Source organism: Nuphar pumila, chromosome 3, assembly GCF_984573655.1.
Source record: "Nuphar pumila chromosome 3, dmNupPumi1.hap1.1, whole genome shotgun sequence".
NCBI classification, from domain to species: Eukaryota; Viridiplantae; Streptophyta; class Magnoliopsida; order Nymphaeales; family Nymphaeaceae; genus Nuphar; species Nuphar pumila.
In genome coordinates, this window is record NC_143251.1 from 126258691 (window position 1) to 126330779 (window position 72089).

Here is a 72089-nt window from a genome sequence, read left to right on the forward strand (position 1 = left end):
GGGTGAACAAAAGAAAGCTCAACGCATTTAATTCATTCACAATTTTGCCCGCAGGCTATTACAGTTCAAGTATACGGGCTGCCCCTTCGGGGTATTGATTCACCTGAACCGGGCAGCTTGCATCAGACTCAACAAAAGCAAAACAGACTCTAAGCGCAACTGTACACTGTAAGTCGCAAGGGAACAATTATACCCCTCATTTTAAATATGTTACAGCATATGGCGTGCATATTACAAAGCATTAGACAATACGTGCATATTACAAAGCATTAGACAATACACAGAACAACATTCCAAGCATAGACCAACATATATGACATCTGCCACAATTATGAAGACACAATGATCCCTTGCTCATGTCTAGCACATAATACAGAATAAATGGGAGTTTCTTTCTATTTGTATGGAACTGCAGATTCAAATTATATTTAGTCTAATGTAATAAGCCTCATTTACATGAGCTTTCTGCCTAACAAAATATTCTAGAATTCTTGCAGAACTTTTTGATTTTTTATATGGGCACACATATAAATATGATGAATTTGTGTAAGAAATTATGAAAATTGTCCAGGCATACACCATATTTTTCCATACTTGAATTTCAATAGAACTATCAGCATTGAAAGAAATCATGCACTTGAAATACAAATTACTATAGTTTATTCAAAACTGTATTTGGCTCGACTTCCGCAAAGAGTGATTTCAAGGACCCTTTGAATAAACAATCCAAATCAACATTTGGAGGTAGCATTTTCACATATATTTTATTCATGCAAAACTTGCTGTGATTTTTGTCCATGTAATAGAGGTTGATGATCGTTCTGCTGAATTTCTTGCTATTGGCATCATTTGTCCTGATTTTATGGCAGTTATGCATTCTCTACTTTTTATTCCTGCTTGAATATAACGAATGTTAAATGGTAAATGGTCACAAGTTCCATTCCGTTGGTATCATCTGTTGGTTACATGTAGAAAGTGCAGTTCTCTATAGCAAAAGATAGAATGTTTGGCAGGAATTCTGGCATGTAGTTTTCTTACTTCACCTTCTGTGTGTAGATCGATAGAAGCAGTCAAAAAAGATGGACTGGCAGCCTACCATCAAAGGAACAAACTGAAGTAAAGTTCTTGAGCAGACAACAAGCTGCATTTAATCAAGAAAGGGCCCGGGAATATTATCTAGATCATCGAGTAATAAATGTTCTGAATCTTTTCTGGTTTTACTATTTTCTCATATGTTTTTTCGCATCTATTAATCTTTCCCATCTGTCTTCTTTATATGTCTAGGGCAAAAAAGTTGTTCGAAAACCAACTTCTTCAACTTCTGCTGTTAAACAATGCAATTCAAACAATGAAAATGTCGAATGGAGCTGGATGGAACGCTGGATAGATACTCACTCGTATAGGAGAGCATCAGAGAGTTCATCAGCATTGAGTATTGACCAAAACTCACTTTCTGAGAAGCAGATTGCAGAAGCAAATGCCTGTTTTGATGCATTATTTAAAGAACAAGAAGTACAAAGCAGACTCAATGTAAGAGAATTACAGCAAAAAAGAAGATTGATGAGATCACAATCTCCAATATCGAATGTACGAAAATTGACTCAGGGAATTATGATCATAGATGATGAATCATATGCAAGCTCAACAGCTTCCCTTCCAAGCTACATGGTCTATACAGAGTCTGCAAAAGCAAAAACCAGATCAAGTAGCACACCAAGACAGAGGATGAGTACAAATTCAATCGACAAGAACTGTTCTTTTCCTTCTCTTAGGAGTGATGCAAGTACCACGGTGCTTAGAAGGTCCCCTAGCTGTCTACAAAAATCACCAGGTTCTAAGGGTCTACTTGGTCCTGTAAAGTCATACAGGACTTTCAGTTCTATAAAAGATCTTAGCTTAGATTCTGATCGTTCATTCCTGAATTGGGACCATCAAAGAATTTTCAGGTGATCTAACAGAAAAAATGAAAAAAAATAACGATCCTCTTCCTGAATGTTAATTGCCAGCTGTTCGCATGCCTCTAACAATGCTCTGAATTTTGTAGTGAAAAAAAAAACAAAAAAAAGAAAACAAAAAGGGATGCTTGACAACAAGTTGATTATGGATTTCTCAGACACTCAATGGTTCTTGGTGACTGGGATGCTGATGAAGAGATACTGTAGCTGGTTGCAGAGAGTATTGGTTTCCTTGTTTTTTATTCAATAACCCATTGTTCTGTTCATCTCATTAACATGTTTGGTTTGTTTCTGTGAAATGTCTGGTGAGCTTGTTTGGCTAGAGTCCAGTTTGTAGTTTGGAATGCAATACATAATGTCTTGTTTTTCTACTGATCAGAATATTCATTAACTGGTAAGAACTCGTTTTGGAAATCAATTGTACTCATTTCCTATTTCAATTATGTTGACATTTGGAAAGAAAAATGGCATCATTATTATAACCATGTCATTTTCACTTAGATTTCCTAGTATTTGAATTTGATGAACAGTAATGCATTAATACTTAATTAGATATGCTATTTAACCTCTTAAGCGTCATTTTGAAAATTTACACTAAAACATTATTTTTGTAGCCTTGTATTAATTCTTGAGAAATCATATCGATGTTTTATATAAATCCCAATAAAAATGTTTTAAATGCCATATTTGAATTTCAAGAATGTGCCTGGGAACTTTTGAACTTTTCTGTATTAGTACCAATATTTGCACCAATCTTGACCTGATTTACTGGGTTTGGTTTTACCCCAACCAGATCTGATATCGGTGTGATACCATGAAGCTCGAGGCTCACTAAAGTAGGTTCGCTTAGCTAATTGGGTCAGACCCATTGAGCCCAAATAGTGGACGAAGACATTCAGATTTGGAAGTTTATTGACCACACCAAGTCTTTCCATGGGATAATACTGGCCTGCTTTTACCATCCGGACCTGAACCAGCTTTGGATCTAATTAATCCAGGTCTAATTATATTACTGTTCCTCAAAGTTGAATCTCTGATGGACCAGAATGGATGAAAATAGGATCGGACTTGAATTGGATGTAAAGGGGTCGGACTTGATTTGAATCAAGGCGTTGCCAAGTCTGACCTAATCGGGCCTATTGTAATTGGATCTGAACTTGGACAGAAATCCGCTAAAACTGAATCTGAATCTGAATCTGAATCTGACTAGCTTAAAATCTGACGTTTAAACATATTCCAAATTGGATTTACCCGAATTACAACTCAGATTATGATGCAAAACTTGATGCCGAGTCTGAATCCTATTATTATTGGATCTGACTATGGCTACCGTCCAATTAAATGAATTTGAATCTGAAGCGTTTACCTTCCCAGCCATCATCTCCAATCAGAGCCTAATCCGGCCCAACATGATATTGGCCCATTGGACATTAATGGGCCCCGATTTAAGGCTGGTAAAAGAACGAGCAGCTCGTTTGGCTCGGTTCGTATAACTGGTGAGCCGAGCCATGATCTGCTCATTTAGCTTAAACGAGTCAAGCCCGAACAAATAAATATATAAATACATAAGCCATGATCTGCTCATTTAGGGGCCGGATTGGCTTAGCTCGGGAGCTCGTATAAGTAAATATATAAATAATATATATATATATATATATATATATATATATATATATATATATATATATATATATATATATATATATATATATATATATATATATATATATATATATATATATATATTGTATCTATATATTCTATGTGTAAATAACATGAAACACAAGCCAGCCTGTCTGATTAAAAGACCGGCTAATCTCAAGATCGGCTTGGCTAAACACAAACACGAGCACAATCCACTGGTAAACAAGCCTAGCCCGAACGTGCTCTGTTCAGTTTGTTTGGCTCATTTATTGGAAAAGTTGCTTCAACTCGACCCATAGACACAAATCTCATTATCGGCATTTTCTTCAAAAAGAAAATTCTTGTGATAAATTAGAAGAATTTTTTTGAAAAAAATGTTGATAAAATATTGGTACATTTAAATATTATAAATATACAGAAAATATAAAAATATAAGAACAAAACTAAATATATAAAAATATGAATATCACGCTCTCAAGTACATTAGTATAATTAAAGATATGTACGAAGGAGTAGTAACCAATGTTCGCACTTATGGAGGGGTGACAAACAATTTTCCTACAACGGTTGGGTTACATCAAGGATCTGCATTAAGCCCTTTCCTTTTTGCTATAGTGTTAGATGAACTTACGAGATCAATTCAAGAAAATGTGCCATGATGTATGTTGGTTGCTGATGATATTATTTTAATTGACGAGTCTAGAGCTGGGGTTAATGCTAAGTTAGAATTATAGAGACAGACTTTGGAAGCAAGAGGTTTTACGTTGAGTAAGAGTAAGACAGAATATATGGAATGTTTGTTTAGTAAGCAATGAAGTAGTGATGAGAGTGTAGTGAAGCTTGGTGAGCAAGAAATAGTGGTGGATGACTGTTTCAAATATTTGGGATCCATCATTCAAAAGAATGGAGAAATTGATGAAGATGTAAATCATAGGATTAAGGTTGGGTGGATGAAATGGAAAAGTGCAACTGGAGTGTTGTGCGATAGTAGAATGTTATTGCGGTTGAAGGAAAAGTTTTATAGGACGACAATTAGACCCGCTTTACTATATGGTACGGAATGTTGGGCTGCCAAGAGACATCATTTTCAAAAAACGAGTGTAACTGAGATGCGTATGCTTCGATGGATGTGTGGAAAGACACTAAAAGATAAGATTCAGAACGAGGAAATACGTAAGAAGGTAGGCGTTGCACCCATTGAAAATAAGATGAGTGAGAATCATTTACGATGGTTTGGGCATATTCGACGAAGGCCTAATGATGCTCCGGTTAGAAGGATGGAGAAATGGAAAAATATATTAGCTAAAAGAGGTCGGGGTAAGCTTAAGAAGACTTGGATGAAGATGATAAGAAATGATATGAAGGCTTTGAACCTCACCGAGGACATGGCATTGGATATAAATGATTGGAAGAGAAGGATTCGTGTGGAGGACCCAAAATGATTTTCTTTTTGGTTCATATCGCCGACCCCAATTGTTTGGGATGAAGTCGTTGTTGTTGTTGTTGTTGTTGTTGTTGTATGAATATCACGTTAGTAACCTGTTTCTATCATGATAAAAACTGATTTTTTTGGGGGAATTGTAACGGATATGAAAATCTCACAAAAAATTGATGATATTTGTGAGTATGCTTATGTCATAGCTACACTGAACATGTGGACACGATATTGCTTTATTAATCCTTTTAGTAAAAATGCATTTTGTAATATTAAAATATCAAACAAAAGTTTCCTTTTTTCTATTAAATGATTTCCAAATATTGTTTTGAACTTGTGTCTAAAAGGAGGCGTACTCGTGTCCGCCTGTGTCTGTGACATAGACGCGGACTCTACCTGGTTTCACTGGATCCAGTCCAAGTACGAACCGGTTGCAGCTTAGTGGCAAACTAGGTCATTCTCTCAGACTTGGAGAGAGAGACAGAGAGAGAGAGGGTGGGTTGAAAATGGCGGCCGTGAGAAACGCTCTCCTGAAGCACTTGAGGGTGAGAGAGAACGCTGCTTCTTCTTCTTCCTCTTCTTGGTCGTCTTCATCTCCTCTGCTGGTGTGTTTGGTTCGGTTTTACTCGGAGGAGGTGAGGGGTTCCTTCCTCGACAAGCCCGAAGTCACCGACCGCATCATCTCCGTCGTCAAGAACTTCCAGAAGGTCGACCCTTCCAAGGTACCACCCACCCACCAACCTCTCTCTCTCTCTCTGCTCCTGATGGTACAAATTGGGTGGTTTCTGATTTTGCAAATGTTTTGTGTTTTTTAAACTTTTTGTGGTTATGTAATGGGTTCTCTGATGAATGTAGATGATATATACGTTTTCTATTAATTGATTCAGTTGCGGGAATTGGGGTACAGTTATTCGAGCTAATTATTTTCTAGTTCTTGCTAGTTAGTCCAGGGTTGATGGGATCTATGGCCATTCGTAAACGGGGAAATGTGGAGAGATTCTTATGCAAACTCGTGGGTGACTGCCACTGGAAGTCAAGTGTTGGTGTCTATTGATACGATGGATTTTGGGTTTCAACAGCGCGAATGGTTGAGGGATATTCCTGAAGGCTTTTAGGGCCTGCTGTTTGATTATATGGTTAGGTTTGCTGGTGGATTTTTAAGGGTCAGAGAACTAAATGAACATGAATAACGGCCATCGAATGGAACGGTGAGATCGTGAGACTGGGATCAAGAATGTTAGACCGGTTAGTACCCCATTCTGCTACACTTAGTATTTCTGATCCTTTATAGTTATTTCTGAAGTTAATCAAACCTAACATTCATTTGAACGGGAAAAGATAAAAGAAGATAACAAAAATCAGATTGGATCCTAATTAGGTTGGAGTTGTAGAGCGATACAAGTATGCCAATCTCTTGCAGAGCTTGCAAGAGCACCTAATTAGATAACCAAATGATACAAGTTTCGCCGTTCATTCTTCATAACAAGAGAAACTCAATGAAACTGAATATAATGGATCTCTTGGAATGACATCTCTGAAGTAGATAATGATGAGAGGCTTTGTGTAGGCTAAGCATTTCATTATGGCATTGGCTTAGCAACTTCAAGCTAAAGTATGATTAGATAAGGATACGTTGAGAAGTATGTAACAGCTGATTTCCCTTATTAATGAACTGAATAAATATTAAATCAAAAGGAAGGGCCTAACCCTATGCTTGAAGAGCACCAAAGATAACATTCAAGATATAATGCCACAGTTTTTTTATTGTATGAAATCTAAATGTTTAAATTGCTAGATCATGTACACAATAAAAATGCCTATAGATGAATATAGTAGTGCCTGTTTCCACAACTCAAAAGCCCTCATGTCAAATAAATACATGAAAAAACATTTGATGAACTTGACAAATTCTTCATTAGGAAAGGACATCTCTTAAGTTGAAAAAGAAACTATCAATATCGATTATTTATCAAGATCATCCAATAAATTATTGGAAACAAGCCATTGCAAATGTGAATGACTATCACTAACAAAGCTTCAAAACCAACAATATGCAAAAGATAAAAGCAGTTGTAACAAGCCTCTAATTCCAACTCATTTCATAAGCTATCAAAAGATACACAACATGACTGTTGCATCTAAACGATAAGAAGGCTCTTCTATAGACTGTTGAGGATCTCCGACACCCTACCTTGTGCAATGGTCTGATTAGACAGGTCTCATTGGCTGGCTGAGCTCATGTGCTAGATAGAAAAAAATCATAGAGAGAGAGTTGGGAGGAGAGGTCATGGATGGTGCTTATAATAAAGAAGAGAAGGTGGAGGGTTTCCCACTATTCTATATTATTCCAGAGAGAAAGAGATAGGGAGAGGGGGTTTGGAATCCAAAGAGATGCAACCCAAGGGATTAATGAATGAAGGGAGAAGAAATTGTGAGAGTGCAATATGGAGCAAGAGAAAGAGAGGGGGGGGGGGGAGAGAGATCTTTGAGAAGATGAAGGGACATTGCGTGAGGGGAAAGAAAGACACATACATTGAGAAGTTGGGGGCATTATTTAATGAGCTAGAGTGTGTATGCCGTTTTTCATGAGCGAGAGATTGGAACATACTTTTCGCGTGAGGAAATGAGATAAAGGAGGGTATTGAAAAAGAAGTAGCAATTATGTATGAAATTTTCATTGGTTGAACTGAAGGCCCATTAAATATTAGAGAGATAAATATTAGAAAATGAGAGAGAGATAACATCTAGAAACCATTTTTGAGGTGACTAAATATGGGAGAGAGAGAAAGAGGGCATTGAAAAAGATGAATGGATTATGTTTAAAGTTACAATTGGTTGACATGAAGGCTCATTAATATGAGAGAGAAATAAATATTAGAAAGGTGAAAGATGGGGTTTTTTATAAGGCGATAGAGATGGGTAAAAAGGAGAAAAAGAGAAGAACAAACTCTAGAATTATTAATGGAGAAAGAACGAGGCATTAAACGAAGGAGGATAGAACAATGTGAAATAAATAAAAACAATAATAACATTTTTTCTTATTGGTTTCAAAGAGGGCTTCAATCACTTCGATTTTAGTATTCAACCCCAAAAGATTCAGACTTATATATATATAGGGTAACTAAAATATGTAAACCAGTCAAATATGTAAACTGGTATGCACCGAGATTTTCATAGTTTTTTTTTTCTAAAATTTTACCGTACGGATGTAGTCTAGATGCATGGTTTTATAGGAACAGACTCTTGGATCATCTAATTACGATGTAATAGAAGGATCTTCTAAGGCTTGAAAAACAACAGCTAAAATTTTCAGTAAATATGAAAGCATAAAAAATCACATTTCTTAATCCGATTATGATGATCAAATAGTTGATTCCAAGCAAATGGACCACGTCGAATGCATCTGCAAGGTTAGATTTGCAAAAAAACCTACGAAAATCTTGGTTTATACCAGTTTACATATTTTTCTAGTTTACATATTCCAGTTTTCCTATATATATATGTTTCCATCGATAAAAGATGATCCAAGGGTTTTGTGTCCTAAATCAAGCATGCTAAATACATCTACATGGTTACATTGAGTCAAAACAATTTGCATTGTGAGATTCCAACTAAATTGTACCTACAATCGTTTGTATTAAATATAACTTATATATATATATATATAATATAAATCCAAATCTTTTGGTTCAAAATTTTTGTAAATATGTAAGTATAAAAATCATATTTCTTGATCTGATTACGATGATCCAAAAGTCAATACCTATCAAGTGTACCATGCAGAATACATCTGCAGGGTTAAATTTGTAAAAAAACCTATGAAAATCCTGGTTCATACCAGTTTGCATATTTTGTTAGTTTACATATTTTAGTTTCCCTTGATCTAGGATAACTAAAATATGTCAAGATTTTTATAGTTTTTTTTCTAAAATTTTACCATACAGATGCAATTTAGATGCACAATTTTATAGAAATAGACTCTTGGATCATCCGATTATGATGTATAAGAATGATGTTTTAAGGCTTGAAAATCAATGACTCAAATTTTTTATAAATATGCAAGCATAAATAATCATATTTTTTGATCCCATTATGATGATCCAATAGTCGATTTCAAGCAAGTGGACAATGCGAAATGCATCTGCAGGGTTAGATTTACAAAAAAAAAAAAACTATGAAAATCTTGGTTTATACCAGTTTACATATTTTGTTAGTTTAAATATTCTAGTTTGCCTTTATCTATGGAAATTGGCATGCACCGAGACTTTTATAGGTCTTTTTTTATTTTTTCCTAAAATTTCATGACACAAATGTGAGAGCCAATAAGAAAAAAATACTATTGTTTTTATTTATTTTTGTTCTATCCCCCTTCATTTAATGCTTCATTCTTTCTCCATTAATTATTTTATAATTTGTTCTTTTCCCCCCCTTTTTACGTATTTCTATGACCCTATGAAACCCTCACCTTTCATCTTTCTAATGTTTATTTATCTCTTATATTTAATGAGCCTTCATGTCAATCAATTATAACTTCATGCATAATATCTTCATCTTTTTCAATGCCCTCTTCCTCTCTCTCATATTTACTCACCTTAAAAATTATAACTTCTTGATGCTCTCTCTCGGATTTTCTAATATTCATTTCTCTCTGTTATTTAATGAGCATTTAGCTCAACCAATGAAAATTTCACACGTATCTGCTTCATCTTTTTCAATACCCCCTCTCTGTCTCTCATTTACACACATAACTGCTTCATCTTTCCAAACATATGTATATCCTAAACCTAGGGTTATCGGAAGTGCCCCATGACTTGGGAAAGCGTGCTTCCCCGAAGCACGTTTCAGAAGCATGAAATGTGGTGCTTTCAAAACGTGCTGAAAAGCGCCAAAAAATTGGGAAGCACGCTTCCCCATTAATGGGAAGCTCACTTCTCCTTTTTTCTTTTTTTTTTCTTTTTCCCTTCTGTTTTTTCTTTTTTTCATTTTTTCGCTTCCCCGCGCTTCTTAGGTCGCTTCTGGTTCGCTTATCTTCTTGCTTCCAAGACGATTCCTAATTCGCTTCTAAGTCGTCTCACCCTTCTTGCTTCCTAAAATTTTGGAAGTGCCTCACTTCTCACTTTCGCTTCCCGAATTGCTTCCCGCTTTCGCTTTCCCGACTGACAACTCTGCCTAAACCTCCTTGAATCCATAAAATACTTTCTTTTGAACAAAAAAATGCATAAAATATTTAATAATCTTGTAATTAAGGGCATGTTTGACCTGTGATTTCAAATCACATATTCCACCTTGTGATTTGAAATTACAAGAGATTCACTCCAAATGTGATTTCAAATCACATTCAGATTCTCATTTTCATATTATGATGTTTGGTTAGTTGTGCAAATGAGATCCATTCTCTCATTTGCATGATATTCTGAATCTCATGAGAGGTTACCAAACATGCCCTAAATTGGTACGAGGCCCAAAACATTACATAATTTTAAGATTGAATGATAGACTTATTTTTTCTCAAATTTGGTTACAACAGCAATCAAAGTCTTGTGAAAGAGTTGTTCTGATGTCTTTTCTGTGTGCATATGTGGGCCCGACTGATTGGGTGATGTTAGAAGTGTTTGTTCATTAATGGTGTTGTGAAGCAATAGCCTAAGCGAAAAAGCTAAAAATGAGGATTTTGGGTATAAAAGATTTGTGTGTTGATTGGCGAATGTTTGTTTTGTTATAAATCTAGATGTTCAAGATTTAAATCTCAATACCAATGCATGAATTTTAGGTAATGTAGATACAAATACTATAGCAACAACTGTCGATATGGTCATATACTAGCGGTTATGTTCAACAGGGCAACACTTGTTCACTAAATTTAACAATTATGTCCATCCAGTGAACTGATAGCATCTAAACACCAAAAATTAATGAGTTATCACATTCATTTGAAAGTTTCTGGCTTACCAACCATGCAGCATCCAGATCAACTTAATGCTATAAGGCATGAAGCAATAAATATAGTTGCAAAGAATCAGTATTTGAGATTGAAATGACAAATGCATGGAATATTTTGGTGACTTTCATAGTTCCCCACAATGATGAAGGGTCACAATCAATGAACTTGAGAGAAAAGAAAACCAAGTGGTCTGTTTGTGAAATTATCCTAAAGGGAGATTGCAGATATTTGAATCAGATTGACATATGCACTGATTTTGGTTTGATGCCTAAGCTTTAGATTTTCAAATGATTCAATCCAATAAAAAAACACATTGTACTTGAGTAATAATTCACCTGAGCAGCAGAATTCCATTGAAGTCTGGATCTTAACATGTGATCTCGATATTGAATTCTCTTGTGGGCATTTGTCTTGTCTGTGCGCATTCATAATATCATTCAGGATAAGGTTTTCTTCACTCACCACAGAGTTGAATGCTGAAAGTATCCGTCATTTTAGTACAGTTTGTTTTTTAATTTGCAAAAACTGTATCTTTTGTTTAGGAAACAATCCCTGATGAAAATAAATCATGAAGATGCACAATCAATTGATTAATTTCAGTCATGGTCACATGCACATGGTCTCCTGCAAGCGGTTATGTCAATCATAATTAAAGGTTCATAGATTGATGCCTTTTTCTTCCTGGAAGTATCTATGCTGAACCTTTACCAGAACAGAACCTGCAAGGGTTAACTGTTGTTGAATAAGAACATCAGACCAAACATTTTGCCTACACCTCGTATTTGGATAGGTCTTTAATATAAAAGAAAATGATTAACAAACAAATGCAAATTAGTACAGATTCATAAAAGAAGGTAATGCCCCCTTATACAATGTGAAACAGACAGAGTCATGCTAGCATGTCTCTGTGAGTGCTCAAACCACTCTGGAGTCCTCGTCTTCTACTGATTCATACTTTTGCTTAAACTGCACATGCATCATTCATCTGTGGCTAATTCAGCTGCAATGATGGACTTCTAAATATATGTCTGGAAATTGACAAATTGTTCAGGATAGGATAAAGTAGGTTTTTTAAAATATTTCTTCTTGTTGCTATTATATAATCATGTCATTGGCTAATTTTATTGGACATGGAATTAAGTTCCTCTCTCATATAGAATTGTAATTTTCTCAAAACTTCCATTTTATGGGACTGAATTTTAGGCCTTTAAGTTTCTCAAAGATTTCTCCACCAGTTGTGGTATTGATTTTTCTGCGCATTTTCGTGTTCCCTCTATGACTCATTGGTTTTCCTTTGCCATATGTGCATGCTCAATCTTCACCTTGTTCATCCATGCGGGCAGCTTTATTTTTCTGAGTACTCATTTGAGTCCAGAGCCGAAATCCATCATTTGCCTATACTTTTATTGCTCAAGCCTATATTCTGACTCAAATTTCTGATATTATGTTATTGTTTAAATTTGTTTTATGTATTTTTTTTTCATATGTGAAATCCTACCTTTCAAGTATGTGGTTCACTCTATATTCTGCCATGCTAGAGCAAAAGTTCTAACTGGTGCATGCACTCATTTGAACCCATTTCCTTTAAAGTGGAAGCATTAATTTAGTCTTTGTAGCTTTTCATGCCTTGTCGAAAGATCAAAACAATTTGGTAAAGCAGTCATGGGCTTATCTGCTGCATCTGTTGATGCATATTATGTTGGCTCTGTTGCAATAATCTATTTTCCTTTCTTTTCCCTTTATCAAGAACTGGAAGCAATTTCAATGTGCAAAGTAAGAAAGAGAAGGGTTTACAAAACAATTAAATGCTACTGCAGACTCGGCTTGAGTATCTATTTGTTCCATATTTGAGATACTTACCATAATTTCTGCTTAAAACATACCCTGGAGTATGCGAGGTACCTTGGGAAGGTGCAAGTGCTCTTCTAGTTCTATGTTGCACAAATCTGAGCACCCTTTTTACTCACATAGAATGTGCACAATCAGAGCACTTCTCTTGAGAGGCTAAGAAGGTACTTGCAGTCCTCATCTAGGTCTGTCTAGGCATGATAGGTGTTGTAACTGCAGGTATAATTGTCATCTCATTAGTGTGTTTACTCTTACATGCATGAATAATGATTTTATTGTCGTCACCTTGTTGGAGTGGATATTTGCAAACAGTTCTACAATGTGACCTTTAGATCTGCATTTCAATACTTTCAAAAGTGAAACTGAACGTTCTTTCTGAGCAGGTAACTCCAACATCCCATTTCCAGAATGACCTTGGCCTTGACAGCTTGGATACTGTGGAAGTTGTCATGGCACTAGAAGAAGAATTCGGTTTTGAAATTCCAGACAATGAAGCTGATAAGATTGATTCTATCAATCTTGCAGTGGACTTCATAGCTTCTCATCCTCAAGCAAAATGAGTTGCTGGAGAATGCCAGCTCTACTCTTGCTTTTCTTAAACTCTATTTGTTTGCTGCTCCTTTTAATTCTGGTTGAGCAAAATTCTTGCTAGGTAAACACCTAAACAAGTTTGTAAAGCCTCTTGTATGTCTTTGCATGCTGGTGAAAATAAATGCCCATGAACTCACTAGTCCAAGAATGTTTTGACATTGACTAGAGAAGCCTATGTTTTTTTCTTCTTTCACACACTTTTCTTTCTAACAGCAATTGCACTTGCAGATTCATGAGATAACTTAGTTATATGGGAAGACTGATTCTTGTTTTTTTTTTTCATTTTTTGATAGGAAAGATGGGATAACCCCCGTGGGATTTGAACCTTAGACCCTTTGGTTATGATAGTGCGACCTTAGGATCCAGCTATCTCATTCGACCCATGATTCCTGTATTTAACGATAGGAGGAATTCAGTAGCTTCAAGCCTTCAACAGTGCTGACAAATACCTTGATATGTTAAGAAGTGTGGAAGATATATTCTGCAACTTTTTTGAAGGCTTAATTTATCATGATATTTTGAAATATCACAATGCTATCAATTAAATTAATATATTGCAATTTGTCCATGAAATTCATGTTTTTTATCAGTCAAAATCTCGTAAGAGTATCTTTTATTTTGTTTCACAACTTTTTTAAAGGCTTAATTTATCATAGTATTTTGAAATACACAATGTTATAAATTAAATTAATATATTGAAATTTGACCATGAAATTTATGTCTTTTTTATCAGTAAAAAACTCAGAAGAGTATCTTTTATTTTGTTTCACATCTTCAATTTCTATTTTTTCTATGTTTTAATATTTTAAACGTCTATCTTCGCTGAGATTTTCTCAGTAGGAACTTAAAAAATTTAAATTTTGAGAATTTCACAAGGAGCTCCCAACTTCATGATTGTCGTTTTAAACTGTTGTCACTGCCGTTGCAATCTAGACTTAACTCAAATCTGAACTATAACCACATGTGCACCAATTGAGGACAAAGTTGGTTCAAGTTTCAGTCATGTTTGAATAGTATAAGACCTATAATTAGACTTGGGTTATTTGTATGTAGCCTCAAACCTGCCAAAGTTCATCAAGCAAGTTCCCCAACTTGCATCCAAACTTTCAATGCAGTTACCTGGTTTAGAGTCCTGGACCAGAAACCATGTGGAGACGGCACTTCATTTATGTTGCACGGTTTGGGGTCTCAAAATCATCCTTGCCTCATTCTTATTGCCAAAATCACCCTTCCCTTTCTCACCCTTAGGTAAGATTCACCCTTCCATTAACATGAAGTTGAATTAACCATGGTCAAATGTTGACCATGGTTAAGTGATCAATGAAATGACCAACATACCCCCAAGCCCTAGAATGCAAATCTCCGGCTATTGACAGGCTCATCTTCTCCTTCAATGCCCTGGGCAGTGGCACCCTCTTCGGCTGCACCATCCATCCATCTCTCTCTCTCTCTCAAAATGAAGGCGGCATCTCCCTGGCAGTCGTAGGTGCAATCTCACTCTTGAGTACGTTGTTTTCTCTGACTTTCCAGTCACTAGGTGTGAGATTACTCCCCTTTTAAGGGTTTTATTCGTCTTGTGGTTTTTGTTTTGAAAGGCAAGCTGGGGTTAGGCAGAGCCCCACCAGTTATTATTCAACGTACCACTGGGTTTTGAATCTGCAACACCCCACCATAAGGAGACGTCCACTGACAGCTCCTACCAACCACTGGGTTTTGAACCTTCATCTTGTGGTTTCTTGTTCAGGCTTTCTTCTCAATTTCTATGGTGATCTCTTTGAAGGAACACCTTTCTCTTCTTAAATTGGATGGATTTTTTCTTAGCCTTCCCTTTTGTCGTGATTTTAGAACAATGCCCACAAATTCAAGAGACCATGAATGTCTTGAGCAGACGATGGACAAGTAGGTGATGTTTTTTTTTTGGTTTTTCGGAAGAAGACAGAATATTATGATCCTTTGGGGTTATTTCTCCATTTTCTTTGGGATGATAAACAGAGTGGGCTACAATAAATGCCGGAAATGTTTGTGGTAGAACAAGTTTTTGGCATGGTTTGGGCTTGAACTGGCGAGTAGTTATTGAAGATGCTGTGATGGATAGTGCTATCGATGTTTTTCATGTTGGATACTAGTAAAACAATTTAGTTTGTGCTAGAATTTGTCCAAGAATTTAAATATCAAAACTTCAAGTCTTCAACCTTGCATCCAAAGAGCCTTGGAGATCAAGCTGGAATTAGATCCTGAAAACCCATTTTCTGTATAGGATGTCCTGTATATCTAAATGCCCCCTTTTCATGGATATGATGCATATGTTACATCCATGTGAGTTGATTCCTGCCATGTGAATATTACATTTATTCACCTTGTGCTGCTAGAATTCAAGCAAACGATGTAATGCATTTTAAGGGCAAAGGCATCATTTTTCTAGGGATAAACGGTTTCTGTCAATTTTTCTTACGGCAGTTAACCCCAAGGGTGTATTTGGAATAGCCAAGTAAAAGGCAGGGGGTGATTCTGAGAATGTCAATAAGGTGTGGATGATTATGAGAATGGCCCATTAGGCAGAGATGGTTTTGGAAAAAGCCCTACATTTTGTGATCAGAAGATGCATTAGCTTATGATTCGCCTTTATTTTGGAAATCTCGAGTGTTTTGAGTGTATGATTTTAAGACAAAGAGTCAAATGTGGAACAATTAATTTGTGGGTATGTGGTGAGGTTTCAGGTATGCCCCCATGTGTGGCTACTCCGAGCAGCAGATTATATGGCAGGCAGAGCCAGCATGGGTAGGTCTATGATTTTTGGGGGTGGTTTCTTTGTATAAATATATATATATATATATATATATATATATATATATATATATATATATATAAAGTTATTCTCGGGTTTCATTATGCTGCACATTGAACAAAAAGAGAATGGGCTCACGAGGTCCATATAGTCCATTCATGTGGGTGAGAGAAAAAAAAGGGGCTTGCATTAGGGATTTACGAAAAATTTAATGACGAAAAAATTTTGTTGTAAACACCGTCGCAAATGTGAGATGGAGTAGCGATAAAAAATTTCTACTGCTGAATCATCGTAAAGTTGCAACGGAGTTTGAGATAGAATTGTTATCGCTAATTCACGATGAATTCTCGACAAATTTTTTTTCATCGCTAATTTCGCAAATAATTTAAATGTTAGCCACAAATGGTTTTCTCTAGTTAATCCGTCGTAAATTCACAATGAAAAAAATTCATCATAATTTTTTGTCGCTAATTAGAGTTTTCCTTGTAGTATCACCCAACCCCAATCAAATCGGGTCTCCCTGCCACCCCTTCCCTGACCTCCACCACCACCATCCCCAGCCTCCACCATCAAAGGAACAGCCTCCTCACTGCCCTCTCCTCCTCCCTCCCGTTTCTGGTTCCACCCAAGCTTAGCCGGAACGGGTCTCCCTGCCTCTGCTGCCCTGTCGGATGGCCTCCCACCATAGTGGTGGTGGTCCTCCAGTGTGGGTGAGAGAGAAAACAAAAGAGAGAAAAAATAGGTGGGTTAAAGATTGCACAGGAATCAGACGGTTTTTGTTGGTTCAACCTGTATGGAACTTGCATGTTTTTTTTGTATCTGTTAGTTATGGTGTTTCTATTCACTTTCATAATTTGCTCCCCAATCATGTTTTAATGCCCAAGGTTCAGCTAAAGGTAGTAGAGAAATACCATTATTTGTTTAATGGTGGGAAATTTTGTCATTGAAAATTACCCTTAAATCAATCCATGAAATAAAACTTACCAAAACATTTTCACAGAAAATTGCTAAAAAGAACATAATATCGCATTAAAACACGGCCTCCTCATTTTTCAACTTCGAAAGCCAAGACTTGGACTGAGGTCCCCACCAACCCGTTTTTCTACTTTTCATAGAATATTGTGTTTTTATTAAAGTTATTTTCAAAAATATCGTGATATCTTGCCCCATCAAACCCAAACGATAGCAGCTTTCCTCCAAACGATAATTCACGGCCACAGGGCAGCTCAAAATAACGTGTTAAAAAATGCTTTATTTTCGCATTTCCCCCATGGAATGACAGTTGTACCGGATCTTGTGAGCCAGGATCAGGTGCCAGACACACTTTGAGTGTGCCGCTGCCCTTGGTGCCCTCCATCTTGATTGATAGTCTGTCAGCTGTGGGGCCCAAAACCAAATAAAGGCAGCCTCCAGAAGAATCTGGATCCGATGCAATCACATGGGCATAAAATTTGTGCATTAAGCACCTGATCGCAACTGACAAGCCCTCTTCAGGTGCTTGCTTAATTCACAAATATTTGTGCAATCATATTGCACCTGAACTTTTCACCGTGCAGAGACACACTAAAAAGTGTGCCATGTGATGGCACCTGGCACGAATCTTACACAGCCAAACGGTACTTGGAGAGTCATTTTCTGGTTTTATTAAAAATATACATAAAAATATGACAATCAACTGGAGCAATTTCCATTGACCCTCAGTATTTTGCTATCGACTCGATGCGAATTGGTCGAATTTTGCTAAAAAAAAACATTAATAATTTAAACACCCTTCTTTCCCCAAGTAGAAATGTTGTTAAAATCGGTCTGAACTGGCTGAATCAGATCGAATCTGCTCTCTACCAATTTTCTGAAGTGGCTGATTCAAACCCCCTCCAAAATCGACCGATTTTGGGTCCAATCGAAGGATTCGGCCCAAATCAGTTTGAATGGGTTCACTAATAAAAAATAGAAAAACATTCCAAAGCTTAGGACTGTAAATGAGTCTGGTTTGTATCAGGTACCTGACACCGGCCCAACCCGAATTCCGGGGTATGGGCATGAAAAGTGCTGACCTGAACAACATCCCATTTGACTTGAACCCAAATCAGGCAATATTCCGGGTTTGGGTCATGATTTTTGCCAGGTACCTGAACCCATCCATTTTTTTGTCGGATACCCAACCCGACCTTATGTATATTTTTAATAAATATAAAATTTTAAAATTATCCGGATTTGGTTTTGAAATTCTATTTTCATGACCCCATAAAGCCTGAACCAGAACCAGAACCGGTTATTAGTAGGTCTGGGTCATCCAGGCCTTGACCCGACCGAGCCTCTCCGGTGCCCCCCATCGCCGGTAATGCTCTCTCTCTCTCTCTCTCTCTTCAATTTGCCGGGAAAGAGCCATCGGTGGCCCTTTTCTGGCCACCCCCTTCTCTCTCCATATATATACACACCGGCTGATTTCATATTCCTCCTTAAAATCATTTTCTTAAAATTCTTATGCATTAATGCCCTCTTTTGCTAAAAAAGAAATATCTAAAGCAATTGCATTTATTTGAAATGTTTGTTTTTTAATTTTTTATTGAACGATTCGATTCGAATCAATTCGATTCTTTGATTTTTTTTTAAGAAACCGATTCACCTAGTGAACAGATTTTGTTTTTCACTGCTCGAACCTATTTTGTTGCCTCCACGGTTTCCACATTGCCATCATCATCTCTCTCTCTCATATATTTTGACAAGGTGATAAGGCGAAAGGGCGAAGATGGAGCTCACATTGACGAGACCAGACGATTGGCATCTTCATCTCCGAGATGGGGATCTCCTTCAGGCTGTTCTTCCTCACAGGTGAAATGAAGAACGTTTTTTTTTTGTTTTAAATGCTCTCTTTTGTATCACCAATATGGGTTTTTATTTTTTCTGATTATCCAACTTTTAGTATTGAATTGGTTCAACTAAATTAGGTGAAACCCACATGAGTTTTTGGTTGGTTTCACGGATTTTAGCGCCACACTTTGACGTATGATGATGGCGATGACGGGATCAATGAGAAACCTAGTCTAGCATGAAGAAAACTAAAGAAAAAAAAAATCAGAGATAAGGAAGTTTTTGATTAAGTCTTTTTCTTGATACAACGTTTTTACAATGGTTGAGTATATAAGTACAATTTCCGTGTTGGTCGACTATTACATCTCAAATGTAGGTAACGTCTGAGCAGATGGATCATTATCCTGAGTTGGCTGTTCCCTTCTCAAATGACGATAATGCAGTTAGCGGTTATCCTGATAGATAAACCCAAACGGCCTTCCTAAGGATGAGTCCAAATGAAATTGTGCCTGCAGTTATCCTGATAGACGACCCTCAAATGTAGCTACCGATACCTATCTTAGATATTGTAGTTAACCATAATCTCCTTTAGACGCCGAAACAGCTAATACCCATCTAACGATTTGGAATGATATGATTCATCTCGGGTTAAAGTTGGGAGGTGAGGTCACACGACTCAGTTAGATGAATCAGGTTGATAAGTTGAGAAGTGGAATCAGATCCTGTGACCCTGTTGAGCGTATAACTGCTTAATTCGACGCCCATTGAGCTTTAGTTGTTGGTCACTTTGACCAAATCAACTGGTCTTATACTAACTACTATGTAATCTGTAGTCTGTAAATTTAGGATTCAGGTAATTCTGATCTAATCATTTCGCATAAAGGGTAACTAAGTCTCAGATCCTGACTCAGCATGTCTGATTTGAACTGAATCAATCAGAGACGGATTAATGAATCCCTTTGTCAGTCTGTACAGTTGCACGAATCGTGTGTTGTTATTCAAGTCTTTGGTAGCTCGGCATGTGAATTGGTCATAATTACATATTTCTGAGTCAGTTGCAGTTTGAAATTTCAATCCTGAAATATTGTGTACATTGATAACTGACGCAATCTGTTTGGCCAAAGTTGGGGGACAATTGCTAAATTTTTTACTCTGATTGGAGGTCGGTGCTTGGTAGTTGAGCCAGATGAGCCTCACCCAAGTCTTAGCTGGCTTAGAAAAATCTTGAAAATTTGATTGGAAGTTGATAAAAAACTGTTTTTTTTGTTCTTTTCTTTTTGTGGTAGTGCAAGGCAATTTGCAAGGGCAATTGTAATGCCGAATTTGCGACCACCAATCACCACAACAGCTGCTGCTTTGACATATCGGGAAGAGATCCTAAATGCATTGCTGCCAAAAAGCAATTTCAGTCCCCTTATGACTTTGTATCTGACAGATAATACGAGTCCTAACGAGATCAGAATGGCTAGTGAGTGCACCAACTTCAATCCTTGGTTGTTATATAGAGATGTGCATTGGAAATGATTCAGCAAACTTGATGTATAATATGGGTGCTTTTGTTTAATCTTAAAATTTTTGTTTAGCTGGAAGTCACAGCTCTATAATGTGCTTTGATAATCTTAGTAAAATCCTTATATAATTATCAGACACTGATGCTCAAAACTCAAACTCAAAAATAGGTAGACACACAAACAAAATCTGCTTCTCAAGAAACTCTTTGCCGAGATGAAGTGAATAGTGAACTACCAATTATCATAGCCAACTATATCCTACTCATTTAAAGGATGGTTGAATGAGCAATTTCACACCTGAAATCTTTCCATAGGGAGTTGCAGATCAACTTGTATGGCCATGTCCTATTCAGCGGAATGAAATGGGGATTGTCTCTAGGAGAGATTTCTGGTGGTTGATAGCTCTAATTCTTGAAAACTGTTTTAGTTACCAACAAAGAACTATTGAGGGTTCAAATCCCTCTCTCTCTCTCTCCCCCCATTTGTTCATTGAATTTATTTGTTTAGTTAGTTTGTTTTGGTTTGCCCTAGCTAGCTCATTCTTTGCCATAAGGGAATGGCTTGGCTATCCCCCTAGCTCAGCCACAACCACAAATCTAGATGAGTTGAAAGGGGCTAGGAAGAATACTTTTTCTATGATGTGACCATGAAAGTACGTAACAACATAATGTCATGGCCTTAAAATGACCAGCTAGACTATGTTTGGTTTTAGACAACTGAATTTGTTATCCAGTGAGCTACCTCTCTCATGCTTGTAGGTAACATGCTATGAAAAAATGACAGACTCTGGAGTATAATTGTATATGGTCCCTTTCCAAAGACCTAAATAACGCAAATTAACACATTTATTGAAATTGAAGTTAGGTGTTTGAATGGTAAAAGACTTGTTCAAAATAAACAGTCTTTATGTTGATACTAGTAGGGGGTGTTAGAAATACATGTCTTGTACACACATATATGCTTGACCATATATATATATATATATATATATATATGTCGTATATAGATGGCATCTCTATTGTAACTTTTTATTTTTTTTATTTTTCTTTCTTTTCATTTTTATTTTCTTTTCATTCTTATTTTCTTTTTTCCTTTTTTTTGAATTTGGTTTGACTTTAGAGCCGTTAGGAGGCTAGCCCAACAGCTAATCCTCCTCATCTTGTGTATAAATATTGGGGTAATGCCCCATTGTAAAGTGTGTTTTTAGTGATGTCTTCTCTTAATAAAGATTGATATTTTGTATGTGTGCCTTAGTGCATTTTTTGTGATATTTATGTGCCTTAGTGCATCTTATGAGTGAATATTCTTATCGAGTCCTTAGTAGACTTGATTAGCACCAATATTTGTGTGCTTCTTTACATGATATCATAGCCAGGTTGGCTACTTTGCTTATATTCACTCGTGGAGGCTGCCTCATAAAGCGTGTTGCTGACCTTTCTTTGATTGTGATTCCTTCCTCTTCAATGTGGCTGAATTCTTGTCTCATAACTCAAGCAACTCCAACTTTGTTCTACCATTCAAGCTTGACGATAGCAACTGCATCATTTGGGCAGGACACTTGGAGACATTCATAAAAGGTCAAAGATTATGGGGGTACGTTAGAGGTACTATCTTCAAACCTACTCCTAAAATTACTATATGTGAAAATGATGTCGAGACAAATCTCGAAGGAAAAGAAAGAGAAAAAGCAATGGAGGAATATTATAAAAAATTAGATGAATGAGACATGGGAAAATATATTGGTTAAAAGAGATCGGGGTAGGCCTAAGAAGACTTGGATGGAGATGATAGAAAAGGATATGAATGCTTTGAACCTCACCGAGGACATGGCATTGGATCGAAATGATTGGAGGAGAAGGATTCATGTGGAAGACCCAGAATGATTTTTCTTTTTTGGTTCATATCGCCGACCCCAATTGTTTTGGGATGAAGGCGTAGTTGTTGTTGTAGATGAATGAGACATGAAAAATGCTAAAATTCTATCTTGGATGCTAAGTGGGGTTGAAACCAAGATTGCCTCAAATCTTTTATGCTACAAAAAAAGCAAGTGAGGCATGGAAATATCTTAAAGGTATGATTACCGAGAAAGATATGGCTCATAAGTATTATCTCTAAGAAAATGCTAGAAACATCAAACAAGGAGATAAGAATGTTAGAAATTACTTTATGAAATTATCTTTCATTTGGACTCAACTCGCTCAATTTGAACCAAAATGGAAAGAAAAGTGTATTGAGATATGGAGGGCTCAAGTTGAAGAAGATAAACTTTTTGCCTTTCTTTATGGTTTGAGACCTGAGTTTGAACAAACTAGGGCCTCTTTGCTATCTTCCTCGTCACCTCCTCCTATTCATGAAATTCTCACTAAACTTAGTGGAGAAGAGACTAGACTTAATATGAGCAAAAGTGATAGTGTTCTTGCTACACCTAGTAACACTTAAGAAGATGATTGTGCTCTTGCCGCCTTCAAGCCGGGAAATTATATCAAGCCTTATAGGCCTCCTCACTTCAATAAAAATCAAAATAGAGGAGAATACAAAGTAATTTGTCATAATTGTCATGAGCCCGGTCACATTAACCCTCAACTATAGACCTCATGAAAAAAAGGTTGTTGCGGCTCCGTCAAAGCAAGAAGAAGACACCATAAGTGTAATATCGCGTATTTTCACACTTTGTTAAATTTGAGACTTTCGAAAAATTTGGTTAAGTATAGAAGAAAAATCGGTAAAATCTTGATTTTAGGCCGATGCTTTTAAGTCTGGGCTTGGCCCAGGTCTCGTTGTCAAGGCCTTAACGAGCCACTTAAAACATGAGAAAGAGTTTTATTTTTGACCTTTAAATTCAAGCAAAATTTGAGCGAAATTTGGGTTATTTTCGGATGATTTTCAGAAGCGAAATTTGAGTTATATATTGTTAGATTCATCTCAAAATTATGAGCGTAACAATATTTTATTTTCCTTGATTCGGGCTACGGTTGACCCGAAAATCACAGTTTTTAAAAAATTGAGCAGTTTGTCGGTTCAGATCTGGATTTAGATCGGACAGGATTTGATGAATTTGATCCAAATTAATATGGATTTGGACTCTATTTAAGACCCATATTAATCTGGATTTGATCCAGCTCAAGACCCATTTGAATTTTTGAGATGGATTTGGATTTTGGATTCGGATCCAGATCCAAATCCAAATCCATGCCCAACGATTTTTTTTCCAACTTTAAATTAATCAAAAACCTTTAAATTGGGGTTTATTAATGTTAAGAAACCTCCCAAGTTAATTTGGTAATTTTTGAAAGCTTCTGGAAATTCATTTATTATTTAATATTAATTAATTAATTTAATGTAATTCTGAAAATTTATTTTAAGGATTTTTTAGGACTTTTAATAGAGCCCTTAAACACACATAGAAACATCTAAGAAGGTTGGAGAAGCATGGAGTTTCAAATAAAATAAAACTTTGAAAAAGTCAAACTTAAGAGTTCCGAACTTTTCAGAAAACTCTAAGAGAGAATAGAGTTCCAGCTGGGACTGCACTCTCTTCTCCAGCCCACCTAGAGCCCTATAAATAGATAAAAAAAAAGAGAAAGAGAAAGGAAAAAAGAAAGAGGAGAGAGGAGAGGAAAAAAAAGGAAGGAGGAAGAAGATGAGGAGTTTGGACTTTTCCAACCATTTACCCACGTTTTTCAACTTTCACCATCGTTTTTCTTCAAGTTTTTATTCATGGTATGGGTTTCTTCTCTTGAATCAAGTGAGAAATTGATTATAGATTGGATTTTCATGCAATATTTTAATAGAAAATTAGAAATCTATGAAAATAGAGTAAATAATGGTGTTTACTCAAGCATACATGGAGGATGATCCATGGATCTTCCTCCAATGTTGTATTTTAGATTCTTTTCATCTTTTCAAAGAAATAAATTTCTGTACATGGTATCTTTTTGCTAAAACAGAATTTTATTTCATGTTAAAGATAGCTCTTAAGCACTTGTTTCGTAGTAGATTTTATTCCTACGATTTCCCCAAATGTACAAGTTGTTGGATGCATGTAGGCATGTGAAAGAAATTATGTTTATGCATGCATGTCATGTTAGGGGATCTAAATATGTATACTTAAATAAAAATAGGTATGAGTATGTTTGTAGCGTACTTGTTTTGATCATGCATGAGAATGTATACCTCACACGTTGCATGATAACTTGCCTATGAAAGCACATTCGATCTACGAAATCTGTCATGCCTAAATCTGAAATTGTTTGTACATGCATACATTAGAGTAAATATGCATACACATGCATACTTTTGTTAAATTTATATATGAAAGCATTGTGTATGGACATATTCATACGATTGTTTACTTTGAATAAAAAAACAATTTGTATATGTATACATTGCTTCATGTAAAGAGGAATAAATCTGCATATGTGAAGTGTGAGGTTGCATATACATGCTGTCTTAAGTTATAAAAAACTGAATATGTTTATTCGGAACCGTTTGAGGGGTAATTTGACCTATTTGAAGGGTTTTAAAACTATATTTTTGTGTAAGCATTCGCTGTTTTCGGCTGGGCAGTGACCTACAAAGAATATATATATATTCGGTTAGTCTGCAGGCCAACTTGAGCCAGACTGAGACTCGAGATCGCAGGCCCTGTTGGGCCTACCAGGCTGGCAGAACCGAGCTCAGCAGGTCGGTTCTGCCAGACTTGTTGGGCAGCAGGTTAATAAAAAACAAAACATGGGCTGCAGGGCATGTCTGGTCAGCAGACCAGCCGAGTGGATAGGCTGGCTAGGTGTGACCAGACCTGGCCACGCCCTGTCAAGGCAGCCGACCCAGCTGAGTCAGGTCAGCTGGTCCGGTCTGCCAGGCTTTTCTGGAGCCCAGTCGAGTGGCTCGGCTGGGCAGGATTTATATGAAAAAAAAGTTTGTAAACAAAAAGTCTCTTTTCATATGTTAGTAAATAATAATCCAGATGAGATTTTTATGTCCCCAATTATCTAGGGAGGGTCAGGTGGAATAAACCTATTTTGAAGGTGATCACTTTGCATTCCGAGTTGAGTCCAAGCATATGAACGATGGTCATTACCATGTTTGTTTTTGCCTGGGTGAGGCTTTCAGAAACACACCCTAAACTAATAACCTTATGTGGGTCCCAAATTATCATGAAAAGTGGACCCCACAATAGAACTCAGTATGTCAGGTTTTGTGGTTCATGGTTAACCCAGACCAAGTAAAAGCAAGGAGTAGATTGGGTCCAGAATGTCTCAAATGGTTTGGACCAATGACATCACACAGTCAGGCTGATCAGCACCACGTGCCACTTGCAGCCTTAATTAGAATTGGTGTTGGCCCCACGTGGGGCAGTTGGTGTGGATCATGACAAACACAAATTTGGATCTGATCTATGCGTACAAATCATAGTTGGTGCAATAGGAATGAACTGGCCAGGATGACTAAACTGAATTTGAATCTTGACCTACCCAAACGCCCTTTCATTATGATCCCATAGTAAATGGTCTGTAAAGATGCAGGTCAAAATGAAATGCAAAGATAGCTTTCAAGAGTTTTTTTTGTTTGCTGTCAAGGTCCATTGGATACCACTATCTTTATTTAGTTCATGTATGCATTCACATGTCTCTATGGAACCTGTATTTTATGCGTGGGACTTGTCCTGATGAACTGGTATGGGTACTCTTTTACTACCTAGACTTTTTCAGTATAAGTGCCCTTAAATGTTAAAATTGAATGAATACAAGTTGAATGCCAAAGCTTGGATAGTTACTGATTATATGCAGTTTTAAGTAATGGCCATCTTTGCATAATTTAGCTACCGGGGGGGGGGGGCTTCTTAAAATGCTATTGTCTCTTTTGAATTTGGAAAAGGAATGCTTGGGGTGTTGAATTGCTGCACCCAGCTGATTGGGTTCAGCTATGTTGGGTTTGAACCCTAGTCGACGGGGTCGACTAGGCTCGATTGGCCTGCCTTAAAGGGAAATTTTAACCCGTGGACTAGGCTCGATTGGCCTGCCTTAAAGGGAAATTTTAACACCCATGTGTGATTAAATACGGATTTCAAGGTTCATAATGTATGTAAGTTTTCTGATTTTTCTAAGTATGGGTATTTTGATCCTAATACATGCTAATGAATGGAATTTTTCACATGCGTTGACTTGATATGACATGTTAAAGCAATATGTTATTCTTCAGATGTATGTAAATGCATGAATGTTCACATTTTCAAATTTGAGATGATTCATGAATGAAAGCATGCATGTGGAATGGTTGCATAATTGCATGTACACGAATAGTGTGGACACATGCATATGAATGTTGTAGTTCATGCATATTGTTAAATCGACATTTATGAATGTACATTGAAAGCATGTTGATATCATTGCATATATGGCATGTTAGTAGGGATGGATTTGAGAGTATCCATGGAGGCTATGGTATAGGAGAAAGAAATGATAGTGGAGAAATGATTTTAGATTTTGGTTTGTCCTATGATATGATCTTAGCAAACACTTGGTTTAGGAAGAGGGAGTCTCACCTAGTAACATTTAAAAGTGGGGTTAATACGAGTCAGATAGATTTTTTCCTACTTAGAAAGAGAGATAGGGGTTGTTGCATCGATTGTAAGGTTATACCGGGAGAAAGTGTAGTTACACAACATAGAGTCTTAATTTTAGATCTTAGAATTAGACAATGCCGCAAAAGGGATAGACATAGGATAGATCTTAGAATTAAGTGGTGGGCACTGAAAGGAGCTAAACAAGGAATGTTTGTAGAGCGGGTAGTTAAAGAAGTTGATTGGTGTCTCGAGGAGGATTCATAATCTATGTGGAATAAGATAGCGGGTGGCATGAGAAAGGTGGCTAAGGAGGTATTGGGTGAGTCTAAAGGCGGTGCACCGCTAGGTAAGGATACATCGTGGTGGAACGAGGATGTCAAATTAGCTATTAAGGTTAAAAGAGAGTGTTATAGAAATCTAAGTAAAAGTCGCGATAATGAGAAATTGAAGAAGTATATGATAGCAAAGAAGGAAGCTAAAAAAGTAGTTTGGAACGCGAGGGATAAGGTATATAAGGAGGTTTATGACAAGTTGGATACCAAAGAGGGGGAGAAGGATATTTATAGGCTTGCAAAAATGAGAGATAAGAAATCGAGGGATCTGGGTATGGTTAGATGTATCAAAGATGAAACACAAAGGGTTTTAGTCAAAGATGAGGAGATTAAGGAGAGATGAAAAGATTATTTTGATAAGCTATTTAATGAAAGTCATGCTCAGGATCTTGGAGACTTTTCCATTCCTTTTCATGAGATGAATCATGACTTCATGCGCAAGATTCAAAAGAAAGAAATTGCAGAGGCTTTGAAGAAAATGAAATCAAGAAGGGCAGTTGGCCCAGATGGTATACCTATCGAGGCTTGGAAATGCTTGGGAGAGAAAGGTTTAGAATTGTTGACAAATCTTTTTAACAAGATTTGGCGGACAAATAAGATGCTTAATGAGTGGAGGAAGAGTACTTTGGTGCCTCTATATAAGAATAAGGGTGATATACAAGATTGCACAAACTATCGTGGTATAAAACTCATGAGTCATACTATGAAACTTTGGGAGAGGGTGATTGAGTCTAGGTTGAGGAAGGTTGTCATGATATCGGAGAATCAATTTGGTTTTATGCCTGGAAGATCTACTATGGAAGCTATACATCTTCTTAGACAACTTATTGAGAGAAATAGAGAGAGGAACAAAGATTTGCATATGGTTTTTATTGATTTGGAGAAGGCTTACGATAGAGTACCTAGGGACGTTCTCTGGTGGACAATGATGAAGAAAGGTGTTTCTCTCAAGTACATTAGTATAATTAAAGATATGTATGAAGGAGTAGTAACCAATGTCCGCACTTGTCAAGGGGTGACAACCAATTTTCCTATAACGGTTGGGTTACATCAAGGATTTGCTTTAAGCCCTTTCCTATTTGCTATAGTGATGGATGAGCTTACGTGATCAATTCAAGAAAATGTGTCGTGGTGTATATTGTTTGCTGATGATATTGTTTTGATTGATGAGTTTAGAGCTGAGGTTAATGCTAAGTTAGAATTATGGAGACAGACATTGGAAGCAAGAGGTTTTAAGTTGAGTAAGAGTAAGACAGAATACATGGAATGTCGATTTAGTAAGCAACGAAATAGAGATGGGAGTGTAGTGAAGCTTGGTGAGCAAGAAATACCGGTGGATGATTCTTTCAAATATTTGGGATCTATCATTCAAAAGTATGGAGAAATTGATGGAGATGTAAATCATAGGATAAAGGTTGGGTGGATGAAATAAAAGAGTGCAACTGGAGTGTTGTTCGATCGTAGAATGCCATTGCGGTTGAAGGGAAAGTTTTATAGGACGATTATTAGGCCCGCTTTACTATATGGTACGGAATGTTGGGCTGCTAAGAGACATCATATTCAAAAAATGAGTGTAGCTGAGATGCGTATGTTGAGATGGATGTGTGGAAATACAATAAAAGATAAGATTCAGAACGAGGAGATACGTAAGAAGGTAGGTGTTGCACCCATTGAAAATAAGATGAGAGAGAATCGATTACGGTGGTTTGGACATATTCGACAAAGGCCTAATGATGCTCCAGTTAGAAGGATGGAGAAATGGGAAAATATATTAGTTAAAAGAGGTCGGGGTAGGCCTAGGAAGACATGGATGGAGGTGATAGGAAAGGATATGAATGCTTTGAACCTCATCGAGGACATGACATTGGATAAAAATGAATGGAGGAGAAGGATTCATGTGGAAGACCTAGAATGATTTTCTTTGTTGGTTCATATCGCCGGCCCCAATTGTTTTGGGATGAAGGCGTAGTTGTTGTTGTTGTTTGTTGTTGTATGCATCGATGATCAAAATGGATCATCGTGAGCTCGGTGAGCCTTGAGCTTGGATTGCTCATTTACTTGTTTTTATACATCGCAAAAATCACATTTGACATTCTTCTCTCTACATTGCACTGTTCTGCATTTTTTCACGGGCTAGAGTCCTGTGATGAGCTTCGCATTTGGAAATGCGAATTTGTGGTATTAATTTAGCATGCATGGTTGTATTCTTGATTCTTTTAATCTTTTCAATGAAATAAAATTTTGTACATGCTAAAACAGAATTTTTATTTATTGTAGAGGTGTTTGTTTAGACTTTTTTCTTGATGAATATTGATTTCCATGGATATTCCAACGCATGAGCCGTTGAATGCATGTATTAAAAGAAGAAAAAAATCTGTGTAACATGTATATTTCAATAACCGTTTGCATAAGCATGTGAAAAGTATTGTATACTGAATTTCGATCATGCCTATGAATATATACCTTATATGTTTGTATATAAGCATGTATATGGAAAAGAAAACTTGACTAAAGATAATAATGTATTCATACATGTGGATTAAAATCATGCATATTCCTACTATGCATTAGATCATGCATATTTATTTGTTTTCTTAATTATGATATATTAATGAATGCATGATGTTTCTTCCTTACTGTATGCTAAATGTCTATATTGCTTGTGGTGTGTTAAGTTATCCAGTTGTGAGTGGAACTGTAAAAGCCCCAGGTCTCTGGAAAGATTTTCGCAATGGTTTTAAAAAAAAAATTCTGCACTTTTTAAGGGGTATGAGTTGGGGTTGTTACAATAAGCCTCAAAGATCTCTTCAAATCGTTGGCACAATTGACAGAGGCATTACAATAATTATTTAAAGGATTTACATTGGGGGTGGCCATTGCATCTCCTTCAACTCTCGGTATGTGCTCTTGGTTTCTTGATTCTGGAGTTTCATTTCATATGACCCCACATAAGTCTATTATATCCGAATGTCAACCTAACTCAAAGGCATCTTTTGTTTCTACTGCCGATAGAATTTCTTTAGAAATAAAGGGTGTTGAAAATTTTAAAAATGATTTGACTAAACACAAGTTTTATATTCCAAAAGTGAGATTTATACCAAAATTACATTACTTTCCGTCTCTCAAATCTCAGATCACGGATGTGATATTGTATTCTCATCAAACAAATGTTGGGTGCAGGATCGACAGTCTGGGAAATTGATTGGGGAAGGTTCTAGGCAAGAATATTTTTATTACATGAACTCTCTTTGTATTCCAAAAGAATCTTTTTTACTATTGCCCAAACAAAAGATATCAAAGTTTGGCATCATAGACTTGGTCATCCAAATATAAGGAAATTAAATTTTGTACTTATTACTAAGGATCTTTGCAAAGACAATTTTGAATCCAAGGAATGCATACTTGGAAAAATGATATCTTTGTCTTTTGGACAAAGGACTTTTTACTCCTCCATGCCTTTTGAGTTGGTCCATTCGGATGTGTGGGGTCCTGCTCCTATACTTTTCAAAGAAGGATTCTCATACTATGTTGTGTTCATTAATGATTATACCAGATACTGTTGTATTTATTTTCTTAAATTTAAATCCAATATGTTTGCATCCTTTAAAAACTTTCATAACATGATCAAAACTCAATTTGAAAGTAAGATTAAAATCCTAAGAACGGACTTATTAAATGATTTCAAACAATTCTTAAAAAATAAAGGGATTTTGCACCAAAGATCATGTCCTAGAACACCACAACAAAAGCAGAATTTCAGAAAGAAAACAGACATATTATAGAGACTATAAGGACACTACTTATTTGTAGGGATGTTCCCAAAAACTTTTGGGCCGAAGCTGCCCTAACCTCAATATATCTTATAAATAGGATGCCTTCAAAATCTCTATCAAATGGAATTCCCTTTAAAAAACTGTTTAAGTATAAACCCGATTATCAAAGACTTAGAATCTTTGGTTGCAAGTGTTGTGTTTTAAATGATAAAATAGATAAACTATCTTCCAAGGCTATTCCTTGTGCTTTCATTGACTATTCTGAATTACAAAAAGGGTTTAAATGTTATGATGTCAAAAATGATAAACTCCTTATCTCAAGGAATGTTAACTTTATTGAAAATGAAAGTGGATCTGAATGATGTATATCACAAGATGTAAATGTTGATTATTCTTTCTTTAAATTACTTTCTAATTATGGGTGTGATGATAATCAAGACACTTCTATGGAATATTCTATTGAGAGTAGAACAACACTTGAACCAATAGTATACACTAGGAGAAATAGGAACATATCCATTGAAAATCTAAATCAAGATGGTCACGAATCATTAGAAGCCCCCTCTGAACAAATTATCATTCGTTGATCTGAGCAAACTTCAAGGATTCCCAATAGGTTTGTTTCTTATGACTCCTCTCCTAAACATATAACTCGTCTTTTAGCCATTCATTCATACTTTGAACCTTCCTGTTACAATGAAGTCAAAAGTCTTCCTGAATGGGAAAAAGCCATGCATATAGAACTAGATGCACTTGAAGATGCCAATACTTTGAAAATTCTAAATTTACCTCTCGGAAAGAAAACCATAAGCTGTAGATGGGTCTTCAAAGTCAAGACTAAGAGTGATGGGTCCTTACAAAGACATTAAGTCAGGTTAGTTGCCAAAGGATATTCTCAGGATTATGGAGTAGATTATGAAGCACTATTTGCTCCTGTTGCTAGGATGACCACTGTGAGAATCCTTGTAGCTATTGTAGCTGTTAAAAATTGAAATATATTTCAAATAAATGTTAAGAATGTCTTTTTAAATGTCAACCTTAATAAGGAAGTATATATGGATGTTCCACCCGGGTTGATAGTTTCTAGTGGCAAAGTGCTTAGATTAAGAAAATCCCTGTATGGACTCAAACAAGCATCTAAAGCCTGGTTTGACACATTTAACAATGTTATTACTAAATATGGTTTCAAACCATGTTATACTAACATGACTTTGTTTGTCAAGAATTCTTTTGCAGATATTGTAATTCTTCTTCTATATGTTGATGATATGCTGATTACTGGGAGTGACAAAGAAGAAATTAAAAAAGTAAAACATTTTTTGAAAAACACCTTTGAAATGACTGATCTTGGTTTTCTAACATACTTTCTTGGAATAGAAGTGTCATATTCTAACAGAGGATATATATTGTCACGAACAAAGTTTGCTTTAGACATCATTGACAAGTCAAGATTGTCAGATGACAAAGTTGTTAATACTCCAGAGATTGTTGGAACGAAGATGCGAGCTGATGATGGAGTTCCTTTGAACAATCCAACTCCCTTCAGACAACTGGTTGGATCTCTTATGTATCTAAGTATCACATGACCTGATATAGCTCATGCTGTCCATGTGGCCAGTCAGCTGAACTCCAACATCAACTCATATGGGTGCAGTCATGAAAATCATCAAATACATTAAAGGCACCATCAATAAGGGAGTCTTTCTATCCTCTTCCTCTTCATTAGATCTCATTGCTTACTCAGATGCTGATTGGGGAGGGGATCCGAATAACAGACGTTCAACAACTGGTTTTCATGTATTTTTAAGAGAATCCTTGATTTCATGAAAGTGCAAAAAGTGTCGATGTCATCTATAAAAGCTGAGTATAGAGTAATGACCACTACCACCATGGAGATCGTGTAGCTCAAACAACTAATTTCAGATATGGGAGTTCATCTTTAGAATCCAATAAGATTATGCTGTGACAACAAGAGTTTCATATACATTACTCGGAATCACACGTTTCATGAACGGACTAAGCATATAGAAATGGACTGCCACTTTGTTCGTGAAGAATACTTAAAGAAGACTATTGATCTTCCTTATGTGACATCAGAATATTAACTTGCTGATTTCTTCACCAAGGCTCTGTGCTCGCCAAGATTCAACTTTCTTCTTGACAAACTTTTGGTGATTGCACCATAAGTTTGAGGGGGAATGTTAGAAATACATGTATTGTATATACGTATATGCTTGACCGTGTATATATATATATATATATATATATATATATGTGTGTGTGTGTGTGTGTGTGTGTGTGTGTCGTATATAGATGACGTCTCTATTGTAACTTTTTATTTTTCTTTCTTTTCATTTTTATTTTCTTTTCATTTTTTTTGAATTTGGTTTGACTTGTTGACTAGCCGTTGGGAGGCTAGCCCAACGGCTAATCCTCCTCATCTTGTGTATAAATATTGGGGTAATGCCCCATTGTAAAGTGTGCTTTTAGTGAGGTATTCTCTTAATAGAGATTGATATTTTGTGTGTACCTTAGTGCATTTTTGTGATACTCATGTGCCTTTGTGCATCTTATGAGTGAATATTCTTATCGAGTCCTTAGTAGACTTGATTAGCACCAATATTTGTGTGCTTCAGGGGGTTGCATTTAAAGTGGTTGAAACTTTTCTTCAAAAAAAGGGAGCATGGTTGAAATCTATGTCACAGGGATTCGGCCAACTAGGTGCCGCACCCGCGTCGACGCAACGCGACACGGGTGCGGCACCTGGTGCGGTCAACCTGACCCTGTGTGCGGTCAATGCACTCAAGGTCATTTATGTCCAACTTTTAGACTTTATATATATATATATATATATATATATATATATATATATATATATATATATATATATAATTTTTTATATTTTTGCCGCACCCCTGCACCCAAGATTTTTGAAAGTGCCGCTCACCCGCACCCATGTGACATAGGTTGAAACAGTATGTGTAGTTGATCTTTTTCATTTGTTTCTTGACCTTGTCTTAAAATCTTTATATGGACTTTCTCAGCCGATGCATGTGATTCCACTGTTCAGAATTGTTATTATTTATAACCAACTAATACAGTCTTTCTGTTCTCTTCATGAAGCTAATGTTTGGATCTTACTAGCGTTCATATGGGTTACATCAAGTCATGTGCTGAATGCATCATTAACAATTGCAATTTTAAAGTGGTACTGGCTTGGTTTTCCCAAGTTTCTGAAATATCACCTAGAGTGTTATAAATAGTTGCAGAAACTGTTGACAAACATAGGAAACATGTCTAAAGATTCTCAACGATTTGGTATGTAAAACAATCTCAAATCCACTTGTTTAACTCTATCAATAGATAGACTCATTGTAGTTTATGGCTTATGCTAATTGTTGATCCAAGTCAAGAATGATTGAGGATTCAATTACCCATCTGGCCTTGTGGTTTCCAATTTTTTCCTTAATTGCGAAAAACAAACAGTAAATAACTGGTCGAGCTTGTGTTAAACAACTCAAGCAGATCTGTTTATTATTAAAAGGGAAAGTAAACACCATTGTAAGGTGTATATGGATGCATCCATTTGTCTAGAAAAGCATGAGTAACAAGGAATTGTCCAGAATGAAATTCTTTAGCTTACCCTACTTTTCTGTATAATTGTTAAGTGAATACCCTCTAAGTGCCTTGGTTTTGCTTCTCATTTTCTAAATCCAATAGTTCACACATTTGGATCACCAGAAGTTGGAAAAGGAAGACAAGGATTTCTATTTCCATATTTTGAATGAATCTGAGAATGTTATATAAATTTTAAAACCTGGTTTGTGGCTTCCAACTGCCATTAATCCAGAAGAAAAGAAAGAAATGGTGCAAATAGGACAGTTTTGTTCTTATTTCTTGCAGATTTCAGCTGTTCCAAACTTGCAGCATTTTATGCATTTACTTTTTCTCATATTTTTATTGTTATATATAATTTCTGTTCTTCAGTCTTAATAATTTAGTCTCTCTGAAATTTAAGCCTCAGGCTAACTTTACTTTTGGTGACTTCACTGCATCACTAATTGAGATGCCTCAGATGATTTAGGCCAAGTTTTTGAGTACTGAGATGATGATCATATTTGATCGTACTGATTCTTTTTCCTTTTTCTTTTCACCAACAGCTTCAAAGATTTTTTTTTACTAGTTATGATTTGAAGCAGACATTCTATGGAGTGGTGAATTGGTTTCTAAATCCTTAAAAACAAAGCATGTAGCATTGCTCATATGTTTTCTATTCGTTCAGAGTCATTGAACTTATATTGCTATCAAGTTCAGTTTCTCACAAAGTTAATATTGCTTTAAAAAGAATAAGCAATAGTACTGTATGTTTCACAACTTTCTCACTGGATGTCCAACTATTGAAAAACAAAAGGTCAAAAAGAATAAATGTTGAGAAATTTTTGTCATGATTATTTTTTGCATGAACAGTTGAAACCCGTTGCTTGAATCTTTTTTATTGCAAAAACTTGTAATATTTTTTCCATTATATAATTTGTTGAGAATTTTTTTTCATGATTATTTTTTACATGAACAGTTGAAACCCGTTGCTTGAAGCTTTTTGATTGCAAAAACTTATAATAATTTTTTTTCCATTATATAGTTTCACTCATTCTCATTAAACTGTAGGAACGAGTGGGGCAGTTTATGCTGTGAAGTTGTATCCAGCTGGAGCCACCACGAATTCACAAGATGGTGTTACAGATCTGTTTGGGAGATGCCTTCCTGTGCTTGAAGAAATGGTTGAGCAAAATATGCCATTGTTGGTAATTACTTGGCATGGATTTTGTTAATTTGTATAAATCATGATATACTTTCTTTATCATATTTCAATGGTCCCACAATCATAAATTTTTTCTCTTGTTTTCATTGGTTCCGAACTTTTGGGTCAGTAGAAAAAAGTGATTGTTCCTTGAGGGCATTGTTTTTTTGGTCCACCACCATGCCAAGTGTCTTAGCTTGAACATAAATGGGTCTTTCACATTTACATTCAAGTTTTCCATTGTGATTGGTCCCCTAGGATGACCGTTGCTGCATGATTTCCACCATCTCATTCATCTCATGTGAGAATAACAAGGGGACCATGGAACTATATTCCTTGGGCATGACATCAAAGGAAAGGAATATTGAACTGATCAAAGACAGAAGGAGATGGTGATTGGTGATATGAAGGAAAATGGAGGCACTCATTTTAGTATTATTTTGAAGATAATTTTTTTTTAATCCTAGTTTTATCTACTGTTCATAATTCCACTCCTTTTCACAATTAAATTATTTTTCTATGGGATTCTTGAATATCCATGTGACATCGGTCTGTTGTATACTCTTTTCTATTTTAAACATGCTACAACTAATAGCACTTGTAAAACCAAAATTATCTACGTGCTGAAGAACCATATGAACTTTTTATCACTCATACAGTGGACGCATACAGTGACTAGGATGATATTCTAGATTTTCCAGCATTGGTATGCATCTGAAAAAATTAAAGAGAAATGAATGTATCATAAGATTCACATAGACATGTCTATCTATAGTAATAAATTAACTTCAGTGTGCAGTTACTCATTCTAACCTAGTGAACAACAATTTGTTATATCCTTATCTTAATTTTTAAGCATCAACTTGAAGATGGCTTTTATAGAAGCTTCTTTAATGGAAACCGATAGGTTCACGGAGAAGTTGCGGATCCTGAAGTTGACATTTATGATCGAGAGAAATTCTTTATTGATTCCATTTTGAGACCACTGGTTCATAAGCTTCCACAATTGAAGGTTGTAATGGAGCATGTTACCACTCTTGATGCTGTCAGATTTGTTGAATCATGTGCTGAAGGTATGCTTTCCATTTAGAACTTTCTTCAAAGTGTTTACATTCTGTTAAACCTTGCATTCTTCAGGGTTTGTTGCTGCAACTGTGACTCCACAACATCTTCTTCTCAACAGAAATGCATTATTTCAAGGTGGATTACAGCCACATAATTACTGCCTCCCAGTTTTGAAAAGAGAAATCCACAGTATGTTCTTTTGATCCTTTATTTATACCAGATCTACCATATCATGCTTATCTGTTTTTGAAAGCATCAAAATTTACCTCCCCTTGTATGGATATAAGATAAATATATCTTTTAATATCATATTACTTTCCTACTTAATTCTATTGAACCTTGTCCTTCAAACCAATATCATATCTCTGTACCTTTGATACCTAATATTGTACATAAGTTTTTCGAAGCAGATTATTCTCGAGAGATATCATGATTCTGTGCATGCATAATGTAAGATAGGCAAGAACATATTTTAAGGCATGGAAGATCATGAAATGAAATTACTTGCACCTATGGTTATTTTTTATAATTAGTTATGAGCTTGCCAATGCTCTCTATCTCTCTCCAAATAGAAACTTGAGCAGGAACCTCCCTATTGGAAGAGAATGATCAAGTCTCTTTCTTTCACAAAGAAGTTTCCAATGTTCTTGGTGTTTCCTAATCTTTCTAGGAAGAATCCAAGAGATGGACAAAAGGACAATGCAACAGCTCACTTTGGTACGGTTTATCCTGTAAAGGAATGTTTTCCCATATTTAGAAAACCTTTTCACTGCCAAAAATATGATGGATAAGGTTGAACTGAAGATTGAACATCTCATTTTTCATTTATGTTGTGGGTCTTGGAAATTTTCGCACATGATAGACACAGATGGGGTTGTCCGCATATTATTTTGACTTATGGAAGATCTTCCTGACATCATGTTGGATGTAAGCTGGATTTTGTTGGTGGGCAACCAGAACTCGTCACTCCACTGATTTCTCTTTAACCTTTATGGGAGAATTGCTTGAGATTTTTGCTGCTCAGGAAGATTCAAGATAATATTCATGGGATCATCCTTGCAGTTTACTTAAATAGGATAACCATTTGAAATGCGAAGAAAGGCTTTGCAATGGAAGAAATTTAACGGTCATTGCTGTAGGCATCAGGTGCAGTGCATCAGGCAAGCTTGACATTGAGCAGAACTTAAGAAAAACAACAATGGATAAAAGTGCCTTTTCATGTGTTTGCAAGAAGGCAGTTAGCTTCCTTTCTCTTGGCCTAGCACTATACAAAGGAATTACCATCCTGTTGCAAACTATTGGTATAGGTTCACAATCTTCTAGGGAATACCTAAATAAAAAGAGGAAGGGCTACTTGTGGATTGGCAACAGTTTTGAGGTAGATATTGGATGCTGGGACCTATTTGTTGAAGACCAAAAGAGCAAATGCAGAGCTGAAAGAATACTCATTTATTCTAAAGAATTTATTGATCAGAAAATCACTTGTCACTGTTGGATGCTATGTTTTTGGTAAATCATTGTGATGTAGAAATGAATTATAATCTATTATTAGTTGGTGCTAGCACAAGGGTACCATCAAGAGCTTCACTTGGTAACAACTATGTTTAGATAAAATATTTTTAGCATTATAATTTGAGCTCTAGGGCTTAGACATAAAATACTATGTGTGTACAAACTAAGTAGGTATTGAATTCGCTCTTGCATCAGAAGCAAGTAAAAAAGTACCTCCTTTTTAGCTAGCTGTTGGATAACTCTACATTACTACCTATATGTGCAGCAGACACCTTTCAAAATGGACATGCCCTATTCAGTCTTGCATGTGGCTCATTCCGGACACAAGTTGTTTAGCTTTATAATCCTGCTGGATGGTGTGGTTATGTTTAGACATGGCTCATCTCTGTTGATTGACCCTATAGCAAGCCTGAATAATACATGCGTGCATATCTAGTAGCATTAATGGTGGAAGTTTACTGCTCAAAATGTCCTGCTCAAAATGTCCTAGATGCATGTGTCATCAAGAATGTAATAAACATCATATGCTGGAAAAATTGATAGTGAAATTTTGGATGAATACATTTATGTGCCCATAATTTCTAGCACATTTTACTTATTTTGGGATTATTCAATAAATCTATTTGCCTATGCAAATAACTTTATTATGAGCTATGACTTTATTTACTGTTGGATTTCACCACCGATACCATTTCTGGTTATCTCAGTGATCTCATTGGCAAGTGTTTGACTACTTGCCTATCCAATCAACAAGTCAACAAAGAATCTTCCACCTATGCATATGGTAGACTGTATGCCAAAAAATGCTTATGTATTGTAGGTTGGATTGGATGGCCAACGTGTGTGTGTGTATGTGTGCACGTGCATGCGTGCTTGTTTTGTGTGTGTGTGTGTGTGTGTCCGTGCGAGACTCTTGAATTTGAATTCTTATCTTCATTCTTTGAATTAATTCTGATCACTAGCCATATTTCAATAATTTTATACAAATATAAGCATCATATATTAGGAAAATCTTTATTTCTTCAGAATAAAATTAAACATATTTTGAATCTTCTAATGTAAATCATTAACCTGGATTTGGAAAGTTTTCATTATCTTATTTACATCTAAGAACGAAGACCATGGATTATATATAACTTTTTAAGCTTGGCATAGTGCCAACTGCCAAGTAAAATGGATATCTACTTTATAATCTTTAAGTGTTTTTCCTTCATGCAGGACAGGCTATAGTTTCAGCTGTCACAAGTGGAAGCAAAAGATTTTTCCTAGGAACTGATAGTGCTCCTCACGAGAAACAGAAGAAAGAGTGTCCTTGTGGATGTGCAGGCATATACAATGCACCAGTTTCCTTGGCACTCTATGCAAAGGTTTTTGAAGAGGTCTCTCTCTCTCTCTCTCTATAAATATATATGTATGTATATGTATTCCTTTATGATAGTCTTCCTATAGCTAACAGTGAAGCATATCGTAAAAGTCACTGCCTTGATATAGGTGGGACTTCAATCTCCTAAATCCTCATTTAATGTAATAATATTTATTTAGTGGCTTGCGGTTGGAGGCCTGACAACTGTAAGAAAGTATGCGGAAAGGTAAAACAAGAATGCTTAATGCATTCACACGGTCCAATGAATGGACAAACCCAAACCCACAATGGGGAATATAGAAATAGTCCACTAAGGGACAACACAAAAAGCCTTCAAAGAGGCAACACATAAAAAATATATGAACTTTATTGAATGAGGGCTTGAAAAGCCACATATTACATGGGGAGAATGCCCCTCTATTTATACACAAAGGAGAGAGGGAGAGAGTGAGAAAAAGTGAGAGAGAGAGAAGACCTTGGGAAGCCCAAAGGGGACTCGTTGGGCCCCCAACGGTCACATTTGTGACCGTTGGGTGTCCAACGACTCCTTTGGTTGGGACCCCCAATGCAATGCATTAATTGCATTTTACAATAAATGAAAAATAAAAAAGGAAAAAGAAAATGGAAAATAAAATACATGTAAAAAGACGAAAATGCCCCTAATGGGCAGAATTACAAGAATACCCTTTATCGGGTATATATATATTAACAACAACACTATGAGGTCTTACCCGAGTCAGCAGTAGCTGTTAGGTGAATCTAATTCTATGCAAATGTTAAAGTTGTGTGAAACATAATCTCATGGGACTGGTTCAATTTTCTCCAACATCTAGAATTTTGAGATTAGCCACTTAGTACATGCAACTTTCAAGTTGCAAACAGGCCAAACGTTGTCCTTGAGTCTCTACATAGGCAACCAAACAATGGATTTCCATTGACATATAAATATCAACCAGAGGTCAAACTAGACAATGAATAACCAGACTTTATAAACATCAAGTGAGAAAACCTTAATCGCCTGTGTCAACAATATTAGCACTCTCAATGGGTCGGGTTTGACCCGGACCCCACCTGTACCAAACCCTATAAGGTCAAGGTTTGGTGATAAATAAGAAGGTCCCGTGTCGGACCTGAAGGGCCGATTAATACATGCAGCCAGGTATGGTTTGTGAAAGGCCCGACCCAACTCTAACTAAGATCCACAAATTTTCAGTGTAAAAAGGATAAAAAATATTATTTTACCAGGCATGGTCCAGGTCTGGTTCATGTAATCCTTATAGGATTCGGGTATGGTTTCTCTTATGGTGGGTCTGATTGAACCCAGGTCCGGACCTGGTACCAGAATTTCAAATCAGGCCTGGATCCAAACCAAACCCGACCCATTGACACCCCTAAACAGTATCTTAAGATACTGTTGAAATTTTACATCAAAATGGTTCATCATCATTCATCATCGAATCTTATTATCCTAACTGCGAGTTTGGGTTTACGAGTACTGTTTTTCCTTTTCCCAAACTTCAACCAGTTTCCGAATTCCTTTTACATGTATCATGTCAACTTTTCTCACAAATGATGTGACAGGTCTTTGGGCAGCATGTCCAAACCATCTTAAATCATACTTCAAAATCTTTTTTCTATTGACAATACTCCTAAAGTGTCTTCATCGTTTCATAATTTTTGACATTAAAATATTTGAGAGCTCCAAATGTGCTATTCCTAGGATTATTTGTCATATATACACACCCTATCACAACATAGTAACAAACTTATATCTTGGTCTAAGCATTCTATAACTCTGTTAGTCGGTTTGTTTTCTCGATTCTTCAATATTAAGTCATCATAATCAAATTGAAAATTTCTTATCTTTGCTTTATTTTCTTTTCCTATCCATGCTGCTGATAAGACTGATCTTCCTCTCATTTTGCTCTCTTACCAACCTCTCAAACTGATTCTTAATCTAATTGTACGATATAATAGTAGGAGATGGAACACCCTCTACTTTGCTGCTGAGATTATTTTCTACAACCTAGATATTCTCTCATGCACTTAATTCTAATAATTTTGTCGTTCTTTCTGATGCTGAGAACTTTATTCTTGAATCACTTAGCACAATTTATTGTGCATCAACTGTTCAATTATTATATAAAAAGCAGCACAATCATGAATGCGCTTATGAAAATTCCCAATGCCCTTGTGTAAGTTTGTAGACGTGCTTTGATATAGATCAATATTTTTATTTTCAGGCTGGAGCGCTTGACAAACTGGAGGCGTTCACAAGCTTTAATGGACCTGACTTCTATGGGCTACCTAGAAATACTTCCACCTTCACGTTGCTTAAGAAACCATGGAAGGTTCCAGAATCATATGAATTTGCTTCTGGGACGATTATTCCCATGTTTGCAGGCCAAACCTTGCAGTGGCTTCCAATCACTGATACCTGATGTGATTTCTTATGCATACTTTTCCTTAGTAACATGGAACAGTTCTAAGCAGCAGTAGCAAATTGAATATTTAGATGCTCTAGAAATGGAAACAAACTGTAAAGCAGTATAATTCTTATTAAATGGTAATCGATATATGGTGCTTTACTGTGCTTCCGGATTATCGGGATTTAATCCCTTGTAAGCTTTGAACTTGTGCAAGTTGAGAGAATCGAGATGTTCAGTTGTTAGCGGGTGGGTCACCTGAGTTTCCAGATCTGCTTGCTGTAGATCGTGGAGAGAGAGAGAGAGAGAGAGAGAGAGAGAGAGAGAGAGAGAGAGAGAGAGAGAGAGAGAGACTTGACTACGGTTAAACATATGCTTTTTACCTTACGAACATGTAAATAGAGCACCAACTGAAAATTCTATTGTCATTACTGCCACTGGTATTAATGGAAATCACTGTTCTTTAGTGCAAAAGTTCATGTATCCATGTCATTGTCTTTTAATAACACATTTCACATTTTCCTTTCCAACGTCCATGTGCACAAACCATATCCGATTGGTATTAGTAAAAATGGAGTATGAAAGTTTTGTTTTGTTCTGTTTTTTTAACAAGGGGAGACAAAAAGTGTGAAATTTGCAAGAAGCTGGAATATATTGATCGTTTGAGTTCTGCTAAATTTTAACCCTCTTTAGTTTGTGATCCTCTTTGAGAATTATAACTAATGGTATCTTCTAATTTTTTTGCACATGCACAAGGTGCTCAGGAGGCAGGAACTTGAGACTTTTGTATTATACAATTTATTAGACTTATTCAGTGTGTTTGAGTTCACGTTGTCATCTTAGGGTATGTTTGATGGCGCGTCGTGTGGTCCTGTTACGGTGAGAACAGGGACATAGGGGCGGTTTTGAAAAAAAAACACATGGGGGAGGCCATCTCTCATTCTCCTCTCTCTCTCTCTCTCTCTCCCTTTTCTTCTTTATATTGATTTCTATTATGTAGGTTTTTCATTGATTAGGTTTTTTGAATCAAATTTCTTAAATTAGGGCTTTTTATAGTTATTTTGATTAGGGTTTTCTTTGATTTTTATGGTTAGGGCTTTGGATCTTTATTTTTTTTAAAGCTTTTTATAGTTAATTTGATTAGGGTTTTTTTTATTGTCTTTGGTTAGGGTTTGAATTAAAGGTTTTTATTTAATTTTATATTTTTTTATAGTTTAAGGTTTTTTTGTTTATTTGTAATTTATTTTATTTTTTTTGGTTAGGGTTTGAATTAGGGTTTTTTCAAATTTAATTATATGGTTTTTTTCTTATAGTTTAGGATTTTTTGGTTTATTTATGATTTATTTTATTGCATTTTAAGATTAGCTAACTTGATTAGGTCTTTTCTTGTATTTGATTAGGGATTTGTTTAATTTTCTTTTGTTAGGGTTTGAATTAGGGATTTTTATTTAATTTTATGGTTTTTTCTTACAGTTTAGGGTTTTTTTTGTTTATTCATGAATTATTTTATTGTATTTTAAGGTTTTATAATTTGATTAGGGATTTTTGTTCTTTGATTAGGGTTTGAATTAAGTTTTTTTATTTAAATTTATGATTTTTTTTATAGTTTAGAGTTTTTTAGTTTATTTATAGTTTATATTATTGCATTTTAAGCATTTATGATTTGATAAGATTTGATAATTTAATTTTTTATAGTTAATTTGCTTTTAGGGTTTGATATTTTTATGATAAACTTTTATAATTAGATGTGATATAACATTCATTAAATCATTTATATATAAAAAAAATATCATTTCTTATTTTTTCTCAAATGACTCATATTGTATTTTTTTTTTAGTTTTTGGATCCAATCCAACATCCATATCCGAGGCTAAAATCCTTAATAAACATGTCAAAACACTCATATGGTAGGATGGATCGAGTTGTATGATCCAAAACGAAGTTATCTGACCCATTATCAGTGTGTGTTCATGTTGTTCACACACAACTTAAAACATTGGACACAAGAAGCACAACCTCTTGTCCAATCAAAACAAATGTTGGACTTGGTATAATTGTTACAGAACGAGTTGTTCGTTTCATTATCTTGTTCATTTTGTCTAATCCTGGACAAGCCATTAAACACACCCTTATGGTCTGATGCACTTTCTAACAATAATATGCATATCGAATTAAATCCATAGATATATTTGATCAGAATTTCTCATGCTATATGCATGAAGTTAACATTTCAGTTAAGCAAAATATTAAAGAATAATCTATTACGCGATTTGCTCATTAGCCCACACCAAAATCAATCAAACAATCTCTCTCTCTCTCTCTCTCTCTTGCGAGCACACACATTTAGTTGGTCCCACTTGATCTGTATGATTCTGGCTCAGTTTCATTTCCCTCGTTCTACATGAAGTTTTAATACAAAACCTTGAGCCTATTCCCCTATGACCTACTTTGTACAGTTGTGTCTAGAGTCTGTTTCTTTGGTTGAGTCTTGATGTAAGTGTTGAGTCAATTGTAACTTTTTTTGGGTCACCCTTGCACTTTGGTTCAGGTTGATCAATACCCTGAAGGGTTAGCCCGTAGATCTGAATTATAATGAGCATGCGGCAAAATTATAAATAAATGCAAATGCATTGAGCTTTCTTTTGTTCACCCTCGTATTTACTTTCAAGTGATTGCAATTTATCTCCCTCTCTCTTCTTTCGCTCTCTTGCACTTTGAGTTATCTAAGCTTCCGCAAGCGGCAAGCGAGCGATCAGAAGGCCTGTGACGGTAAGGAATGACCATTGCGCTGCATTGGCCTATTGAAGAAATAGGCACGTGACAAGTGGTATCATAGCCCATTCTCGAGCTGGGGAAGGGACTTCGGAGTCGGTGTCAAGACATGCATCGACAAACCACGATTTGTGAGCAAGACATCGTGCCACCCCAATAGAACTTGCATAGCACCAAAGGTAAGGCAGTTGCTGAAGTCGAGAAGATGGGTTCACCTCAGGGCCATGAGCAGATGTCCGAGACTGTCAATAAACTAGTGAATGATGTGACTTTGCATGAGAAAGTAATTTCACGTGCATTTGAGTCATTCAGAGTACTGAACGATGAGGTGAATAGCTTGGGAGAGCAGGTGAACTTGCTGATGGGACATGTTACTTCGCTAACTACAATAGTGACCATCTTGCAGACTGAAGTAGGAGAGCTTCAGTTGAAGAACCACACTTTGCAGCGGACAGTAACCCTAAATGGCAGAAATGATGATAGGCTATCAACGATAGATGTGTCGAGGCAAGTGAAGTTCAATGGTTCAAAGGACAACAAGGTCATAGAGAACTTTCTATTCCAGGTGGAAGACTACTTGGACATTCAGAATGTATTGACCGAGGACCTCAAGGTGAAGACAGCAACAACTCTACTTGACGGAGATGCTATAGCCTGGTGGAGACGAAAATGTAGCAACATTGAAAGAGGGCATTGCATAATTTATACCTTTGAAGCCTTCAAAAATGAGTTACACAACTATTTTATGCCAAAGAACGCACAAAGACAAGCTTATCAGATGTTAGCATAACTTAAGCACACTAGATCATTGCAAGACTATGTCAGAATGTTCGAGAAGCTCATGCTAGAGGTACCTAATATGCCAGATGAAGACAAACTCAACTGATTTATTATGGGACTACAACTGTGGGCACAATCTGAAGTGAAAAGGAGCAATCCTGAGACTTTGGAAGATGTGTATGTGACGACCGAACGCCTAGTGGATACTCAGCGCAAGCCCTTCACTTTATGATTGGCTAGGAAGAAGCTGGACCATGGAGGCAAAAAATATGATTGGCACGACAATAAGGGTAAAGTATCGACCCAACGCCATTTCAACAAGAAGTAGAATTACAAGAAGTACAACAATAACAATAATAAAGGGCAGGTTGTGATTTATTCGTTCTGTGGCGATAGGCATATCGCAAGGCAATATCCAAAGCGCCTCGTGAAGGATGACAAGCAAGCTAATGCAGTGCAGGCAGATAGTAGCGACTCTGAGGTCATGTAAACAAGGATGTGAGTCATGCGATTGATTAATGCAGCTAGAAGTTGTGCATCAGAGAGCATGCCGGTGAGAAAAGAACTTATGTATCTAGAAGTCATTGCAAATGGGAAGTCTACTACGACAATGGTAGACTCCGGGGCCACACATAATTTCGTCTCATGGGAAGAGGCGGAGCGGTTGGGCTTGAAGCTCGGGTCAAAGCAAAGGACCATCAAGATGGTGAACTTTGAGGCCAAGTCAATCTTTGGTGAAGTAAGAGATGTGGTTATCCAAATTGGGAGTTGGGCTGACAAAGCCAACTTCTCGGTGGTGTCCCTGAACGATTTTTGGATAATTTTGGGCATGAAGTTTCTTCGCAGCCAGAATGTGATAATATTGTCGAAGTTCGACTCGTTGACAATCATGGGGCTAAACTCTTCATACACGGTGCAATGCCTTACTCTTGGAGGCAAGTCTTCAATGCTATCAGCTATATAATTGAAGAAGGGTGTTAAGCGAGGAGAGCAGGCATTCCTAGTAGCCGTGTGCACCAAAGAAGAGAAGGTGAAAACAACAATGTTGTCAACCCATGCTCCACTGTTGATTGAATTTCGGAGAGTGATGTCCCTAGAACTGTCGAAGCGTCTACCGCCAAGACGCGAGGTTGACTACATGATTGAGTTGACCCCTGGAGCAAAGCCCCCTACCATGGTCCCTTATCACATGGGGCTGACTGAATTGAAAGAATTGGGTAGGCAACTGGACAAGATGCTGGAGGCAGACATTATTCATCCATCAAGAGCACCCTTTGGCACCCCTATGTTCTTACAGGTGAAACATGATGGTTCCAAAAGGCTATGTGTGGATTACCGTGTGTTGAACAAGGTCATAGTGAAAAACAAGTATCAGTTGTCACTGATAGCGAACTTGTTCGATCAACTAGGCAATGTCCGTGTCTTTTTGAAGCTAGATTTGTGATCAGGTTACTGACAAGTGAGGATTGCTGATGGTGATGAGCTAAAGACAACGTGTGTCACTCGCTATGGTGCCTACAAATTTTTGGTGATGCCATTCGAGTTGACTAATGCTTCGGTCACATTCACGACATTGATAAACAAGATCTTCTACCCCTACTTAGCCAAGTTCATGGTAGTTTGTCTTGATGATATCGTGATTTACAACAGTAGCATGGAGGAACATGTCAGGCACTTGTGAATAGTGTTTCAAGTGCTGAAGGGGAATGACCTTTGTATCAAGCGAGAGAAGTGTCTCTTCAGTCAGAAGGAGATCAACTTCCTTGGCCACGTCGTGGGGGGTGGTTTGCTACGCATGGATGGGCAAAAGATTAGAGCCATCTTGGAATGAAGTCCGCCAGCCAAAGTGTCAAAGTTGCAGTCATTCCTTGGCTTGGCAAACTACTATCGGCGGTTCATTGAAGGTTACTCCCTCATTGTTGTGCCCCTCACGGATGAAGAAGAATCGGGTATGGCTCTGGACAGGAGCCTGCCAAGATGTTTTCGATGGCTTGAAGAAGGCCTTAGTGAGAGAGTCAGTGTTGCAGTTATGAGATTTGGTGAGAGACCTTCACCGCAGTGCAAGCTGCACAGAAACATAAAATAGAGAAGAGGTAGAAACAGAGAGAGAGATGCAGAATGGCTGGGGTGGCAGAACACAACCACTGATCCCTAATCGTCACATATATAAAGCAATTTATAATGAGACTATATTATATAAATGCCATTAATGAGAATAAAAACACACACACGTTAACAATATCGTGCGTATTAATGTGAAACACACGCCAACAACATCATGCGTATGGATCTGGATCCAGATCCATACACATGCTCTATTTTAACACCCTCCCTCAAGTTGTACATGGCCTTGAAGCATATACAACTTGCTCTTCAACAACCAAACTTGATGTGCTGTTAACCCCATGGTAAACAAGTCTGCCACTTGATCTTCTGTTCGATCATGACGTAGTTCTATCTCTTTCATCTTGACTTTCTGCCGTATAAAATGTTGATCAATCTCAATATGCTCCATTCTGCTATGCTGAATAGGGTTACATGCAATATTTATTGCACTTTGATTGTCGCATAGAAGAGATGATCGAATAATTGTCTCCCCATCGTGCCACTGTTTTTTGTTTTCTACTGCTACAAGATACTAAATTGTGTCCAATGTATACACAATATCCAGAGATGGATCATCTCTCATCTGGATCACCTGCCCAATCTGCGTCTGTGTAAGTGACGAATTCATGTCCTTGATGTAGGTTATCGTTCTTGCGATAAACAAATTTGTCTCCTACAGTTCCTTTTAAATAACGTAGAATATGCTTCACGACTTCCATATGACCTTCCGTTGGAGCATGCATAAACTGAGATACCTGATTGACAACATAAACTATATCAGGTCTGGTAAAAGTCAAATATTACAGCATCCCTACAAGACTTCTATATGTTATAGGGTTGACACAAAGGTGGCCATCTTCAGAGCTCAGCCTTTGATGTAATACACTCAGAGTGTTGTCTGATTTGCAATTCGTCATCCCAGCCTTTTCTAGAAGATCAAGAGTGTACTTCTATTACATGAGTGTCAATGTGTTTTTTTGTCTGTCAACCTCCACACCAAGGAAGTACCTCAACTCCCCTAAATCTTTATCTTGAAAATTTTCATCAAAAACTGCTTTACTTCTTGCACATGATTGTCTAAACTCCCAGTGATCACAATATCATCAACATATATGAGAAGAAGTGTAACGATGTCTGACTTCTGGTAAATAAAGAGCGAGTGATCCAGAGAGCATCTTCTAAAACCATAGCGTTGAATTTGCATGGAGAAACTTTCAAACCAAGAGCGAGACGCTTGTTTCAACCCATATAGAGATTTCCTTAGCTTACACACCCAGGCAGTAGGATCCTTCTCGGCATATCCAGGAGGTTGTTCCATATATACTTCCTCCTTTAAAACCCCATGCAAGAATGCATTTTTAACATCCATCTGGCTAAGCTTCCATCCTCGGTCGACTGCTAAGGATATAATGACACGAATTGTGCCCATTTTGACTACCGAACTAAATGTTTTATCGTAATCTTTACCATATTGTTGCATGAATCCCCGAGTAACAAGTCGCGCCTTATATCTGTCAATACTTCCTTCAGACTTATATTTTATTTTATAAACCCATTTTGAGCCAACTACATTCTTTCCTTCTGGTCGAGGTACTATTTCCCAAGTTTGGCACTCATGAAGAGCTTTTATTTCTTCATTCATAGCCTCAATCCAATGACGGGATTGAAGAGCTTGATTAAAACAAGTGGGTTCATTCTGCTTTGTCAGCTGAGACATAAACAACTGAAAATCAAGGAAAAAGGTCTTATAACTTACTCATCGCTGAATAGGATGTTTGATGTGTGATGACCTTTGGGCCAGATCACTAGAGATGACTTCCACATCCCTCGGCCCTGTATTTCGGTCCCTTCTAGTGTAAATCTGTCCAGAGAAGTGTTCAACTGGAGGTGGCTCAACTGAAGATGTCTCGACATGCATCTGTGAGTCACCCAACTCTCTACTCAGGTCAAAGGAAGAACAAGTCGCCTGACATGTCTCTCTTGTATTGGCAAAAAGGTCCGCGCTCATCCATGGATCATATACCTCTATTTCTCGACATGACAACTGTTCGTAGTCATTGATCTAAAAATTTTGCTCATCAAAAACAACATTCCTGGAGGTCCTAATACGTTTTGTAGTAGAGTCATAGCATCGATAGCCTTTGTATTCATCCGCATACCCAACAAATTTGCACTTAGCGGCGTTGTCCTGAAACTTATTTTGCAAGGATGAATCAATATGCACATAACATATACAACCAAAAACACGCATCTCATCGTAAGAGGGATGTTGCCCAAACAAAGTATAATAAGGAGATTTCTGATCCAGAAGAGCCATAGGAAGAGGATTTATGACATGAACAGATGTGTGAAAAGCTTATGTCGAGAGACTAATGGGCACCTTGCTGTCATGTAACATACTCATCGCACTTTCAACAATATGTTGGTGTTTCCTCTCCGCGACCCCATTTTGTTGAGGGGTATGAGGGCAAGAAACCTGTCGACTTATTCATTTATCCCGAATAAAGGCAATAAACTCGTTCGATGAATACTCTCCTCCACCATCACATTGTAAATGCACAATATCACAGGAAAACTTTGTTTTGACCATCGAATGGAATTCTTGAAATATTTGAAAAACTTCATGCTTATGTTTCAAGAAATATATCCAAGTATAGCAGGAATAAGAATAAATAAATATAATATAGTAACGACTACCAGAGAGATAAGGAATAAGGGTGGTTCCCCAAACATCAGAACAAATAATCTCAAATGGCTTTGAAGTTCTTTTATTAATAATATGAAAAGGAAGAACATGACTTTTGCAGAGTTTACAAGATGAAGATTTTTTATTCTCTAAATGTGAACATAAACTAGACTTCGGAAGAAGACCATCAGATACAAGATTTTCAATGAAACCTCGACTACAATGTCCCAAACGACTATGCCAGATATCTGGCTTATTACAATGAGATGAATCAAAGACTTCAAATGGACTGAAAGACAAAGACTCTGAAGACGAAGATACTGAAGAATGCTTGGATAACTCTAACTGGAGAACTAAAACTGAGGGAATTTCCTTGAAAACGTACATGTTTCTTCATCGCTCCCTTTTAGCGAATGTCTCCTTCATTCTTAGATCTTTAACATAAACAGAGGAGGGAGTAAATTCGACCGAAGAATTCATATCGCCAACAAGTTTAGCCACAACGACAATGTTCTTTTTAATATTAGGAGAAAGAAAGACATTGGACAAGTGAAGTGAGGACTTTGACATAGGAATATGTGCACTGCCGATATGACTAATGGAGTGAGAAGTTTCATCTCCTGTAACTATACTACCTTTTTCAAGATAAGGCAATAAGTAAGATAAATTACCCGCATTACCCGTGACATGAGTGGTAGCACCAAAGTCAGCATACCATTCTCCTTGTTCATTTTGTTTGATCATCATATGTGACAATGCAGATAGTAAAAGTTGTTGCACATCTGCAGATGACGCTTTCGTGTCTACAGTGGTGACTGACCTATTCTCAATTTTGTTTATTTTGCCTCTGTTCTGCAGATTAAACCAACAATCAGCTTTCACATGTCCTCTTTTGTTACATAAAAAGCAAGTGGGCACTCTCCTTTGATTTCCTGCATTAAAAGCACCCAAAATATTAGGTGTAGGCAAGATACCACGTCCTCCCTACCCAAAACGTTCTCGGCCTCTGTCTCCTTGATTTCCTCCATTCTCTCATCCAAAACCTACAGAAGTGTCCATAGCCAAAACTGAGTGAGAACGAGCTGATTCATTTCCTTCCGCCCTTTGTTTCATAATCATCTTATGCTGGAGAAGTTTCGCCTGAAGATCATTAAAGTTGGACAAGTGGGGAAGACATGACAAAGCTATGGTAAACATGTCAAAATCAGGACCTAATCCATTAAGAAGTTGTTGTATTTATCTTTATATGAAATAGCGCTTTCAATAATAGCTAATTGGTCAGTAATACTCTTCATGCGACCTATGCATTCTATAACTGTCATTGAGCCTTTCTTCAAACTTTAAAACACATTTTTCAAGTACATAACTTGAGCTTTTGATATCTGAGAGTATGTCTGGGAGAGCTTACTCCATAGATATGCCGCAGTGCAATCATTTGAAAGAGTAGCCAACACTTTTTGAGAGAGTGTTGATGTAATATAAGCAACCAAAGACTGATCCCACTTTCTTCAAGCTGTAAATTCTAGATTTTTAACAGATTTGGTAATTATGTCACCCTTCTCATTCTTGGTTTCCTGCAAAATGAGTCATGGTGGCACATAAACAGAACTATCCAGATGTTTATCAAGATCCTGACTTCGTATGAACAAAAGTATTTGTCTCTTTCATGTCAAGAAATTAGAATGGGTGAGTTTTTTCTGTAACATGCTGGTTTAAAAAGTAGCAGAGGGACCGGAAGAAGTCAAGTAGGAATCCATATCAATGAAACAACGAATAAGCAGACAAGGCAAGAGCTTCAATAGAACATGTACTTGTGCAGTCAATACCTTGAAGTCTGCCTATAGACGTTGTGCAGAGAAGCACAAGATTGATTTTGATGCTAGTTTAAAAGAAAGAAGGAAGATTTATAATAGTGAATGTGAAAATCACTACTACATAAGGGACAACAATATATAAAGGAATCTGATATGAACGATCAACGATACATAAAGGTAAACAACAATATGGAGAACAAAGAAACACTTCAAAGAAAGGAATAGGCAGAAATCAAAGAGGACTGATATGTTGTAGTTCACGGTAAAGAGCTTACTGATAGTAAATAAGCAGATTAAATCTCAAGAAAAATGATATACCAAATCTGACATGATCAGATCTGTCTTAAAAGTAATGAAGAAAATGAGAAGAATAGAGAAGAAAGAGGGAGTGAGATTAGGGTTTAGAGGAAACCCAGATCTGATATAACCAAAGGATAAGGAATATCGATATCAATTCATACGCACATCAATCAATCAGCTAACAGTTTGTAGACAAATATAACATGAAATAGTATAACACGTTATTTCTTATCCTGGACAGATAAAGTATGCAAAACGTGAATAAAGCAAAACTAAGAAGACGATATTAGAAAGGAAGGTAAAGAAATAGGCACACAGATTTGGATTGGGTATGATAATCAAGATCAAGAAAGTATCTTGATGTAAAGGTTCAGATCTGATGTTGGTAACACTCGACATAGATCAATTCCAAAGACTGGGAATACAGGAAGATATTTGTTTCAAAATATCAGGTCTGAATTTGATAGAATATGGTTCAGGTCAAATCTGAACCAAACTATGGCAGATCTAGCGACCCAACAGGGCAGAAACAAGAAAGAAGGAGATAGAACAAGAAGAGGAATAAATAGGAGAGTATGAGAAGGAGAAGAAGAACAATAGAAGAAGAGGAAGGAATGTGAGATCAAAAGCTTGGATCTAATGGAACTTACTTGGATCTAAGCTCTGATACCATATGAGATTCGGTGAGGGACCGTCTGTAAAAATATCTCAAAAAGAGATAAAGTGCACAACACCACAAGAGGTTTGTGCACAAAGGCAGAAGAATACTTTAGAACAAATGTACACAAAGATACAATAGAGAAACGCAAATGCACAAAGGCACATAAAAATAAAGAATCTTTTTTTAAGAAGTATGGAGAACATAAGCTCCATGGAGTAAAAAATACAAAGGGGGATCTCCCCTTTTTATAAGAAGGAGCCTTGGAGGGGCTTCACTAGCTGTTGGAGCCCTTCCAACGGTTAGAATTCTAATCATTGAAGGGCCCCAACAGCTAGTGTTGAGCCCCCTCCAAGTTGACCTTAGTCAACAAAAATAAAAGGAAAAATAAAATGAAAAAGAAAAGAAAATAAGAAAAAAAAGTAAAAAATATTACAACATATTCATAATTATGAATATGCGCAAAAGTGGGGAAATAACTATAATACCCTTGTGGGTTTTACAAGAAGAAAGAGCAACATATATTTACATATATCTAAACATGGATACATATACATATATATAGATATATATATAAGAGATACATTTTAACACCCTCCCTCAAACTTAAAGCGCAATGACCAAAAGTTTGCCAAGGAGAAAGTTGAATCTATGTGAGCAAAGCGCTTTGGTAAAGAAATTTGCCAACTGATATTCTGAAGTCACATAAGGAAGGTTGATGACTTTTTGTAGATATGCTTCTCTAACATAATGACAGTTCATCTAATATGCTTTGTTTGCTCATAAAAAATATGATTTTTAGCAATATAGATTGCACTCTTATTATCACAACACAACTTTGTGGGTCCTTGGATTTGAATTCCCATATCTTGCAGCAACTGATGAATCCAGACAATCTCCATAGTTGTAGAAGCCATGGCTCGATATTCTGCTTCAATGGATGATAAAGACACCTTCTATTGTTTCTTGCATCTCCATGAGACCAGTGATTCTCCTAAAAAAATATAAAAACCTGTGGTGGAGTAACGATTATTTGGGTCACCTCTCCAATCAGACTCAGTATAAGTAATTAAATTTAATTCTGAAGATAAAGAAAGAAACACTCCCTTATTTATGGTTCCCCTTATGTATCTGATAACTTGGAGAACGACACCCATATGAACGAATGTAGGGGCATTCTAAAATTGACTTGCAGTGTGTACGGCATGTGAGATGTCGAGCCTTGTAATGCTAAGGTACATTAATGATCCCACGAGTTGCCGGTAAGGAGTAGGATCATCCAAGGGTACTCCATAATCAATCTTAATTTTGAATCCTACAACTTCAGGAGTCTCACAAACCTTATCTTCTGTGATGCCGGATCTATCAATAACTTTGCACGCAAGTTTAGTTTATGATAAAAAGTAACCCCTGTGAGAATAGGCAACTTCAATGCCTAAAAAATATGTCAGATACCCTAAGTCTGATATCTCAAATCTTTCTTTTAGTGTATTTTTTATACTTTTGATCCCCTTGATATCACTACCTGTAATCAACATATAGTAATAAAATTACAATTCCTGCATCAAACTTTTTGACAAACAAGACAGTGTCAGTATAGCATGAAATAAAACCATTTTGTACCATTATTTTGTTAAATCGATCATACCAAGCCTTGGGGGATTGCTTTAAGCCATAAAGTGTTTTTTGTAGACGAAGGACTTTACCTTTGGGTACATCCATGCCCAAAGGAGCATCCATGTAAACTTCTTCATTTAGATCTCCATTTAGGAATGCATTTTTTACACCCATTTGGTATATCTTCTTTTTTTTAATGGATGCAATAGTGATCAAATACCGGACAATAACCATTTGTGCAACATGAGCAAAAGTCTCCTCGTAATCGATATCATATTTCTGGCTATAGCCTTTTGTAACAAGTCATGCTTTATATCTTTCAAGACTCCCGTCACTTTTAGTTTTTACCTTAAAAACCCACCTACAACCTATTGATTTCTTTCCTTTTGGAAGATATTGAAAGATCCAAGTTTTGGCTTTGTTGAGGGCTCTAAGTTCGTTATCCATGGTGTCCCTCCATTCTATCATTTTTTAGCTTCTTCAAAATTCTTAGGCTCTTGATATGAGTGAATAGCACTGAGACATGCCCTATGTTTTGGAGAGAAGGACTCATAGGATATAAATCTAGAAGGATTTTTCCTAGGTCTTTCGGTTCTTCGAGAGTGGTTGAAAGGTTCACTAAGGTCACTATACTTTTCTATTGCACTTCTAAAGGTACTTTTATCTCTATGTGTATAGGTAATTGGTTCAACTGTTATTTCTTCTTCATGTTGGATGGGTTGTGGAATATTTTCACTTATGTCCTCATCCTCATTTAATTCATCATTGCTAAACAAATCCTCGTTCCTAGATAATAACTCAAACAAAAAAGAGTAGTCGGCATTATCTTCATGAGTTTTATAAACCACGCATATTTTCTAAAAAAGTTATGTTTCTTGAGACATATAGTTTATTATTTTTAATATCATAACACCTAAATCCTTTTTGTATTTCAAAATATCCCAAAAATGCACAAGGGATAGCTTTGGGAGATAGTTTATCATTCTTGTCGGTGAGGACAAAACATTTACAACAAAAAAATCTTACTCTATTGTAGTCGGGTTTGTTTTTATACAAGGTTTCAAAAGAGGATATTTGATTCAAATTTTTGGATGGAAGTCGATTTATGAGATAAACTGATGCAAGAGCCACTTTGACCCAAAATCTTTTTAGAATTTTTTGAGAAATGAGTAAGGTCCTTGTAGTTTCAATTATATGTCTATGTTTTCGTTCGGCTAAACCATTTTGTTGAGGTGTTTTTGAGCAAGACCTTTGATGAACAATTCCATTATTTTCAATGTAACTTTTGAACTCATTTGAAAGATATTCTCTCCCGAAATCGGTTCTAAAAATTTATAATTTACTATTGATTTGATTTTGTATCATCATATGAAAAACCTTAAAGGTAGAGAAAACCTCATGTTTATGTTTGAGGAAGTAAATCTAACTATATCTTGAGAAATCATCAACATAGATAACATAATATGAAAAACCTCTCTTAGATAATATGGGTGCCGGTCCCCATACATCCGAATGCACAATTTCAAAAGGTTTAGATGAAAACATAGTTCTTTGTCCAAAAGGTAAGCTTCTCATTTTACCAAGAATACAATCATTACAATTGAAATTGTGTTTACATAAAGTTTTAGCAAAATGTAAATGAGAGAGCTTGGCAATATTTGGATGCCCAAAGCATTTATGCCAAACATTTATATCTTTATGTTGGGCAATATTACAAAAAGATTATTTTAGAATTTGAAGAAATTCCATGAAGTATAGATCTCCCTTTCTAAAGCCTTTCCCAATCAACTTCCCGGACCGACGATCCTGTATCCAATATTTATTTGATGAAAACTTGATATTACACCCATGATCCGATAGTTGAGAGACGAAAAACAAATTTAAATTCAATTTTAGGATAAATCTAACTTTAGGAATAAAAAAAACCTTATCTTTCAAAATCTCCAATTCCTTTTATTTCAAGAGAAGCCCCTTTTGCGGTAGAGACAAAAGAAGAAGAATTTTTTTTTTAGTATTTAGAAAGAGCAAAAACATTTGGATTCATGTGAAAGGATGCACCCGAGTCTAAGAGCCAAAGAGTCTTATCGAGAGAAGAGAAGGTGGTCATGGCGGCTCCGGAGATGGATCCCTTGACGAGAGGTTGAAGAGCTTCCATGATTTGATTTAGAGATAAAGTAGCATGGTTGAAAGTTAAAGGTCCTTCCTCCTTGATTGGTTGGAAAGTTGTAGACATAGCCACCATCCTTTTCCATTTAGGACATACCAGTTTAATGTGTCCCGATTCTTTGCAAAAGTAGCATATGATCTTACTATAATCTCTTCTTCCATAATGCCCACCATTTTTTCTTTCTCCTTAACTTTTATTGAAGTGAGGGGGTTTATATGTTTTGACATTATTCCCTGCTCTTGAGACGGCATAAGCACTCTCATCCACATCCTTAGAAGGAATGGCCATCACACTTGGATTGGTTTTATTCATCCCCAATCTAATTTCTTCTCCACTTAGTTTGGTAAGAACATCTTCCAATGGAGGAGAAGAAAACAAAGACAAAAGAGAGGACCTAGTTTGTTTGAATTCGGGTCTAAGCTCATTTAAGAAGTTAAAGAAGTGATCATCTTCTAATTGTTTGGCTCTTAATTCAATCGCCTCTCTACTCCATTTAGGTTCTTGGAGAGCAAGTTCATCCCAAATCGTGGATAACTCGACAAAGTATTCTCTAATGGTTATTTCACCTTATTGAAGAGTTAATGCCTTCTTTTGAAGATAATATTTATGGGACAAATCTCTTGAAGTATACATTCTTTCAAGATACTCTCATACTTGAAACACTTCCTTGAACTTCAAGATATTGACATTTATTTTCGTTTCAACGGAAGAGAAGAATCATGAAAGAATTTTGTAGTTCTTCACCTCTCGTTCTTCATGTTTTTTGTTGTATTCTTCAAAGGTTTTCTCTCTCTTCACCATCAAGAACTTTGATTTCACCCCTCTCAATAATGGTGATCTTAGGTTCGGGAATGGTTCCTTTGATGTATCCCCAAAGACCTTTCCCCCTTAATGTGAGCCTCCATATTCCCGGCCCAAACATGGTAGTTGAAGCCATTTAATTTAAAACCAAGTGAAAAATGAGACTCTTTTTCACCCATTAAAGAGGGAAGAGTAGAGAAAAAATATATACCACAAAGGGATTTTTAAATCTTACTTGACGTAAAAACCTTCCAAAATAATGGAAGAGAAGCCCCCATGCTTTTCACCAAGAAACCAAAGGCACGCTTTTCGAGGCACTTACAAATATGAAGAATCCCACAATCTTCAAACTTCAACCTTGCTTTGATACCATGTAAAAATATCTCAAAAAGAGATAAAGTGCACAACACCACAAGAGGTATGTGCACAAAGGCACAAGAATACTTTAGAACAAATGTACACAAAGGTACAATAGAGAAACACAAATGCATAAAGGCACATAAAAATAAAGAATCTTTATATGAGAAGTATGGAGAACATAAGCTCCATGGAGTAAAAAATACAAAGGGGGATCTCCCCTATTTATAAGAAGTAAGGAGCCTTGGAGGGGCTCCACTAGCTGTTGGAGCCCCTCCAACAGTTAGAATTCTAATCGTTGGACGAGCCCAACAGCTAGTGTTGAGCCCCCTCCAAGTTGACCTTAGTCAACAAAAATAAAATGAAAAAGAAAATGAAAAAGAAAAGAAAAAAGTAAAAAATATTACAACATATTCATAATTATGAATATGCGCAAAAGTGAAGAAATAACTATAATACCCTTATGGGTTTTACAAGAAGAACATATATTTACATATATCTAAAGACAGATACATATACATATATATAACATGTATATGTATCTCTCTTTAGATATATGTATATATATATATATATATATATATATATATATATATATATATATATATATATATATATATATATATATAAGAGATACATTTTAACACCTTTACCACAGTGCAATCTGCACAAAAACATAAAATAGAGAAGAGGTAGAAATAGAGAGAGATGCAGAATGACTGGGGCGGCAGAAGAACACAACCACTGAGTCCTAATCGTCACATATATAAAACAATTTACAATGAGACTATATTACATAAATGCCATTAATGAGAATAAAAATACACACACGTCAACAACATCGTGCGTATGGATCTGGATCCAGATCCATATGCATGCTCTATTTTAACAGCAGTTGTCGAACCACATAAGACCCTTTGAAGTCCACACAGATGCTTCAGACTTCGCCATCGGTGGAGTTATCATGCAGGAGGGACACCCGATTGCTTACGAGAGTCGAAAGCTGAAGGATGCGAAGAGGCGCTACACTGTGCCTCAAGACCTGGCGGCACTATCTTCTGGGTGCCCAGTTTGTTGTCAAGACAGACAATGTTGTCACAAGCTATTTTCAAACACAGAAGAAGCTGACGCCCAAGCAAGCTCAATGGCAAATGTTCCTAGCTAAGTTTGACTTTGCTTTAGAGTATAAGGTGGGGAAAACCATTGTTATTGCTGACGCCCTGAGTCGCAAGGCAGAACTGGCGGCTGCACGGATGAAGCTTTCTAAAGTTCACTTGGAGGGTGTGTTGCTGGATTGCATCCGTGAATGAATGCAATAGGACACAACGATGCAACACCTTGTCTCTCTGGTGCAAGCAAGAAAGACTCAACAATTCTAGTTACGGGACGACCTCCTCGTGACAAAAGGAGGACGCGTCTTCATACCGTGGTGGAGAAACCTTTACCACAAATTGCTTAAGGAGTGCCATGATACATTATGGGTCGATCATCCAGGTCAAGAGCGGACCTTAGTACTCCTTAAGCGCAACTACAATTGGATGCAGATGAGAGACGATGTGGAGGGGTACGTGCAAACATGCCTCTTCTACTAGCAAAACAAGAGGACCAACCAGAAAACTGTCACCCTCTTTGAGCCTCTACTTATTCCAGAACATCCTTGGGAGAGCATTTTCATGGACTTCATTGTTATTATGCCAAAGGTAGATGGCTTTAGCTCCATCCTGATGGTGGTGGATCATTTCTCTAAATATGTCACATTCATCCTAGCTTATAAAGAGTGCTCTACAAAGAAGACTGCAGAGCTGTTCGTCAAGCATGTTGTGAAGCACTGGGGTATACCAAGAAACATTATAAGGGTTTGTGATGCTTGTTTCACGGGCAAATTCTGGTGTGAAGTGTTTCGGCTACTCGACTCCGATCTGCTACTTTCAACAAGTTTTCACCCACAGACCGATGGGCAGACAGAGCGCATCAGCAGACTGTTGGAGCAGTACCTCAGGCACTTTGTTAGTGCAAATCAGAAAGATTAGGTGAAGCTCCTAGACATGGCCTAATTCAGATATAATCTTTAGAAAAGTGATTCTTCAAGCCACAACCCATTCAAGATAGCTACGGGATAGCAATTGTTGACCCCGCATACTCTAGCCGTACATGAGAATAGAAGGCCATCCTTTACCTATCAATTTGTTCGAGACTGGCACGGGCAAACCAAGCTGGTGAATGCGTTTTTGCATAAGGCAACTAAGAGAATGAAAAAGTGGGCGAGCAAGCGTCGTCGGCCTTCCAAGTTTCGTGTTGGGGATCAAGTGTTGGTGAAGCTTTACTCGGATCACACAGGCATATTCCATAGATGATACCACAAACTGATCAGAAAGTACGAGGGACCATTCACCACCACCAAGAAAGTGGGCAAACTAGCGTACAAGCTGGACCAGCCCCCAGACTTCAAGGTGCACCCGATGTTTCACGTGTGCAACCTGAAATCGTTCTATGCGGATGAGGGGGATCCATAATGTACCGTGTCACAATGCGATCTTATCCTACAGAGGGCCCTAGCAGCACAATAGGTCGAGAAGCGTTTCAGCAAAATCCTTCGCCACAAGGTCAACTACTTGGGCGAAGTGAAGAAGTATTTTGTGCAGTGGGAGGAGACAACAGAACTGACATAAGAGCCAATATTCTGGATGAAGAGCCGCTATCCAGATGAAGTCAGGGCCTACCATGAAACAGATGGCGCTGAAGGCGGTGCATGATTTAAAGGGGAAAGCATGTTCTTCTGTGATCTACTTTGTACAGTTGTGTCTAGAGTCTGTTTTTCTTTGGTTGAGTCTTAATGTAAGTGTTGAGTCACTTGTAACTTTCTTTGGGCCATCCTTGCACTTTGGTTCAGGTTGATCAGTACCCTGAAGGGTTAGCCCGTAAATCTGAACTATAATGAGCCTGTAGGCAAAATTGTGAATGAATGCAAATGCGTTGAGCTTTCTTTTGTTCACCCTCGTTGTGATTACTTTCAAGTGATTGCAATTTCTCTCCCTCTCTCTTCTTTCGCTCTCTTGCACTCTGAATTATCTAAGCTTCCGCAAGCGGCAAGCCAGTGATCGGAAGGCTTGCAGCGGTAAGGAAGGACCGTCGCGCCACACTTGCCTATTGAAGAAATAAGCCTTTAACAGATCCTGTATGGTTGTGAAGTCACATGATGGTCACTGGCAAAAAATAATCAGAAACAAAACGATGCCCCAAATTTCTTGAAAATGAAGACAATGAGTAGAAAATAGAAAATTGCCTCCTTACCAGAAATAAGCATGTGGTATCAAAAACTTTTTGGCCTTCTTGCATATGCTGGTCACCTTATGATTGTAGCGGTCATATATTTTGAACAGAGCAAATTATCAATAATTGTCATCATATATCAAAAAGAATAAAAAATAACATTTCAATAAATTTATTCTTGGAGATATCTTCCAAGATACTTGCACCACAATCTTATTTCCCTCAAAAAAAGGAAACACACTCTTGTATCATGACAGACTTTGAATGATATATCCTTGTAACATTGGAAAACTATCATTCACACAGGCATTCATGGAGCACATTTTGTAGATCTATTCTAGTATGTTTATGTCCGCCAAACAATATTGTACTTAAGATGGCAATTCATGTCCTAAACAGTGCAGTTGCAGTGTGTACCATCAGCAATGATTCCCCTTGCGATATCAATTTCATTCATTCATCAGACAGCCTGCTGCATCTTTTACCTATAATTGCAATGTAAAAAGAAGAGTGTCAGTTGGACTTCTGCACATGATAAAACAAATCATATCCTAGTCCTTCAGCAAAGACTTGGAGTGTCTTTACCTTTATAATCAACTGCATGCCTGAATTGGTCTTGCATGAGTAAGACTAATTGCAGTATGACGCACAGGTGTTTCACATTTTGATAGTGGCATAACTGTTTCAAAGGCTTCAACAAGCAGTGCAACTTTCTTCTTTTGAGTGGCAGCTAACCTGCTTACTGTCTGCCTGAGTGCATAATCCATCATCCATTCTTCTGCATTTTTCCTTTCATCCATCATCTGATGCCTCAGATCAACCTTCTCTCTCTCTGGGTCAGGCTTAATGGGCAGAAAGCGTGGTCCTCTTGGGTTGAACTTCCTTGCTTCATTCATGCCTTCGCGCCTGGCATTTCTTATTAGTTTTGTATCACTGCAACTTCTGGTTAGACGTAGAACCACACCTGTTTCAGGCATCATGAGTTTTTCTCCTTTAATCATGCTATCAATTTCATCTTTCCCTTCAAAGTTGGTTATTTCTTCAAGACTGCTTCTTCTGGCCAAAACTGGGCTGGAGTTCTTCTCAATGTTGAATATATCTTTATCTTTAGTGGTGCGCTTGGTCCTAGCTCCAAGAGAAGGTTCTTCCACATCTTGATGTGAATCACCTTTGATTTTCATTTTAGCATCTTTTGCAGAACTATCTTGAACAGAAGATTGCATTTCCCTTCTTTCACTGCATTCTTCTGAAGAAATATAACTTGCATTATGACTATCTGAATGTCTGGTTTCATCCTCTTCCTGGAAAACTTGAATTTCATCTATTTTGCAGTCACAGTTCTCTTCACCAGATGTAGGGCTGATGCATTCATCTCGAGTAGTTTGGCCATTCATGACATCCTGAAAATCTTTATCGTTTTCCTTTCTGGCATCATATTTGAGAAATTCAGTATCTTTCTTCATATGGTTATCATCCTCTCTGACTGTTTCTTCCTTCCCAAAAGCCAACTGAAGAGAGCCATGGATTTGGCTTTCAAGAATATCACTTGGTTCATTTATTTTATTCTGGACCTCCTCAATAATTTTCGGCAATGCTGAGTCTGAGTTAGGACCACATGCAACCATGCCCTGCTTTGCTACAACTACAAGAATATCTTGAGTCATATCTGATGTTCCCTCTTCCAGTGTTTGCACATTCAGACAAGCTTGGCCATCAGGTGCAGCTTCAACTTCTCGCACATCACCCAAATTTTCTTCTCTGTCATGGTTATCATTTGATTCATAACTTTCGTTACCATATGCAAGTGGTACATCTCCAAATAAGCCATTATCTCGCTTGGGAATTTCATCCTTGTCATCCACGTGCTCCAGCTCTGTTGGACTGAGGTCTATAAACCCATTGATTTCAGTATGAACTTCTTCCTTAGTAATATTGATTTCACCACTTGGAGCAGCAGGGATATCAACCACTAAGTTTTCACAGAGATCATTGGACTCTTCTGCTGAACCATCAGTTTTGTCACAGTGGTCAAGTGGTATTTCCATGTCAAAGGAGATACTATCTTCTTCATGGGGGACTGCTGCATCCGTCAATGTGGTATCCAAAGTTGTGCTTGCCAGTTCAGAATCATCGTCAAGGACTGCGGTATGAGGATTGCCATCATTGGTAGATGCTTCTTCTTTAATTATACAGATTTTGGCACTCAGAGCAGCAGGGATGTCATCCTCAAAGTTTTCAGAGGGATCATTGGATTCTTCTGCTGGAGAACTATCAGTTTTGTCACAGTGGTCAAGGACTGCTGCATCCATGAATGTGATATCCAAAGTTGTGATTGCCAGATCATACTCATTATGAACTATGATACGAGGATTGCCATCATTGGTAGATGCTTCTTCCTTTGTTGTATTGATTTCATCAGTCGGAGCAGCAGGAATGTCAACCTTTAAGTTTTCGGAGAGGTCATTAGAATCCTCTGCTAGAGAACTATTGGTTTTGTCATAGTGGTCAAGTGATATTTCAGTGTCGAAGGAGATGTTATCTTCTTTATCTGGGACTGGTGCATCCATGAATGCGATATCCAAAGCTGTGCTTGCCAGATCAGACTCATCATCAAGAACTGCAGTATGAGGATTGACATCATTGATAGATGCTTCTTCATTGGTAATATTGATTTCATCACTAGGAGCAGCTGGAAAATCAACCTCTAAGCTTTCAGAGAGATCATTGGAATCTTCTGCAGGAGAACTATCAGTTTTGTCACAGTGGTCAAGTGGTATTTCAGTGCTGAAGGAGATAATATCTTCTTTCTGCGGGACTCCTTCATCCATGAATGTCATATTCAAAGTTATGCTTGTCAGATCAGACTCGTCAACAAGAACTACAGTACAAGAATTGCCATCATTGATAGATGGTTCATGATTCTCAATATCTGTATTGGAGGATTCAGAAACCAGTTCATTTTCATCTGATTCACTTTCAACACAAATTATGGAAGTCATGGCAGTTTTATCTGCTTGAAGAGAACTGCTATTCGCATTCAAAGGCTGGTTCTCTTCTTCCCTATTGCCATCAATGTCTTGAGGAGCTCCTAATGAAGCATTTGAAACTTCTGCATCTGCAAAGAAGAAATCAATACTCCGAACTCGTGGGTCATGATTATTGTCACCATCATCAAGGCTAAGTTCACAGTATGAACCGTTGGCTAAAATCTCTGATTCATCTAAGCAATCTTCCTCTGTTTCTGTATCAGTTCTGTGACCACATCCAGATGGTACTTTTTCGTATGAAACAATTGATGGTTCACAGAAAACCTTCAGATCAGTTTCTTCATTGCTTGATTGAGGAACATCTAAAGGGCTGTGTTCCATAATTCCACACTTTTCAGATCCCTCATAGTCTGTAATATCAGGTATCGACTTCGCAAATATCTCTACAAAGAATTCATCACTCCAGTCTCTCATCAGCAATCCACTCTGTTCTTCATCCCAACTGCTTAGCGACCTTGGTGAGCTTACCATACCTGCCTCTGATATCAGATCAGGCACCAAATTATGCCCTGTATCAATTTTCTTCTTCCCTTTTGTGGCATGCTTAATTCTACATGGTGTGATTCCTTTCATCTTTATACACTTTTGGGCCTTAAGAGAGCGCCTCCTTGCCGACAAGAAGCGCTTTAATGGAGGCAAAGGTTTATGAAAATGGCCATTGAGGGAGCAGTAAGTATACGGGCAGACCTTCATGACTGAGGTTCCTTCAGATTCTGTGCCTCCAGGATGAAGGCCTACATAGTCAGGGAACTTTAAATCCTTCAAAGTGGAAGAGCAAGTTGCTCTGGAGATGTCTTGCGCCAAATATAGTGGAACCCCAGTTGCCTTCATAGAAGGCTTTCTGGGTTTCAAGCTAGAGGACCTTGCCAATGATTTCAAATCTTTTGTCCCTGTTTTTGAGTGATTCCCATGCATGCTAGTTTTCTTAAGAGCATAATTCAAAAGTGTAGGACTCTGATTTCTATTACTAGATTGTACATGGGTGCTTACCTGCAACCTCTCCTTCCTCTTATCTGAACTGCTTGTGGGCTTCATGTAGTTTGGTGATTTGTTGTTGTTCACCTTCTGCACAGGGTTCTTCTTCTGTGACTGGTTGGTTCCATCTTTTCCTTGTTTTGTAGGTGATCCAGTGCCACCCAAGTTTGCAATTTTCAGTGATCGAGATCTTTTCAATTTCTTTTTCAGCTCCCCACCTCCCTTGATGGGTTGAGAAGGCTGGGCAATCATCTCCTGATAAAGAGAAGGCTTCCCAGCCGCTTGTCTCCCTGATTTGATGCACTTCTTCATTTCTGCTCCGATTCCAACCTTGTTTTCAGGTTTCTACTGCACCATGCTGTAAGAAACCTTGGATGGTGCAGATCAAATGATAAAATATGGGTTGGAATCTGAGAATGGCTTGTGTTGGTGGTTATGGTGGTGTTGCCGTTTTCTTCACGTGGTTGTTCAATGGAAAGAAGGAAGAGGAAGGAAAGGGAGGTCCTTGGGCGGGGGTTAGATGGAAAGGAAGGCGGAAACAGGATTGGAATAAGACCCTCAACAACTAAGAGATTCTATTGCTGACTTTCTTGCTACAATGGTCTTTCAGTTGACAATGTACTTTTTTAGTATTTTCTTGATAAAAAAATCTTCGTTTGGCAGCCCAATTTGAAAAGTCAGTTGAGATAATAAAGTTGTGATACGGCGGATATGACATGCACTAATAATTGAAGGGACGCGTTCCTTGTGATCTTCTTGTGCCAGTTTTGCATTGATGGGTTTTGGTATCGCCATATATATATATATATATATATATATATATATATATATATATATATATATATATATATATATATATATATATATATATATATATATATATATATATATATATATTAGGCCTTCTTGTTTCATCTCATTAGGTTCCGTCGTTTAAAATGTCCAATGATAAATCTGAACCATTAGAGGTGTTTAGTATGCTTTATCTAGTGGAAATATACTCAAAAAATGTATTTTTATGAGCCGAAAAATTTGATGCCTTCGTAGCCATTGATTTTGGATCACCAGAAAAATTTGTATACAGGTCAGATTCCGGTGACCCAAAAGCCGGTTTCCACTAAACAAAACCTATAGATCACATCTACTTGTCAGATGTGAAAAAAAACAAAAACTACACTTTTATAAGGGCCGTAGCTTTATATGCTCTACCATTTTGCTTCTGTTGTGTTGAAAACTGGTGAAGTAAATGCCTCTTAAAGGGTGTGATGCCTTTTACCCATATTCAATCTTATCACTGCCTATAAGGTTAACTTGAAACAATTCACTCCTTGACTTGCATCCTTCGGACATTAAATTTAACATGGTCCATTCCATTTTTTAGAAATGTACTTTAAACATTTGATTTTCTAAAATAAAAGTTCGAGGCATTGTAGACTGTGAAATTTGTAGCTTTTAGAAAATATGCTTATACAATATTATTGAACTTTCTAAAACATGTTTTTGACTAAACAAACTATATAAAACATATTCTTAGGGCTTGATTTACAAAAAGAGCAAGAAAATGTGAAGAGATGGGTGGTTTCTAACGAGAGAGAGAGAGAGAGAGAGACCTTGAATCTAGATGGTCTATAAATTAGATGGCTCATGACAGCTCAAGTATATCTATATTTTTTAATTATTATAGATGACAGCTCATGTTGTGGCCTAAATTATGAAACAAACTATTCTTTGATGACACACCAAGACATCTGGTCACCGTAGTGACAAACGTTTTTTCCAGCAAAAATCTCGTTTTTAAAAAACTCGTGAGAAACTGACATTTTTTTCATAAATCTTGCATTTTTTGGCAAAATCTTGGCAATAAAAAATTAAATTTTAAAATATAAAAAAATATTTTTATAAGAAAATATTAATAAATTTTATTTAAAAATAAAATTACACACTTTTTTCTAGATAAATAGCCTTTTAAAACATAAATATTATGTTTTTTCATAAATGTCATGATATTTTGAAAATCTCACAAGAAATTACCGTTTTAAACTTCCAGGCAATTTCTCATGATATCATCGCAAGATTTTTCATAAAATCTTACAATATTTGTCACTATCCTGGTCACTCAATTTCATCTACCGTTTGTTGAGTCCGTTTCTCATGCAATAGATCAATATGCCGTCTTACTTTGCAGCCAGCGTGCCCATCAAATTTACCCTTATGGTTCACTTGCGCTTTGATCTGACGATCGTACAGGTACGGTACCCATCAACCGAGTCAAGGCCAATCTTGTGAATTTTGTCGGGAAATTCGGCAATTAAATAAAAAAAGAAAAGAAAAACTCGATGGGCTTACACCTTTGCCTCTAAGGAGTTTCTGACTTGCACCATAAAATTTGAACTTAGAAGGCCCGCTTAGGGGACTAAGCTCGATCCCACTAGGCCCCACACGTCTGCCATGACTTAGTCAAGCCTTTTTAAGAGGCCTAAACTTGGTCTAAAAGGGGGCTATCTTTAGGTCCTCATTGAAAAGAGAAGAGCAATATTGCAGAAAAGAAGATGGCTTAGAGTAAGGATGATAATTTTTTTTCAAGTCATGAGCAAGAGACAAGGAACCGGTCTGTGGGTCGGCAATAATGATAAAGGGAAACGCGTTTTCATAATAACTTTTTTTAATGGCCAGCTGAAACGCGTTTTCAAAACCCTTTCAAGTGCACCAGAGACGTTTGGTGTAGTGGGATGGAAGCCTAGGCAGACAGTCTAGGTTCAAATCCCCATAGGCTCTTCTTACCTCTTGCACAAGCCAAAGCCAGGTGACTCTTTAGAGGCAAGGGTATGCTCACAGAGTTTTACGCTGTCAAGACAGTGATTATAAGCAAAACGGTTAGGTCTCAGATCCTTGGGGGTGGTTTCTATGGCAAACAAAGAAAGCCCTTTGCCTTCCTCTGGACCCCCCTCTCCCTCTGCCTTTCTTTACTATCACGGCCATTTTGAACTATTTCTTTGCTAGAATATAGGTCCTACAACTACTCATTGTTATTCTAGTTGGTAGTCGTTAGGGGAGAGGAGGTTGAGCATTTCTCTCGTTTGGACGTTCGTCTGTATACTTGGAAAAATCACATTACAGATCAGCATAGCCATAATTATTGGAAGCTCATCGCTATATGAAAAAGCTAGTTTCCTCCTAAATGGAAAACTCCCTACTTTCCCCAAAGAAGAGAAAGCTTTGGGAAAATTGCTTCCCAAATATGAGAAGCTTGTTTCTCTTTTAGTGGGAAGTGTTGACAGTAAGAATACTACAAGTCACGATAAGCATGGGCACGATAATGAAGATCACGATAATATCGGGCATGATAACGACAACGGTATGAGTCCAAGAAATGATAAACTCGGTAAAACCGAGTTTGGTAAGAGTCCAAGAAATGATAAACTCTATAGATAAAACAGAGTTTATCCCTCTTAATGAAGATCGGCTCATCCAAAATCAGCCTCCATCAAATGAGACTCTAACTGACGGATACAATAATGGCAAATGTGAAGCTAATACCGTTGAGACCAAGATTATCGTTCCATCCCAAGTTCACGATAATGTCAAATGTAAGACTAATAAGTAAAGTCGATAGACAATGTAATGTTACTAGCTTCTTGTCACCTCCCACTTGCTTTCCCCTCAGTTCTTATGTTTTTCATATTAAAAAATAATAAATTTCTTATAACAAACTAGTGTACTCATTTTATATTGTTTTATACTTTTCTATTGTTTTTCACATCATTTCTTATTTGCTTCTACTTGTGCCTCATAGTGATTCCTGTGTGTGTTCTTTTTGTTTCTCTCTTACATGGAGCAATCCCAATTAGGAAAAAGTGTGTTTTTACATGAATTCCTTGATAAAACCAAACAATAATACAAGAATTATCAGAGAAAATGAAAGAGCACACCCCTAAAGAGAATCTAGATATCCCGAACCAATTCTTCAGAATGGGGCATCAGCAGTGCGGAGCTCTATTGAGTGGAAAATGCATTGATTGTAGGAACGCACAGTGTGCGTTGGCTTGATCGGTGACGTGCAGTGGTAGCATGATATGCGATAGGCAACAATATCGTCGTTAGTACATCGTTGTGTGGTGGCACAAACGTAGAGCGTTGTTTGGTTAAGCAGTGCTAGTGGATCAGAGGATTTTGCCTTTGGAGATTTGGTTAAGGACCTCTCAGTTTGCAGAAATTTCTCACACGTAGCGGTTGGATGCATGGGGGTGCATGTAGGTTAGGGCTAATTCCCCCAAGGATCATATTAGGTGATTCCAACCGAGTATAGTGACTCGGGGCTAGGCGAGAGAATGCCTAGGCACCGACGAATAAGTTTGGGTGGTGCTCTTCACTATGGTGCGTAATCATCAACTAGTCTTCGGACTGGAGACCACATGATCTTTTTCCTTCAGTAACGAGGTTTTACTGTGGCATGCACATGGAGTCTCAATACCCTTCATGGCACGTAAGCCTAAGGCAAATTTATGCCCCTTTCGAAAGTGATAACTAATATGGGACGACTATGCACTAAGCGATGTGGACTATATAGAATACGCATTTAAAAATGCACTTGATCAGCTGCACACGAGGTGGTACGCAGGGCCAATGAAAATGATTAAGCACATGAAAAAGTGTTGATACGCAGCCTTTGGCCATTAGGCTGGTCAGGTTGGACAGTCTAGCGCATTGCGGGTTATGCGGAGCATTTTATGCCTATGACGAATGAGTTGCAAGTGAGTGACTAGAAGGTTTGCAACGGTAAGGAAGGACCGTCACACCACACTAACTTATTGAAGAAATAGGCTCGTGACAAATTACCATCAGAGTAGAAAGATTCACGGAGACCTTGTTCATTGTGTGCGACACTGAAGATGACAAAGATGGTTTATCTTGGTTACACAAATTTATGAAGTTGACATATTATTGACCGAACACAGAAGCAGAATTGTATGGGACATCTTGACCATGGTAAGAAGTATAAGGTTGCTATTCAGTTGGTTAAAAGAACGTTGATAAGCCAAAGATTCTTATCAGTTGTGTGTTAGGCTCGCAGGTATAATGTGATGTTTGCCTTGTGCATATAGAGAATGCACGTTGGATTCGACTGGATGGTTTTGCACCTTTAGGTATGAGAGACTTAACTAAACTTCTATATTCTCTCCAAAGATTATGGGTTAGTGGAGTACCCATGTTGAGCAAAATACTTATTATTTTAGTCCCTTGAGTTGGCAGTTCCTCTGTGGATTGCGTGTGCAGAAAAAGTTGTTATTCATGAGTCATCGGTTTGGTTCCTGCAAGAATATTTCGCTGACTCTAGGAGAGAGTTACAGAGTGATGGCTCTAGATGAGAGTTGCAGCGTTGGGCCAAGGTGCCCTTATGAGGACGAGTGCCCAAAAAGGTATTTTGAATTATCGCTTTGGGATGATACATGAGTAGGTGTCTCCTACTTGAGGACCAGCTTAGACTGTTAGAAAATCGCAAGTTGGCGCTTAAGGGAGTTGATATTTTTATGGCATGCATTGGTGGTCATCTTTCTCTATGAGAACCACGAACAAGTTTGTCGTGTCGGCGAGGATGACCCGCTTGTATATGAGACTATACTACAGTCTCACGAGCAAAGAATGCTCAATATTGATAAAACAAAAGTTCATTGTCTAAGTGATCGAAAGCGCGTTAAAGAATGAGACTTGGCATGTTAAAGGTTGCATCAATAGTGGATGGAAACCAGAACAAGTTGAGTAAGGTGAAGAAAAAGAGTAAACCAAAGATAATTACAAAGGAAAACTGACATATCAGTTGAGACTGTGTTCTTACTTGCACCGACATTATCGAGGACGACAATAGTTTGGGTGGAGAAGAATGTCTTAGACTGATCATTCAGAATGGGGCATGTGCAGTGCAGAGCTCTACTGGGTGGAAAATGCATCGACTGCAGGAACACGAGTGCGTATTGGCTTGATATGTGATGTGCGGTGGTAGCATGACACAGGATAGACAATGGTAGCATCATTAGTGCATCATTGTTTGGCGGCACAAACGTGGAGCGTTGTTTGGTTAAGCAGTGCCAGCGGATCAGAGGATGTTGTCTTTAGAGATTTGGTTAAGGACTTCTTAGATTGCAGAAATTTCCCACACGTAGCGGTTGGACGCATGGGAGTGCATGTGAGTTAGGGCTAATTCCTCCAGAGATCACATTAGGTGATTCCAATCGAGTATGGTGACTCAGAGCTAGATGAGAGAATGCCTAGGCACCGACGAATGAGTTTGGGTGGTGCTTTTTGCTATGGTGTCATCAACTGGTCTTCGGACTGGGGGCCGCAAGGTCTTGTTCCTTCAGTGGCAAGGTTTTGCTGTGGCGTGAGCAT

General features: G+C 37.2%; 3 protein-coding genes and 1 long non-coding RNA gene across 4 annotated transcripts; 3 read left to right on the plus strand and 1 right to left on the minus strand.

Annotated features, from left to right (window-relative positions):
• Positions 1 to 1056: 1056 nt before the first annotated feature.
• Positions 1057 to 2200, plus strand: LOC149843670 (uncharacterized). Its single transcript, XR_016431149.1, has 2 exons — positions 1057 to 1188; positions 1285 to 2200. It is a non-coding gene; the product is annotated as an uncharacterized LOC149843670 (long non-coding RNA).
• A 3298-nt stretch (positions 2201 to 5498) lies between these two features.
• LOC149843671 (acyl carrier protein 2, mitochondrial-like) lies at positions 5499 to 13559 on the plus strand. Its single transcript, XM_089999989.1, has 2 exons — positions 5499 to 5756; positions 13207 to 13559. The coding sequence occupies exons 1-2, from the start codon at positions 5541 to 5543 to the stop codon at positions 13381 to 13383; spliced, it is 393 nt and encodes a 130-aa protein (XP_089856115.1). The 5' UTR covers positions 5499 to 5540; the 3' UTR covers positions 13384 to 13559.
• A 5333-nt stretch (positions 13560 to 18892) lies between these two features.
• Positions 18893 to 42601, plus strand: PYR4 (pyrimidin 4). The gene is made up of 7 exons (XM_090000006.1): positions 18893 to 19031; positions 20297 to 20478; positions 35857 to 35993; positions 36897 to 37062; positions 37127 to 37243; positions 39785 to 39945; positions 42173 to 42601. Exons 1-7 carry the CDS (start codon positions 18949 to 18951, stop codon positions 42368 to 42370), a joined length of 1044 nt encoding a protein of 347 aa, XP_089856132.1. The 5' UTR covers positions 18893 to 18948; the 3' UTR covers positions 42371 to 42601.
• A 19231-nt stretch (positions 42602 to 61832) lies between these two features.
• Positions 61833 to 66252, minus strand: LOC149843673 (uncharacterized). The gene is made up of 2 exons (XM_090000007.1): positions 62269 to 66252; positions 61833 to 62168 (listed from the first exon to the last, which is right to left on the minus strand). The coding sequence occupies exon 1, from the start codon at positions 66015 to 66017 to the stop codon at positions 62277 to 62279; it is 3741 nt and encodes a 1246-aa protein (XP_089856133.1). The 5' UTR covers positions 66018 to 66252; the 3' UTR covers positions 61833 to 62168; positions 62269 to 62276.
• Positions 66253 to 72089: the final 5837 nt, after the last annotated feature.

What these genes read in the sequence shown, in the direction of transcription:
- LOC149843671 (XM_089999989.1), top strand. Translation starts at nt 5,541, where the DNA reads ATGGCGGCCGTGAGAAACGCTCTCCTGAAGCACTTGAGGGTGAGAGAG. An exon ending in AGAAGGTCGACCCTTCCAAG is followed by an intron (nt 5,757 to 13,206) that starts GTACCACCCACC and finishes CTTTCTGAGCAG; the next exon opens with GTAACTCCAACATCCCATTT.
- PYR4 (XM_090000006.1), top strand. Translation starts at nt 18,949, where the DNA reads ATGGAGCTCACATTGACGAGACCAGACGATTGGCATCTTCATCTCCGA. An exon ending in TAACGAGATCAGAATGGCTA is followed by an intron (nt 20,479 to 35,856) that starts GTGAGTGCACCA and finishes ATTAAACTGTAG; the next exon opens with GAACGAGTGGGGCAGTTTAT. An exon ending in TTTGAAAAGAGAAATCCACA is followed by an intron (nt 37,244 to 39,784) that starts GTATGTTCTTTT and finishes TCCTTCATGCAG; the next exon opens with GACAGGCTATAGTTTCAGCT.
- LOC149843673 (XM_090000007.1), bottom strand. Translation starts at nt 66,017, where the DNA reads ATGAAGAAGTGCATCAAATCAGGGAGACAAGCGGCTGGGAAGCCTTCT.